Source organism: Conger conger, chromosome 15 (genome assembly GCF_963514075.1).
Source record: "Conger conger chromosome 15, fConCon1.1, whole genome shotgun sequence".
Taxonomy (NCBI): Eukaryota; Metazoa; Chordata; class Actinopteri; order Anguilliformes; family Congridae; genus Conger; species Conger conger.
The window spans coordinates 14587472-14650504 of record NC_083774.1 but is presented as its reverse complement, the minus strand read 5'-3'; the positions used below and the strand labels follow the sequence as shown (position 1 = coordinate 14650504).

Below are 63033 nucleotides of genomic sequence, written 5' to 3'. Positions count from 1 at the left end.
AGAGAGGGAATGAGACAGGGGGAAAGAGAGGGAGGAGGGAGAGAGCGGGAGGAGCGATAGAGAGAGGGAATGAGACAGAGGGAAATATAGGGAGAGAGAGAGTTAGAGAGAAACACAGAGGCCCTATTTTGTGCAGTGCATTGCCTGTTTGAATAATAATGTCTAATACGAGTGTGATCCCTGTTCTGATTCCTGTATGTTGTTGAGGCAGGGTCTCACCCTGCAGCCCTGTATAAGTTTCCATTTACCACAGCTGATAGAATCAGGATCCAAATGCAAAATCATTTAATAACAGGGAACAATAAATAACATGGAGACCTTTGGCCTGGAGTAGGGAAGGGGGAAGTGGGAGAGATGTGTGTGTGCGTGTGCGTGTGTGTGTGTGGTGTCTATTTCATACAGTGAGAGAGGGTGCACACGAGTAAGAGCGAGTGAGAGACAGTTCTGCATACTTGCTTTGCTTTGTCTCTTTCTGTTTGGAAAATGATAGGGCTTTGCCAGAGGACAAACATTCAGGCCATCAGGGAATTCCGGGCAATGAATTTCCCAAGAAATGTACAAGTGGGATAATTTGTTGGACAAAAACATAACGTCATGGAAAACATAAAGTTGTGAAACACACCTCAAATCAAGTCAAAATCAATTAGAACTCGGTTTACCCTCAAGAGCATTTACTTCAAGGTAACCAAAACCATCTGTGATCCTGACTGTATGGAATATCGTCGGAGCACACTGTCAGTGGGTAAATAATGCATTATTTTAAAGAGTGCATCGGAGATGACCACAAAAGAGACAGAGGACAACACCCTCTCCTGAAGTGCTGTGCTCCAGGTGTTGTTCAGTACGGACAAAGCCCTCAAGGATCTAGACTTACGACCAGAGGGGTCATGGGTTCACAACCCAGTTGGGGCGCTGGTGTTGTGGCGTACCATGGGCGCTGATCTGCGTCAGTACTGTAAATATCCAGCTGTACAAACAGCTCAGGCACGGAGGAAGGGAACTAAGTAACAGTGCCCTGGATTAGGACTGACACGACCGCAGAACAGGAGCTGAACTGTGAGGGGGGAGGCCGTCACATCTGCTGGGAAGCGCTGGGCAGGGCGAGAGCTATTCCGGCAGTACCCCGCCCCTTAATGCTGGGGTACTGTCCACAGGACAGCTGGGTAGACCTGTAGCGTAGTGGTTACGGTGCATGACCGGGACCCGCAAGATCGGTGGTTCGATACCCAGTGTAGCCGCAATAAGATCCGCACAACCGTTGTACCCTTGAGCAAATTACTCACGCCCCTCTCCCATGTTTTCATACTTTTTGGAGGGAGTTTCTCAGCTCTGGTCTCACCTGACGTATAACTTATACTCTGAGGGCACACATGGAATTTGGCCTGTGGTTAACGTGAGCTTTTTCAGGGAGAATGCACAGTGAGCATTCTTTCAAGATGCAGTTCCAGTGTCATATTACGGTGCCATAACAGCATATGTAAAATCACTTTCCGCCGATGTCTAAATGAATACGGCAGGAAGGGCCTGTTACCTGAGAGACCGGTACTTTCACCTGGAGAATAGACTGCGGGAGGGCGCAGGGCTCTCTGCAGTGTGTTTGTCTGACTGTAATCGCCCGTCCCTGATGAACGGGACCAGTTGCGTAGAGGGTATTATTGCAGTAGATCCTGCCGGATGTTTCTGGAACATATGGCAAGTGGCAATGCACTGCACAAAATAGGGCCTCTGTGTTTCTCTCTAACGCTCTCTCTCCCTATGTCTCATTCCCTCTCTCTCTCTCCTCCCTCTCTCTCTCTCTCCCTATGTTTCCCTCTGTCTCATTCCCTCTCTCTCTCCTCCCTCTCTTTCTCTCCCTCCTCTCTGTAACTCTCTCTCCCTGTGTTTCCCTCTGTCTCATTCCCTCTCTCTCTTCCTCCCTCTCTCCCTCCTTTCTCTCTCTCTCCCTATTTTTCCCTCTGTCTTATTCCCTCTCTCTTTCTCATTCCCTCTCTCACTCCCTCCTCTCTCTCCCTCCTCCCTGTGTCTCTCTCCTCCCTCACCCTCTCTCCCCCTCCTACCTCTCTCTGTCTCTCTCCTTCCTTCCTCTCTCTCTCTGTCTCGCTATCTCTCTCTGGGGGGGGGGGCAGAAGCAGGGGACGACACTGATGTGGTATTGTTGTGTCGTGGAAAGTAGAGGAGTAGAGACAGCTGGCCTGTGCATGCATGCCCACACAGACTCCACCATTGAAGCAGATCCTACAGAACAGTCTGCTCCTGTCTCGGTCCTGAAATGCCCTGATATTCCAGTCCTCAAAGAAGTCCCATCTACAGTGAGTCTCCTCAGATCTTCTTTACAGTTTGGAGACCAATTTTGAGTGCCCCGTCTGCACTTAGAAATAAAAGCATAGCTGCACAAACGGCAGAAAAGCACAGTCATTCATCACTTCGTTCTACGCACAATAATGGGCCTATCAGATAACAGCCGAAGGTAAATCTTTTAAAACAAAAAACAGCAGTATAACAAGAGCTCTGTCAGCACGATCATCTTAACCACTTGTGCTGACATGTCAAATTCCTAGAGGCAAAGCTGCGTACGTTTGCTCTATGAAGAAACTTCTGGGTTCAGAATTTCTCAGATTCAGAATTCAGATCCCTAATTTTTTGGCCGCTTGCCACACGCAGGCCCTCTTGCCACACGGAGGCCCTCTTGATGAACACGCTGATGGGGTAGCCCTCGGTTGTGTCTCCAGCAGGGACCCCGTTGATTCAGTACAGAAGTGTCAAACCTGATTCCAGGAGAGCCATTCCACATCTCTGATGTTCTCTAGCCTGTTCTCCAGACATAATCATAATAAGTTAATTATTCTTGTGCATTTCCTCAAAAAGTACAGCAGAAATCCTGTTGTTTTCTTTAGTGCGGAGCTTAAACAGGATACTCGCACGCGCTTTGATGTCTGGGAAAATGGAAAATTGAGCGAATGACTCAGTATTGGGCTCAGTTGAAGGAGCAAAGATCTGCCAAGGCGTCATCTCCACTATCCACTGTGGGACTCATCAGGCACGGTGTAAACAGAGGGGGAAAATACTTCATGCTAAAAATATTACTCCAAAAATATTCTGTTTTCATAATCTTGACAGGTTCTTGCTATTTTTCCCCTCGCCTTGTTGTCATTACTAGTCAAGTAATTTTCTGTAGGACATAAATAGGAAATTATTTTAATTGTTTTAAGAAATGGTATTAAAATCATGGGCAGGTCTGTGAGTAATTTTCCTCTCTTTCTGAAAGGGGGAGTGGGCGTGGGGTGGGTTGAGCATGGGGCGATCTTGGTTTGTGGATTCTGGCGGGTTTGTGTGAGGAATTTATGAAGGTGCTTATTTGGTCCATCTTGAGGCAAAAGGAGGAAGAGTGAAGGGGACTCAGGAGACCATTACAAAAGTACATTCTGTTCCCAGAAAAGGCATTTTACCATCCCCAGCGTGTGGCGAAGGGGCCACGCCCATAGCCCTGACATCGTCTCAGACATGCCCACTGTGTTCCAGCTGTTTCACACAGGAAGTCAAGATGTGTATTTTTAGATTTTTTATTTTTTTCTTTCCGTTCGTAATTACGAATAAGAACCTCATTGGTCGTTAACTTAGATCTGATGTTGAATCTACAAAGATCGACTAGCTCTCTCTCTCTCCTCTTCTGTTTTTGGCCATAGACTAGGACCCGGAGGCTTTGTTTGTGCATACGATGTGGGGCCTCCCTGGTCTTTCCCATTCAAGTGTCTGTTTGAAGCCTGTAATTAAATTATATGCTGCCTGGGATTATTTGCTGGTGTGGGAAATGTGTTCACGTTCTTCAGCTAGCTAGTTCCGCTCTGCCTTGTGTGTGTGTGTGTGTGTGTGTGTGAGTGTGAGAGCATGTGTGTGTGTGTGAGAGTGTGTGAGAGAGTGTGTAAGTGTGTGTGTGAGTGTGTGTGTGTGTGTGTGTAAGTGTGAGTGTGTATGAGTGTGTGTGTGTGTGTGTGTGTGTGTGAGTGTGTGAGCATGTGTGTGTGTGTGTGTGGGAAAGCATTTAAATGCACAGCATTTTCCATGTGGACACGTCATGCCTCAATATTGTATGAATTGTACCACATTTGGGGGACAGACACACAGCGTTTGCTCTGAAGAGACAGGCCGGTGGAGGGGGCTGTTGATGAAAGAGACTTCAGACCATGGCACAGCCAAACCAGCCCAGCCATTCTGTCTCACCCACACCCCAGCTGGACTAACTTCAGGGCAGTGGGCAGAGCTGCTCTTCTGAGCCTTTGGCCTGGGGTCCCATCTGCGCCAAATTCAGCCAGCGACTGGCCTCTGCATGGAGTCAGAGTCAGAGTCAGTCTAAGAGGAGAGGAAAGGAAAACGAGAAAGAAGGGAAAGGGGGAGAAAAAGACAGAGAGGGAGGGAAGAGACCGAGAAGGAGGGAGGGGGGGCTGGTATGCAGCCTGGCCCTAAAGTTATTTTAAGAGAGGCAGAGCTTCTGGAAATGCACTCAGACAGAGTGCAGTCACCCCTCGACACCATCCCAGGCACCGCTGAGCACAAAAACACAACAGGCCCCGACCACATCCACCGTTCTGATCCAGAGACCAGTCCTTAAAAGCGGCTTCAGGATCGCACCAGGGTGTCTGCGAAGATCATCTGCTCAGTTCTTTTCTTCTGTCTCTTTAAAAACCATCAAGCGGTTTCCTAGTCAAATTGCATTTATTCTGCAACATATTTTCCCAATACAACATTCCGTTCTTGTGATCCCAGTGTATTGTACCGTGTAATCCTAGACTTAGTTTTGTGCCAACACCTGTGTCTGCGTAAGTATAGTTTTGTTGCAGTGTGCTTGTTATGCTGTAATGGAATTACATGTTTGGTCATTTGCTCGGGGCTTTAAGTCATGGCCTGGCCCTCTTGGATGTTTAGAGTCTGTTTGTGCAAATTGCCCGTGGTTATTACACTGCTTGTTTTCTCGACAAATTCCTGCACCCACAACTCTTAATCCGGGTAGTTGTGGGTGTGTTCAGATTTTCCATTTTGTGCTTTAATTTCAGCCCTGCTCCTTCTGCCCTGCCTGCTGATGTGGAGCAGGAAGGATCAGCCGGAGGGGGACATTTTGGCTCCACCCCTCCTGATAACAAGGTCAGCCTCATACCTCTGCTTCTCTCACTAATGATGTGTGACCCTTAATGAGAAAAAAAAAGCACACACACACACACACACACACACACACATCCACACAAACTCATACTCAAACACACACAGACCCACACAAACTCATACTCAAACACAGACCCACACACACTCATACTCAAACACTGACCCACACCACTCACACATTCTCTCACACACAAACACACACACATCCACACAAACTCATACTCAAACACTGACCCACACACATGCTCACACACTCACACACACACACTCAAACACATTCTCTCTCACAAACACACACACACATCCACACAAACTTATACTCAAACACAGACCCACACACATGCTCACGCACTCACACACACACACTCAAACACATTCTCTCTCACAAACACACACACACATCCACACAAACTTATACTCAAACACAGACCCACACACATGCTCACGCACTCACGCACACACACATCCACACAAACTCATACTCAAACACAGACCCACACACATGCTCACACACTCACAAAATTCTCTCACACATATACACAAACACACAATCTTACACACATACGCACATATTTTATGCACAAATACAGTACACTCACATACCCTCACACACACATACATGCACACACATGTGCACACACTCACACGGAAGCATGCATGTGCAAATGCACTCACACACAGTCCCTCTAGAGGAAAGGTTATCTGTGAATGTTAGCGGGGCAGAGGGAGGGGGATCCAGGAACAAACAGCGTTTGGGTGGAGTGCAGGGCTGATAAGAGTGTATGATTGGCTCTATCCTAATTTCCCTGTCTGTTATGTTTCCAGGATGTTCACTTCCTGTTTGGCCTCAACTAAAATTGATGCTTATTTATGATTTTCCAATCATCTGCAATGTGTCAGTGTGTGGGGACCAGGGTAGCTTCATGCTATGAAAATGGACTCTTTGCACGCTTTTCCCCATCATGAATCATACAATATATTCTGTTAAACTTCTGTTGTTACTCCAATAGGGAGCTCCTCAGCAAGAAACATGCTCTCAGGGGTCTTTCAAGTGAACCTCATACGGGACCAAAGCAGCCCCCATTTTGTACAAATTTGGTTGGAAAATTCTCTTTAGAGTTACTGCTACGTATGCACATGCAGCCATCCCTTACACTGAAATACATTCTGACTCCAGTTGGTGGCTAAAAAGCGCAGGTGATGTTGATAATCAGGGCAGACTGGAACTCACCGCTATCGAGTTACTGCCAGACCGAAGCGCTCACCTGATTCCGCTTTGATGCCAGAGCACACATTCAGACCATCTGTTGCCTCTCAGAAGAGTCTTCCTGAGGGTTCTTACCAGAGGCATAGCCAAGAAAGGGGGGCGGGGTTTGGAAAGCTTGGAAAGTAATAATTCACTGACCCAATGAAACCCCCTTCCCCTCCGCCAGTTGAGAGTATCCATAGGCCTCATGAAGACGGAGACACAGAGGCGGCCCTCAGTGAAGAGCCACAATACACTCTACTGTCTGTGGCCGTGGCCTGACTGTAAACATTTTTGTAGTCATTACTGTCTGTTTATCTGAAGTACATCAGCCCAAGAGAGAAAGAGCACACAGAGAGGGCACGATACAGTAAAGGGTGAGAGAGAGAGAGAGAGAGAGAGAGAGAGACAGAGGGCAAGATAAGGGGGGAGAAACAGAGGGCAAGATGAAGTGAGAACAAAAGAGAGGGGGGAGATGGAGGGCAAGATAAAGGGGTGAGAGAAAGAGAGAAAGAGAGGCGAGAGGGGAGAGAGAGAGAGAGATATGTGTGGGTACGTGTGTGTGTGTGTGACACTGAGACCCTGGTTTCAGAGGCTGGTTTTCCCATGCCAGAGTCCTGTTTAAATGGGCCAATCGGAATGCGAGGAATGTGTCCAGTCTGTTCGGAGGAAATGGCTGCTGTCTCCACAGGGAACTTGGCTATGGTCCCAGGAGGGGAGAGGAGAGAGGGATGAGGGGGAGGAGAGGGAAAGAGAGAGAGAGGTGGAGGTCTGCGGACCATGCCTAACATTGCCGTGCCTGCTTGCCGCACTTTCCTGCCGAATGCTTGTTTTCCACTGACGGTGCTTCTTGCGAAATTCTTCCGGCCCACAAATAACAAAAACTCTGAATGTGAACATAGCGGAAATCTCCCTTTCTGCCAGCATGTTAATCACGGCTCGAAGTTGTTCGGAAGAGCATCCTTTGTTCTTCTCACAAACACCTGACACACCATGAAATTGCTGAATCAATTCAGCGTGCTCGGATGTGCCATTTATTTGACAATAGTCACGATGATTCGCATCAACGACGTGCACTTCATTTGGACTGCTGAGACGCCTCATGCCTGCCGACCACATGCTCTGGCAGGAAGCTGTTAACACATTGCAGCAAGAGAGTCCGAACTCTGTCTGAAGGCTCTACCGTGGCGTTAGCGCGGTGGGCACCCTGCTTATTTCGGGATCCGTCCATTGAAACATGACTGAAATATCCTTTTGGCACAACTTCACGCTGCTGCAGTGCGTTAGGACTCTGACCTCCGTCCCCGATGCATTGTTTCAGCCCGCTGGTTTCAAAACAAAGTGGTCCGTCATGCATGAAGCGCTTCAAACAATCTTCAAAACCAGTCGTGCCCGGCCTGACTGCTGGTACGCTCATGGGCCCACCTTCTCACTCCATCTTCTGTCTATTGTATCTCAGGACGCCGACCTCCAGCTCCGCAAATATCTTCAGACTAATGTGACTTTGGGGGTCTAACAAGGGCCCTTCGTTCAAAGTGTGCGACTACAGTTCTGTGCAGGCTAAGCTGCTTTCAGGACTATCCCCAGCAGAACAATGAACACACAAACGCAACATTTGCTCACGGTAAATGATCAACAGGCTCAGCGCATGGCACTTCAGGCAGGACGTACAGTAATGCCTTCAGAGAGAATAGTGTGCTGCGAGCTCTCGATGTTGACGTAACGCCTTAATCCAAACGCAAATAACGCCATCAAACAGGCGTGGCACCGCTCAGCTCACATAGCGACGCGCCATTCTTTGTTTCTTTGCTCTTTCATTTGGATTGTGGCCTTTTGACGCAATCCTTTATCTGCCTTCCGTTGCAGGGGATCGGTGACCGCCTTTGAGCAGGTCAGGTAACTTACGGTCGCCAAGACGTCCAGTCAGCCTTCTCTTCATTTCTACAGTTGGTTTTGAATGTGTGCAAAAGTGGAAAAAGGCTTAAAAATACATTGATCCCTTTTTAATTTAATTTAATTTTAGGCATTTTTATATAAATGTAAACTGGTGTGTAAAACTAAATAAACATAAAACTAATGAAAGAAAGCAAGTGTAACGATGGCATCTACACTTAATCTTTATTTAACCTTCCATGAGGACACAGCATATGAGAGTGTGTTAGCTCAGCTGTGGATATTGTGGGTAATCACTTTTTACCTGCCATGGCGTTCCCATTGCCAAGAGCTGGAAATAACCTGGAGAGCAAGGTTTGTGACTGCTAGAATATTCCATAGGAGTATACGGACTATTATGGAACTGCAGCGCATAACCCATAAACAAATTACATGTAAATTGCTTTTAGGAGTATGCTAAACATCTTTCTAACAGTCCAGGAAATGTACACTGAGGATATTCTTGGAATATTTTCTTGGAAAATTACCTAAGATGATTTTTTTGTTTATAGTGCAAGCATCATTTTCTGGCCTGCATAATCTTTGAAAACATTTTTATTGTTTGTTTTACTTTTCTGTAATTTTGGAATCAGTGATTGCATCTGTATGTCCCGTCCCTCTCGACCATGCTCCAGATACTGCAACAAGCACAGAATGGTGTTTGTGTCATCTGACGAGTGCAGCCAGACAGACATGGCTTTTCTCAAGCTGAACCAGCTCTCGAGAACTGTTCTAGCACAGCTGCCTCAGACAGACTGCAGGTACCAATGCCTCAGTGTTGCCCTCAAATTTGCCCCTCTAATCAGAACTGATTTAAACCATGAACACTAGATGAGGATCTACTGTACCATCCTCCTCTCGTGCATTAACTGTATAATCCACCGAATGGCCTCTCCGCAGTGTAAACATTGACACATCTGTCAGAATAGCCATCGAAATGTGCATTCCATGGCATAGAACAGGCCACTTGCTTGGCCCTTTAGTGGTATTGACTCAGGCCCTATCCTACTGTAACTGCCTGGGCTTTGCACAAGGAAAGACAGGGCCTTTGTTACCGAGGGTCACATGACCTGTTGCCTACACAGACAGAGGAATCTCAAAGAGGTTTAGAATACTGTTGAAATGTGTGTGCTGTTCCAGTTAATGAGAAACAAAAGCAAAACCAAAACGTTCAAGATTATATTCATCTGACTTTCCAGATTATTCGCATTCTTTTCATAACCATCTTGGATTCAGGTTACAATGACCTGTCATCAAACAATCGTTTTCATTTTTTAAATTCCTCTTTGCTGTCTTTATAGAATGTTGTCTTCATTAAATATTTTTGCTATCTTTTTCTTTTTTTTATCTCTGTGAAAACACATATCTACTGGTCCTGCTAGCACAGCCTGAACGGTACAATCCACCGTTTAATAGACACCGTCCATGCATTCAGAGAGCCCGGGACTTTCCGTATGACACTGGAGTTCCGTAATCTCAACCACTGGAATTCAGTTTGGTTCCCGTAACTGAGTTCAGCAGGGCAAAAGCTAATGCCGGTAATGGCAGGCACAGCCACAGCCACAGTTATGGGGACACTGTTCCTTTTACCTCTGAATTGGTTCTGCCGAAATGGTTCTGCCCAACTATTAGGCACATCTGGAACTGGTTTGGGCGATATTCCTCCCCCGTGCAATGGCTGGCGGAGGGAGGGAGGGGTAGCTGAGTTACTGCATCTCTACGGCCAAGAGACCAACCAGCAATTTCCATGGTGCTAGAAGAGAAACCACGGCAACGCTCATGAGTACTCCATTATACTATATGCTATTCATCCTGGGTCCCTTGCACTGCAGCGTAATTAGCAGATCCAGGGCATGCATGCCTCTACTCCGTTATGGCTTCCTTACAGTTCTAGAGGCATCACGAAGCCAACTCGTATCTGATTACATTTTTGTGTTTTTCATGTTTCTCCCTTTGGGATTATTTCAGGTCACGGTATATTTCCAGGTGCAACACAATTTTCTGTTCTCAAATAGAGGTCAGATCGTTCTGTTAGAATGTTGTGCCAGAATGCTGTACCATAGGATGTGTTCAGCAATTAACACAACACTTTTTCATGGTTTCGTTGAGTTGAATATGGGCCTTAGTGTTCATGTTGACATCAATGACCAAATGTTTGGCCAAAGTCCAAGGCAGCACTCACCACATTATATGTTAAACATTATATCTTTCACCCTAGTTATGGTCATAATCAACTCTATCAATTTCCATGAGGTTTCCTGTTTCGTTCACCGTCCGGGCAAGAGCTGGAAGCCAGAGCAAGGAAAGGAGCAAGGAGCGGAAAGAAGGTGGAAAATAAGCGATTGGAAAATAAGCGATTGTGAAGTAGGACCCCCTCTGGCCAAACAGCTGGCTGCAGGTGCTGCACCAATGTGGTTTCATGAGCCTACAGCACATTTATAGCTGAGCATCCCAAATGGGCAGAACCGAGAAGTGTGGGTACAAAAGGTGTTGGAGGCTGCTGTCCCAAGCACAACATTAGATTGACTGAAAAGCACAGGACAGCTGCAGGCATTCTGAACCTGAAGAAGGCCAAATCCTGGGCTCCCAGCAAGCCTTGCTCCAGGTCCGTGAGGCACTGTGAACAGAGCGGCTTCTCGGAACCGAGCCCAGTGAATTACGGAGAAGAAAACCCGGAGAGGATTGGCCCGGTGACATGAGCGGAGGGGAGGTGTGGGCAGAGAGAGCATTTTCAGCCACCAGCTGTGAGAGGAAAAGACCATCTGTTCATTTTGTATCATTTTACATCGCAAAAAAAAAAGTCAATGGATGCCCCCCGTCAATGTCTGATCACAGAGAGGCAGGGAGTGGCATGCAGCTTGGCTGTTTACCCCTCTCAGAAATAGAGCAAAGTCTCCTCCCACTTTCACCTCTGGATGGTCAGAATCCCCCCTTCTCTCTCTCCCTCCCTCTCTCTCTCTCCCTCTCCCTCTCTCTCTCTCTCTCTCTCACTATCACAGGGCTGGGCTGGTCATGAAGAGGCTTCAGGCTCAAAACTCTGGCATGACCTGTACCTAATATATTTGTGAAAACATGCTCTTTGTGGTGCTATGACAGTAAATTAAGGTGCTGTCCACCAGGGGGCAGCACCCACACTACCTGCAGGTATGGCCACAGCTGTGATGAATTGTAATCACAGTAGCTATTGCTAATTAACTCATTGTTGGGCAACATAAGAGACCTGGTGTCCAGGTCTCTACAGAGTTATTGGGCTTTTGGCAAGCTGGTTTCTTGCACTAGTTAAGGTATTTTCTTTTTTTTCTTTTTGTGATTTCTTTAAATTGTGATATATTTGGTTGCCAGATTGGTTTATTTGTTGTTTGAGAGTTTTTTCTTGCATTTTTTCTGAAAAATGGTTTTATCTGATCTGTCCACCATGTGACCAGTGGCCAACTCCAGCCTGGCATCACAGTGTTTACTATAGAAATAAATGATGAAATGTAAATAAGATGTTGATAATATATTTGTATATATATAAAAACATTTGGACAGCAAATGAGGTTGCACAGCTCAGACTGCCCTTCCCTCTTCCAATATCTGTAATTTTCGTCATGTACTGTTCTCTTCTATTCACACTTCAGCAAATGCAACACAGATGCTGGAGCTACACTGGACTGGTGTGTCAGTAAGCGTGCGTGAGAGAGAGAATGACAGAGAGAGAATGTGTGTAAAAAGGTGCCAGGATAAGGAATCATTTGTGCTTTTATTTGTTACAGGTCTGCTGTAGTGGGCAGGTCAAAGTGAAGTTGTCCATCATAAAGGTAAGTTGTAGTTATATCTCTTTCCTCAATGAAGACTGTAACAGACATAGAGCTGTATTCATGATTTCGTGAAATTTACCAGACAAACAGTGCAGCTGATCCAATATCCATTGGGTTTTTGGTCTTGGTTCAAGCTCAGATGTTCGTTATTCGGTGTTGATTAGTAAAAAAAGAAAATTATCTGTTGTTTCAGATGTCTTCCGGATCATCAATCTCTAAAAATTCCCAGAGACAAATAGAATATGCACAACACGAGAACGTGTTCATCCCTGCCACAGAGAGCATGCAAATAATGAATTCATCACAACTTCTGAATTATTTTCAATGTACCAGAGGTCATTTTGCGCAAATGGAAACGGAAAAGAAAGTACTTTTACAATTGCTACAGTTTTCCACACTGAGAACCAAATAAAGGCCCAAAACATTTTCCAACATGTAGGTGCTTTGTGGATGTCTGCTGGCCATTTCTATGGTAACTAAGAGGAGCTTTGATTTCACTACAAAACCAGTCACCATAGTTCTCTGTCCATCCTCAACGACAAGGCCACAGAGGTAGAGCATTATCAGGGTCTTCCATGGTCCATGCATCTTGAAACTCTGTCTCCTCCACTCTTCTCCCTCAGTTTTAGGGGTGCAGGAGGGGATGGTCATTACCTCATTCAGAAACCCAGCTGTGTTTTTTTACAGGGGAAGTGGGAGAGACCGGGGGAAGAAATGTTGAGATTTTTATTTTATTTTTTTATTCCCTGCTTCTTCACCAGAAACAAACTGCTACAGAACCGACAACTTGTTAAGCATTACTTAAGCGAGGAGTCATGCATGATGTAACGCTAAGGTGGGGGTCTTATCCTCAGCCATTTCCTTCTGTCTGCTGATTTTATAGGATTTTAGCTTTTTCAATAATAAGGTCGGGTTGTATTTTCTCAACCTCATATTTTGTAATTTGTTGGAAAAATACATTTTTAACCTCAACTTTGATGTGTTTATTCCTTCCTTCCTGTATAGTTAAGTGTTTTCTTCTTCTAGAAGTGCAATAATAAAAATATAAAGGGACATTTTATCCTGCCACAGGCAACTGACGTCACTCCCTTAACTCCCTTAGCGAGTTCTCTGTAAAAGAAAAACCCACAGTCGAAATATGGAAGAATGCTTTTAATTCAATTTCTATATTGTTATTAATATGAGAGGTGATGAAAAGGCAACTCCCATGAAGGAAGAAGGAATGGAGGATGGACTTGGTCAAAGTGAAGTCAATCAGTCTAAATTATTCAATTTGCTGTTGATTAGATTTGCAGAAGTTCACTTTGGAAGGAATAAGGCTTTATGGTGAACTCATATTTTTTTAACAGTGATGGAATAGATTGAATGGTTTTGCAGATGGATTTCTCTAACGCCCACATGCATACACGCACACACACACACACACAGTAGTCCAAAGTTTCACAGCTCTAGCAAGTCTCAACGTGATGCCTAAATCAGGTGCACTTTCCAACCAAGTCAAATTGCATTTGTCAGTTGCAATGACTCATAAATGTGCTTTCTTGCAGTTACTAAATTAAATATTTTCGATGTTGCTGTTGGAATGATGGTGTCCTTCACAAATACAACACTGGAAAAATCATGGGGGGTTTTTTGTACACCAGAACCATGGCTTTGCGGACTATATGCCACTTTATAGAACGTTGTGTGATGAATATTGCTGGTCGCAACAATATTTGGTGCATTTATACTTTTTGCTAAGGGCAACGGCCACAGTCTAAATCGGGCGACAATAGAAGTTCTGCGATTTCACTCTGTCGCTGGACTATAATCTGGTTTTATGGCTGGCATCCCCACAGGCCAATGCCTGCCTAGCTCCAGTTTTGCCCAGCAACAGGTTTTCAGCTAGCTGAGATTGATTGTGCACCCGCTGGTCATTCAGGCACCCACTGCTTAATCTTCACATGGAGAGTCTGCCTGCAACTCCTGTCTGTGTGAGCCTGACCTATAGACCGCGGGGTGATAAGAAGCAGCTGGCAGGTGACATTGTGCTTCTGATGAGAACATATGCTTGTCTCTGAGCTCCCAGATCGATTTTCTCATTCGGGGGAAATTTTGAAATGTTTTAAAATGTAGTCTTGTCAACAGTCAAATTAGTCAGTATTGCTTTGGACATCACAAATTGGAAAAAGCAAACCCCAATCAGAGCTGTAACCCTTACCTTAACTTTAACCCCAATCCCAATCCCAACCCTAAATAAATTTGGATATCACACCCTCAGAGGAGCTCAATTGACTGGGTCATCTGCAAACAGATGAGCTTCTTGGATCTCAGACTCTCAAGACCGTAAAATGAGAATGGGGAGGTGGGAAGGGGGTCTCGTCTTCCCATAACGCAGAACAACAAGAGTATGGCTTCATATTTGCCTTGGCCCCTAACTCTTGCCCCACGCCCCCGTTCTGTGGCCCTGCAACATATTTTTCGACCGAAAGCACCTTCAATCCACTTTGATGTTACATCCCTCTGGATCCGACCCCAGCAAACACAATATTATGACAAGACCACAATATTTTCATATTAAACACACAGAACATGGTTGTGCATTTTTGGCAATACTTAAAGTATGTATCTTCAAAGCTGTGAAATCCAAAACTGGTATTGGTTTCATGAGTTACATTAGGAGCAGACTTGCACTGCTAATTTTAAACCCAAGCTGATTTTTTCACACAAAAAAATGTGTCTTGTCATCCTTCTCATCAAGTATAAAACATTACTGGAGGAAAAATGTTTTTCTAATTTACCAATTCTCACTTTTGCCATTCTTTGCAAACAGGAATGGACTAAAATTGTCATGTACAAGTGAACAAAAACCTACGAACAGCAGAACTGAAAAGAACAGAAAAGAGATCTAAAGAAAGCCTCTGGTTCCCTGAGCTACAGCTTTAGTACTGTACAGGCATTCCACACAAAGATAAAATACACTCTTACAGATATATCTCTTGTGACGTTCTGGCTTGTCCAATAAAAACCAGGGGAGGTCAGTGCTCGTCAGAGGCGTAACGGAACAGACAATGGCGAATTCTCCAGGCGAGGTCCCTGCAGTGGAACGATCCGCCCGCACAATGAAACGTCTCTTTGTCTTGCTCCGGAGCACATACCAACACCTTCAATGGCAAGGGCAAAGCAAAGAGACAAGATTTACAACCTCTTTATTTATTAAGACTATTTATTAAGACCTTTTTTTTCCCCCAAAGATTTAACATTATGTTTAATCTGCAAAGTTAAGACAGTGCTTGCTTCTTTTGTTTCATTGCTCCTCTTTGAAGCAGCCTTGGGTGTTTTTTTATTGTTCTTTTTTTCATAGAGTACGCTCTCATCCTTGAGATCTGCTTCTGCTGGACCTGCTGTTTATAGTCCCCTGTGTGTGAACATTGTGCTGCCGGTGGCTGTTAGGAGAGGTCAACGTGAAGGAGGCCTTTGGGTTCTCAATCACCTGTCCATCTCTACTCTCCTCTCCTCTCCCCTTCTCTCTTCTCTTCTCCTCTTTGTGGTTTCCACTCATCTCCTCACAGACTGTTTCTCTTACTGGAGAATTACAGAACAACCAACTCCCTGACATATGGCTGAGAAATAACATCTTTGTCAAAACACTATTTTCTTTCTTACAGTAGACGGCCATGAGGCTTGGTTTCCAGAATCGGAAGCAAAGAAAAGGAACAGAAAGCAGAAAGTACGACCTTGAAAAGCTGTGCAAAATTGATGAGCAACTTTTGCCTGAAGGGCCACTAGTCTCTATTTTCCTCTGTGTATAAACTGTGACCTTTGTACCACCCAAAAGAGTGTGTCAGGCTTATTCAAAGGGAAACTTCTAAATATATCATCTCATACATCATAATATTTACGAATCATCAAGTCATCGTATCAAAGGCGGAGAGTGATGCATTTAAAGGGCAGTTAATGTACCGAGAGATGACCCCCCCCCCCCCATGCACAGCTGTCTTCGACATCACAATGACATCACTCACACTGATGCAGCTGGATTAGAGGGAGGAATCAGAGCAGATGGAGTACATTCATGGCAGAGTGTACCCTGGCAGAGGAAAGCCTCTATACCTGTGCCACACTATGGCCATCGCCCCAGTGCCTTACCCCCTGTAGTCACCATTGAAACAGGCAGGGTTCTGCAAAGTAACGTTCCAAACGTATTTTTTATACGACATATGAAATAATAGATTTTGACTGAAATTCCCCCTCTACATTTTATCATTTAGGATCGGAATCTCATGGAAACTGGTTTATCATGAACAATTATTAAAAACTTTTGAAAGTTTACATTTTATTCAACACTGTTAAATTTGCCCACATCTACACTAAAGAATTGTGAGACCATCAAACACTTAAATCAGTTAAATCCACTTTCGTCTCCTAAAATGAATGTGGCTGCATTCATCAAACAATGCACAGCAGGGTTCCGCAGGGCTTCCATTCAAACAAGGAAGAGCATTAAAGTAAAAACTAACAAAAAAAACATTTTTCTTCTTTACATGCCATGTAAAATGAACACTAAAAAACAAAAATGTAAAAAAAAAAACTACCGTAACCAGTCATCCACAGCTCAGCCCAACATTAAAAAAAGCCCCATGTGGTGGTACAGAAATGCAAACTCCCCTGTGCCAGCTCTACCGGAACGTGGGAAGACCTAGAAGGAAAAAATAATAATAATAAAATAAAAAATAACTAAACAAAACAACAACAACAGATGTAGCAGGAAGTGATGGAATCCCCTCAGAAGAAAAGCAAATGCAGGCATGTGAAGAGACTCCTTCAGGCACTTCATAGAAAAAGTCAAAACGCACCGTCTTCCTGTCTTTCATTTGTTCATTCATTTATTCATTCATTCAATCTTTTTTCCACATTCTTGTCTTCAAATCTGCCTGGCAACAGTGCCCAGATAGGGCCAAACGAAAACGAGAATTAGTCCAGCAGATGAAGTTAAGGCTAGCAGGGAGAACCTGCTCAGGTGAACTTGTTATGGCTACACACATCCCACACTGTAAGACCCTGTTCCCAGGTCAGTGTGCGAGTGCTAATCTCAGATCAGGGAGCAGAAAGAAAGTAAGACCCTGTTCCCAGGTCAATGAGTGAATGCTATGTACGAATGCTGATCTAAGATCATCAGAGAGCAGAAAGAAATTAAGACCCTGTTCCCAGGTCAGTGTGTGAATGTTATGTACGAATGCTGATCTAAGATCATCAGAGAGCAGAAAGAAATTAAGACCCTGTTCCCAGGTCTGTGTGTGAATGCTATGTGCGAGCACTGAACTCAGATCAGGGAGCAGAAAGAAAGTAAGACCCTATTCCCAGGTCAGTGTGTGAATGCTATGTGCGAGCGCTGATCTCAGATCAGGGAGCAGAAAGAAAGTGGTCTGAAAGCAGTAAAACACCTGAGCAGTGCCGTCCTCCTAATTTTCAACAACGTCATGAGGACCAAGAGTGGATTCTGCCAAACAGTGTGGCCGGTCAAACTGTGACCAAATGGTCTTGTAAGCAGAGGGTCCAATGAAAGAATACCTCTCAGATGACGGACCTATAGCAGGTCTCGAAGCTGAGTGACCAATGACAAGAGCCCACTAAAATGTCAGCGTCTCACACCAATGTCTGAAAGTCTTCTCAAAAACCACAGTGACCTGCCCCTCAATACAATACACACACTTAAATTAATGAAACTTACAGACACGGAACATATGATTACAAAATATTTTCATTTAAATCAACCACTCCGCCTCCCCCCAAAAAACTGTCTCTATTGTTCGGTGTCCCCTGACACTTGAAGTCCAGTTTGGGGAGTATAAACCGTCCGTCATGGACACGCCCCGACTAGCAGGGCCTGTGCGCTTCCCGGCTCTGTCTCATTTCCATCCAAACGGACAATCCGCCATTCCTCACGCAAGGTTTCAATTTCAGGCTTCAATGGCAGTTGTCATGTCATCAGCGCGTTGGGGAGGAATTGGTCATTGTTGGCGGTGGGGCGGGGGGTGGTAGGGGGGGGGTGACAGTGGCCTTCTAAAGCCAGTGCAGAGTGAGGCTCCACCTCAGTCCTACTCAACCCCCGCCAATAAAAAAGGAGGAGCATTTTTGTTGGCTTGTCAGAGATGTGCCAGCCCCCAATCCCCAGACTGCAGAGTAAGGGTGGGGCTGGGGGGGGGGGAGCAGCCGTACAGGGGGCCTCTAGAGGTTGTCGTACATGTGCAGGGTGCGCTCCAGCTGCTGGCCCACGCGCTGGTAGAAGGCGATCTGCTGCCGCAGGTAGGCCTGCATCATCTCCCTGAAGTCCACCTCCCGTCGGCGGTGGAAGTGGTTCATCTCAGCCTGCAGGGCGAAGCCCACGGTCCGACAGCGCTTCCTCACGCCGTCCGCCTCCTCCTGGTCCATCTTCCCCTCATCGCTCATGCGCTGGCTCTCCTTCACCTTGGCGAAAGCTCCTGGGGGGAGGGAGGGAGGGGAGAACATCACAATCAGCCTCTGATCCTTACAAACCCAACACATTCCAGAAAACCTCACATCCCAGCCAAAAGCCCCCGAGGCGCACCGTCAGTAAAAACCACAATGCACTTTATCCTTTATCTCCCATAACTCACGCTGACAAATGTTTAGTTTTCTTGCTTTATCTTCTTCCCCGCTCAGCAAAATCGAGTGTCCAGCGCTGGCTGAAGTGAATATAAATAAATGTGTCTTGCTTGAAACAAAAGATACTTGCTCAACTTTTGGCTCAAAGTGGGACAAAGAGCATTGTGGCTACACAGCCTGAGCCAGAAAATGCTGTATTGGGCTCAATTCAAAAAGACAATGAGCTAAAAGCATGCAGTGACCTTATAATCGAGTAAAACTGAGGTACTCTGGGTCAGCAGCACCACCATAAAGTAAGAGGCCTGTTCCAGGTCCCAGAATGCATCACATTTTCTCCAATACATTCTGGAGTACTGAGGGCAGTGGGCCAACAGGGGGTTGATTAAAACACAGGGAGGCAATGTAATAATAATACTAATAATAATCATAATTCACAAAAGATGCCACTGATCTCGGGGCTCTCCCTGGGTAATATTCCTACAAGGCCAGCACAGGTGTGTTTGGCCAAGATTAAGCACAGGCTAAAGCACAGGTGAGCCCCATGTAGGGCCTATGTCATGCTTTTCAAGGGATTTTCACAATCACAAGTTTCCCAATTCCACAAATCTGATGGACGGTGTTAAACAGGTTTTTCTACCTTCAAACACAGAAACCTGGCGCTACTGTGGAGAGAGAACACTTTTTCCTGTGCATCGCAGGGACAGCCTGGGGCATGAATCTGGTCTCCAAAACAGGAGAACATGCAAACGTTTCAACAGGATGTGTTCAACAAGTCATACCTTCGACCTTTTCCAGCATCAAAAATGTTGGCAGACACTGACTGCAGACCCACATACACGCGTTTACACTTACTCTCTGGTATGGACACTTATGCACACAAGCAAAGACACAGTTGAATACTGTATTTGAATCCACAGTTAAAATGGACAGTTATGTGTACATATACTCGTGTATATGAAGTTGCGACCTTGTGTCCTTGTACTTATCAGTTGCTGTAAAAACAACATGCCAGTTAAAAGGCAAACTTAAAGCTCACAAAAAATTTGAGTCAACAAACATCCAATCTAGTTCCAGCGGTATCAATGACTACACATGCATACACGTACACTTTCACACACACAATAACATATGCGCATATGAAAAGGTATGCGCACATTTACAAAAATGCTTAACATACACACAGGCCACTATTTTAATAACATTTCGCAGTGAGGGAGAGAGAACTTGGTTGACCTTGTTTAAAATCATGGAAAACATGTTCGAGAAGGAGAAGACCCAGGTGTAGAAACTAACAGAAGCAGGAGGCCAAGCTCTGTCAGTACAGTTTGCGTGGCTACCACTGGAGCTGAGGGGAAAGGAGACTGGCTGAGGGCATAGGGCTGTGGGTTTGAATCCCAGATGAGGCAGTTGAGATGGACCCTCAATGGGAGGGGGTGCACAGAGCCCGGGGGGGACACAGGGTGGACAAGTGGAGGAAGTCCAGCAGAAATCCCCTGAGACTGAATCACACATTTCTCTGATTGAGTCATTGTGTGTTATTGAGGAAGCTGCCCCCCCTCCCCACACCAAAAAAGAAAACAAAAAGAAAAATACGATAAATCAACGCAATAAATGCATGTCATGAATAATTCTTTCCATGTTCTAAACTTCTAGGTCTAAATCTTCCTGTCACTACAGCCCAAGTTGAGAGACGTTTTTCAAGGCTGAGCTGAATTATGGAGAACGTGCTCACATGCAACATGCTCTCGAGTGACAGAGAACAGACTCCTCTGGCTGAAGCACTGGGACCCGAGGCGATGGCTGAGGAAACACAGGATGACTGGGTGAAAGGATGAAATGACCAGGCCTGGTTTTGTTAAGTAGGAACACCTTTCTTCATTATTATTGATCTGTAGTAAATGTGATTTTTAACCATTTAAATCATGATATAGTATTTGATAGATGGGGCATTTCATGGGTGTGTGTATTGTGATATAACTGAGTTTAAAGCTATGAGACTGGTTCATGTGATGATGTTTGTGCATGTGATCACGTGTTCACATGTCTGTTTCAGTACTTTAGGAGCTTGGCTTGCAACCAAAAGTTTATGGTCCAAATCGCAGGTCTGCTTATATAAGCACTTTCTAATATGTATTCAGTTATTCCAGGAATTTAGAGATACAGATATGATCTGGGAATGATGTATGATTGGAAATATGACCATGAAGACCAATTCCACACAGCAGATTTGCGCAGGCCAGAATAACCAGCTCTGTATCTAGCCATTATACAAGGGTTATAGTTCCCCACAGAAGAACCCTGGGATTGACAGATCCAAATTTCCAGTAACATTGAATTTGATAAACAAGACCCTTAACATTTATGAGTGAGGTACAAATCATTCCTTCATTTCCTCGCATGTATTTTCTATTTCTGTGGTACTTGGAGGAATTCATCTATTCATTGAGTTATTTATGTATTTGCGGTTGCAGGCGAGGTTCAGATGGGTTGTCTCTTCAGCTCTCCAGGGCTTACACTGCATGATATGGATTTCCCAGCTGAACGTGGCGTCTGCGTTTTGGTGCTTTTCGTTGCACTTTGGCTTTGACCTACTTTAACGTTCTGCGCTTTCCACACGAGACAAGCCACCGCATCACCAGACATGACACAAGCGAAATTAGAGAGGACAGGGTGGGGTGCGGGGGCAATGAAGAAACGCTGGAGTATTTCCAGCTCTCCCCGTTCCACGGAAACAACCGCATTTCAGACGGAATGTCAGTCCTTCAGATCTGTGGCGAAATACACCACCGCCGTGTAAAATGACAGAAAGCCAGCTGTCTGAAGTGCGCTGGGCGCAGGGCAGACAATGCCTCATGGCCGCAGGTTTCGGTTGTTTTTCGGGAGGGCCCGCTTTCAATGAAAACGCCTTGGTAATGCCTTTGTTTGTTCAGCAAGAGCACATACTTCGTATTGAGTAAGGTCCCGCTGAACTTCTGACATGGGTGTGGGGACCAGAGTAACTTTCTGGCTTGGAATCGGAGAGGGGAAAACAAGAAGAGGAGACCGGGCCCAGAACCTCGAGCGGGATGCTGGGAAAAACTCCAGACCGCGGTCCGAAGGCTGGCTGGCGGGCTGGTTGGCATTCCACCTCCCAACAAGGGAGATTAGCTACAGATACAAATCCCAGCTGGATTAAGAGTGGAATTCTCCAGACCTGTCCCTTCCACCCCCTCAGCCCTATCCGAGCAGCATTCCAATGACCCTCCGCAAATACGTGATGTCTGTCATGGACGATGGGCTCCTTCCATTTTTCAGCTGAGCTCACTGACAGGCCAGACACAAAGCAGACCCGTTTATTTCAGCCACATGAGCTGTCAATGGGGGGGAAAATAATAGAAAAATGCATATGAGGTAAATGATGTGTCTCTCTGTGTTTACTGTTGAGTTGGTTAACACATCATTTATACAGCTGGGGTTCGCATGGGGGCAGCTGAAGCTGGGATATTCCCCAGAGTCGGGATTCCTGGCATTCTGACCGCTGGAAGCAAGATGCTGAGTCCTCAAATTCCTTTACTGCGTTTCCCAATATGTGTCTGTGTGTGTGTGCTTGAGTACTTGTGCGTGTGTGTGAGCGTATTCTGTGTGTGTGTGTGTGTGTGCAGTTCATGCAGCGTCTATGTGTGTGCCTACTCAGTTTGCAGGTTCAAGTGGAGACTGATAAACTGCTTTGTTCCCTTGTGCACAGGGGTTAATGTCAACTGTTCCTGCAAATATCCAGCTAAACCAGTGATTTTCAGTCCTGGACCTGGAGAGCTGCAGGGCGTGCTGGTTTTTGTTTTCACCTTCATATCAGCAACCAATTCAGACACAAGAAACCCAGTTAGGTGAGTTTACTGTGTAATGGACTACTTTAATTTATCAGTCAACTGCTGAGTATGAATAAAGGAGACACCGCAGCTGTCCAGGAGCAGGAATGAAGATCACTGAGCCAAACAAATGCCACTAAATAATAGGGACAGCTAAGGTCTGCTTCCTAGTTTGAAACAACAGAGCACTGCATATGCTAAATCCACTGTTATTACCTTTCAAGCGGCTTTATTGAGATGGAACCTTGAGGACATGCAATACTAGGCACGTCTTTAATCCACTGTTATTATCTTTCAATTGGCTTTATTAACTTTGAGGATTGCTAGTAATGCAGTTTTTCATCTTCCCTTTTTACAAAATGGACATTTATTTTTAGCCCACTGGGTTCTGCAAGTTATTAAGATCCAAATGTATCCATCGGCGTAACATTATTGTTGTCTTCTGAAATGCATACCTGCGCCAGTTCAGAAATATAACCTTGACAGCAGATATAGCCCAACAAAGGGAAAGCACATGGTTGGCCATAGCAACCACCGATCGGCAATTACAATTGCCCTCTCTAGTTGTGTGCTTTTATTCTACGTCCACATAAATATCTGACCAGAAGTTTCATATTGAAACAGTTATGTAATCCAGAACTTGAGCTGTAAGATAATTTTAAACTGTATTACTGAACTGCCATTAATGTGTCAGAGAGCAGAGGCACGGAGCCCTGTGAAAAGGTCAGTTCAGTCGACAGTAATGTGCAGTTAACGGGGAGTTTGTATTCTTTCCAGTGTTCAGAGGCAACACAAGCCAGGGCAAACTCTCAGAGGAGCCAAAGATCTAAGGTCAGTAAAAAAAAGGAACCCATTTTGGAGAGAGAGAGAGTGGGAGAGAAAGAGAGAGAATGAGAAAGAAAGAGAGGGGAAGGGAGGGAGAAAGAGGAAGAGAGAGAGGGAGGACAAATGCGGATTGTGACTGACACGGATGACAGATGGGGTGCAGGGGCGGATGTCAGCACCAAGCACAGCACAGAACTGGGTGAGAGAAGCCATACCAGGGCACCACTGCTGGTTCTGATGTTGCCTCTCCCCCACAAACCCCCCCCCCCCCCCCCGCTCTTCAGAAGGGGACACACACACCCGTGAGTTTCGCATTTCCTCTTTCAGAAAGCTTTTCATCCTCGCCGGTTCCCTTCTCCCCTGCTAATTATTCCTCTCTGAAGCTCTGCACATCTGGAGCCAGCCAGGCCTGGGACACTAGAGCAGTGCAAAGCAGTGCTTGGCACATCTTCAGTTTCCCAAATGTGATTTATGATTCGTCATTTGCTTTTTGACTCAATTTACTGATACACACTTAATGTCTTTGTATAATACAAACAGCTTAACTGTGACTGAAGGAAGCTAACAGCTCAGCCGCATCGCTGTATTATCGGTGCTGATTCACGCCGGGGCCCGGATCAGGTGGAACACGTTCTCGTTTTTGCCGTCTCAGTTTCCTGGTTCCCTTGCTCCTTCGTAGCGCTGCGTAATTAGTCTGCAGAAGAGACCGCGTTTTAGGGAAAAGGAGAAATCAAGTCTTCCGTTTCGAGCCAGAAAAAACCCGCTATGCCTCTTAAATCACCGAACTCACGGCACAGGCAGAATGTTTTCCTCTTCTCCGAGAACAAAGAGCAGGCAGAGGGCCCTGCGAGAGTACGGAACCTGACGTGACAAAATATCCTTAGACTGCGAATCGCTGCCGCCCGCGATCGTGTGCGATAAACCGTGTGCGGTTCCCTGGGACACAGGGGAAATTCCAAACAATGTGGGCCTTTCCTCAAGTCAGAGCCTAATAATGGAGAACACATTGAGTCGGGCTCAGCAGATGGCTTTAAAATGTGAAAATACGTAACCTTAATGTCGAATTAAAAAGGGGTGATCCATGACACTGGGGTGCAGCCATTGAGATTCTGGCACGCCCAGGACAATGTTGGGCTTATTTCTTTAAGGAGGAGTCCGTCTCCTTCCCGTTTCACAGGAACGGCTCCTGCCACTAATTGTGGCAGCTTGGCTTGTGTAACTTACATTTTTCATCTAAAAAGGGATAGGCTTTAGCCCAAATCAATAACTTGAACTGAAAACTTTAATATGTTCACCGTTACAGTTCACACACGGAGTTGTCCTGTTTTACATAAAATGGTTGTCGCAGCAACAGGGTGAAATTGGGCTTTCTGCCAATGGCCAGACTGCTGTATGTAGGGCCACATGTTTAAACATTTTTCACTGATATTTGAGATTCAGTGCAGTAATAATCATGGCACATTTTATTAAAATAGTGCCTCCTTTTACAGTTAAACTCTTAGTTAACAGTTAGGTGAATTAAGAATTCTACAAACCTGCAGTATATTACATATAAAAAAACTGTATTGACTCTATAAAGGAAAAAGTACAATGAACATAAAATGTATGTAAAATTTAAATGTTCCAAAAACAGGAATTGTAAAAAAGCGCAAATAAAACAGACCTGAAGGAAGGAAATAAGCTTGTGAAGCCAATGCTGTAGTTTTTTTTTTTTTTTTTTTTTGCCAGTTTCAAGGGAACTAAGGGACTTGGCATGATGGAGATGATCAGACAGATTGTTATTAAGACCATGGAGTGAAATGCTAGATCACCCACTATGTGCGTGTGTTATTGAGAGAAGTCTACACAGTAAGATGTTTAGTGTTAAATCATTACATTACATTACATTACATTGTTACATTACATTACAAATCAACTCGTATATAGTTTATATGAGGCCACGATAACTACAGTGGACTCATATAAACTCTGTTAGAGTTGTATTAACATGGGGCATTTTACTGTGTATGATGCTTAGACCACTTAAGAAAGGGTTTAAGAAAGCAAAATAATGTAGAAAGGGGATAAACACAGTCTCTGTACTGTTTTTTCCGAACAAAGACTTGGATTAATCTTGGAAAATGGCACATTACAGCATTCTCAAGTTGTTATGCAAGACGTGTTATAAAGCATTAGGTTAAATAGGGAAATGTGTTTGTTGGAGAATATTGATGATAAATATACAAGACAAACACAACATATTCAATCTTACTCAGTGAAACTCTGATTAATGGGAACATTGTTGCCAGTGTTTGACACTATATCAGGCCAGAATATTTTAACCATCCCACACAAATTTGCATTTCCTCTTGCAACACTGTGCATTCCCCCCGCAATAATTACGGACATTACAGGAATTGTGACCTGGCTTGACTCATCTGACCTCTGAGGGAAGTTCTGCATTTGCATGATCCAAAAACCTCATGATTATCCTCTTCCTGATAAGAGTATGATGTAAAAATGGCATTAATTAGAGTTGAGGTTATCTTTTAAATCAGACAGTATATACTTTTTAAACCCATCTCTTCAGTAACTTCAGTAACTGAAGCTTGTGTAGTTGTATGGTCATATCACACATTTACATTTGGGCATTTAGCAGTTTTGTACATTTTAACATATAATCATCATTTATACATTTGGAAACTATTGAATCAGTTCAGGTTAAGTACCTTGTTCAAAGGTACATCAGCACTGCCTACAGCTCAACAAGCCCAAGTCCCTATCCATGACACCCCACTGTCATCTTGTACAGCCTGCCCTGTTTACTCACCCAGGCAATTCATCACTGATCCTGATCCCCTGCAGTTCTCATAGCCGTTACTTCACGTTCTGATTACTTACACTTTGTCACTGATGTGTCACTTGATTCTGATTCAGATTACTTTTATGTGCTGTTCTGCATCTAGACTACCCCTGCTATAAAATCCAGCTATGCCATCTTGACCAGCTTGGTACTAGAGAGCCACTGTTAGACGCATGCACACACACACCCACACACAGACTTAAAGCAATTAAGTCTGAGCTTTGATCTGCCTTTCTTCATCACGGTCGGGAAAGAGATTTGAATGATCTACTCCAGACCTCAGAGAGACCATTAGCAGGCAATGTCCAGGACAGGGAGAGCGAGACTGTACCTGGATATACCCTCTCACGCTAAAAGCATCCGGCAGAAAAGCCATACACGCACTCCAAGCTTGTCTAAGGAATCTCCTGCCACACCCACCCTTAAAGATGATTCTGACTTAATGCCAAGAGCCACTAATTTCTGCCTCCACCCTTTTATTTTATCATTCTCATATGAACTGCAGCTCAAACCCCACCCAAAGGCTGTTCTACCCTACAAATGTCTTTCTTCCAAGAGCTGTGTCCCATATTTGTTATAAGTAGATTATGGAGTTACATAATGAGGATGTACTAGCTATTAATCTGCAGGGAGAGGCACGCTTCTTCATATTTTGTGAATGAGCTCAAGTTAGCCTTTAGGTAAACCTTAAAGTGCCAAAAAACTGATGTTGTTAAAGGAGGAAATTAGGAGTTAGAATTTGGGTCACTCTAAATTTGTTGTGTTTTAGAGGGCAGGGAAGTAGGGATGTAGTGTGAGGTTTCACGACATCACAATGGTCAGGGCCAGAGCCAATCACTAGCTTGCCTGAACCAATTCACATTCCCCTCATTAGTAAAATAAAGCTCTGATTGGTTCAAATGCTAAGTCACTTGGGTCTTGATTGTTAATTCACCAATATTGAGCAGGATACACTGATAGCGGCTCTGCCCACAGCGGGCTCATTCACTGCACTACTGCAAGGGATGTCCTTTCTCTTTTCGCTGCCAGATTGAGCACCGAAACCTTACCCTCAACAGCAAATCAATGTCCTGCTGTTTCGATTGTTGGATTCAGTTACTTGTGTTATGACCTTGACTTGAATCTTGTACATTTGCATGTCCAGGGGAGCCCAGGCTGGTAATTGAATTCTACCCGTCTCATGTACCGTGCAGTCATTGTGGCTATTAGACTGTATGCGAGGAAACCACTAAGCAGCACTGATGCTCGCAGGAGATAACGTTATTTTGTTCTTGTGTTATGATTTCATTAACAGTAACAGTGACTCCACACTGAGTTGCTCTGTTTTGTTTTCAGTACAAACACCCAGTTCAGTGAAAAAAAATCCTCAACATGCCACTGCAAGATTTCAGCAGGAGATCCTCCCCTATTAATTTGTGCAGAAAATACTTTAGATATTTGCCTCAGAAATTCTGGGTGAGAGTGATCAGTTCTTTAGGAGAACCAGAGGGTGCAATGCTTCATATCTGGGCCTTCAATCTAGCATGGCTAAGCTTTTAACAATATAAGATCACAAATACTGAACATTCTTAACTGAACATTCTAATGCTGATAAAACAACCACTTGAAGGCAAGGGATTTCTATAACAGTGAAAAAGCATACCAAGAAACCTACTCTTCGAAGGGTTAACTGACCCTCCTGGTATTCATCTGTACATGTGAGCACATGAATATTACAGTACAGTGCAGTGGAAAGTGAGGAGGCCCAAGGGAATATCAGTTACAATAAACAACAGCACACAAAAACACCATAGTTCTCTGCAGACTACAGATAACTATCTCCAAAAGAATTTAAACTCCAGAGCACTGCACCCAGTACATTGTTTGTGTGAATTCCTGAAGATCGAGTTTGTAAAAACGATTACCCTTTATGCAATCATGTAAAAAAACAAACATGAGGGGGTTGAGACATAAACCGTTGCTTTGCTACAGCTTAAAAGACTCTGGCCGGGTTTGAAACTGCATACCACTCGTACTACATTTCAATGAAAATCAGCCTGAAATGTAGTACAAGCAGTGTGCTAGTATGCAGTTTGGAACATCTGACAGTGACCCTCAATCCTTGGTTCTGAAGGGGCCAGCTGGTTTTGACTTTCATCTTAAAATCAGCAACTCATTTGGATTCAAGAAGCCGGATGCTGTGAGTTAATTGTGTCATAAAGAAATCAGCTAAGTGCTGAGTAACAACATCTACCAGAAGACCCTACAGTTCTCCAGAACCAGGGGTGAAGGAGCCAGTAGCTAAACGAATGGCAGGGTCTCAAACAATCCCAGAAATCTTTCTGTTCCAATCGAGGACAGTGTCATAATGGCCTTGAATGTGTCCAAATACTCGAAAAAGCATCTTCCTTTCCTCCAGTACTTCCTCATCTCCCACCCCCCCAGGAAACATCGAATGCTAGTTCAAACAACACTTGTTTTAAAAACATATGAGAACATAACATAACTGAATAGCTGAAATGGGTAGATTTACTTGAAAGCTGCCCCTGCTTTACTCAAGGAAACCCAGGTTTCCAAGTGAGCAAACTTTGACCTCCCAAGTACTTCCTGAGAGGTTAGGTAATGTTCCACAGCGAGAGCTACACAAAGCACAGGTTCCCCTGGTTTCCCTTTCTACTGTCGGGTGGAGACAGCGGAATGGTGATCCGCTAACTTTCAGCGGGTGTGTCAAGGTGTGTGGGGTGTGAACAGGTGGAATGTAAAAGGACACTTTTTGCAGGAAAAAAAAGGAGTTACTTGCCAGGAAAGTGCAAACAGATCCTGCCAAGAACCCCAGACAGTGAAGGCAGCTGTTTGATTAAGATTGGAACAGTCAGCACACCACCACCCATATTTCCCCTGAGAAACAGGGAGAAGTTGCAGCTTACTCACAACTACTGTAGTGCCAACATTTCACATGTAGGGTGGTTCACAATGGCCGCTTTGATCATAAGCAACTCCCCTTGACTACAGATGTGGAAAAACCACACCAACATACAGGATCTATAGGACTGAGCCAAGAACCCTGCAACACATTCCTTTGGCTTATTTCTCCACAGGGACCAGGCTAGCTTTTTACACCACTCTGTATTATATCAACTCCACAGTGGACAAGGTGACATAATGAGCCAGCCTAGTTCCAGCTGTACAGTGGGAAAGGGGTAAAATGAGCCAGTCTGGTTCCAGCTCTACAGTGGGAAAGGGGTATAATGAACCAGTCTGATTCCAGCTCTACGCAGTATGTCAGGGGTATAATAAGCCAGCCTGGCTCATGTCAAATCAGCCCTCAGGGGTCCCTTCGGCCAGCTTTGTGATCCACTGGCCCACTGTATCACTGATAACCTTGCCTAACCTAATCTAACCACATTATTTTCACTCCTCATTGGTCCCCACTGACCTGCAGCTTGGGGAGGGAGATGGGTAACTGCACTGATCAAAGCCTTTCATGAGGCTAAACCCCCTGAACTCACTGACCCTGCAGAACAGGGGCGTAGGGACTGTGCCCCACTAAACAGGGGCGTAGGGACCCCTGGGAACCTATGACGGACTTCCATCAGCTCCCCAAAATAGAATAAATATTTCACCCTTTTCAAGAATACTTTGGTTTATAGTTCCATATTTCATATGTGATATATTTTAAACTTTCAGTTAAAAATAACCTGTTTCTGATTTATACATCCTTGACATTGTTACAGTTGTGGTGATTTATTGTATGTGGTACATTTATATTACATATTCATATATATTGTACTAAAGGCATGTCTCATATAAAGCTATAATATATGATGGGCTTCTATTTTTAGAAATGCTTCCCTGCACTAGTGTGTTAATAGGCAACACCCAGCAAGCTATACTGGGTGCTGGATGAATAGTCATGAATAGTTCAACATTTTACCCTCAGCCAGTCATTTAAGGAGCCTCGATATAACATCTTTCATTACATTATATTATATTACATTACAGGCATTTAGCAGGCATTCCAGAGCAACTTACACAACTTGTTTTTCTTTACAATTTCAACTTCAAGTCAGTTCCTTAACCATCACACTACACTGCTATTTTTCTGGAGCAGTATGTGAGAGACCCATTTTGGCATAATGTAGCAGTGGAGCAGTGATGTGCTCTCAGGTATCTCACCTGGTTTTGTCTTGTCTGCCCACCCTCATTGCTCAGTGCTATCCAGAGAAACAGCTTTGTGGAGCAGCGGTTAGTGAACTGGAATTAAGGTAATGAGATTAGGTGTGGGAGCAACAGTAATACCCTGAGCAACATATTTCACCTGAATTCCACCCCTAGAGCAAAATGTTTGTTTCATTACTTAGTGGTCTCCGAGACAAATTGGGATGTATTTTCACACTAATATAGAAGCACAATATTAGTTCTGCTGTGGTCTGCTTTAAGTAAACATACAAGCGTATGGCTTCAAAACCAATCCGAAGGTCCAATATCCAGTCACATGATTTACGTTGCTTTCCATGGGTGAGAATAATATTATGGGATGGGGGAGTGATTTAAAGCTGCAGAAACCTTTGAGAGAGGAGAGAATGGCAGGAATGGCCATCTGTTCTTCTGTAATTTTCTCAGACATTTGTTCTACATTACAATAAATGGTATAAGTTTTGGGGGGGGGAAACCCAACCCAATCTGTTCTGCATTTATTTCGAGCCTTTCAGAAAAAAAATAATGCCGGTAATTCTGAAAGACAAGAATAAAAAGGTTGGTTTGTTGGTCCTCTCCATAAAAGACAGAAAGCAACTGATATTGTGGCAGATGCTGAAATGTACCTAAAACAACAAGCAAAAAGGGTCCTAAAAGTGACCCTTTTTATCAGGAGCTGCAAGCACTTGAAAGACAAAATAAAATGACTTTCGGGGAACTGCACTGGGAAGTCCACCGATTCCTGGCTCCATTACCTGTTTTTATTTGTCTTATTTTGAGCCAAACAGGTTTAGCACAATGGCAATAATGTAACCTAAGCCAATACGCACACCTACTGTAGAGCCAGTGCACACTAATGGCCATCTCCATGGTGACAGGTGGGGCAAAATCACCTTGGGTAATTTCATGTAGGATAAGGGAGAGGTCCTGTTGTTCCCTCTATGTTAATAAAGGTCTCACAGTCTTACCATACTGTGCTGCCTTATGATCATATAAAAAGGCTGAACTGCTGAGCATACAAAATCCTGCCCAATGAGTCACTGCACCAGTGGCTCAGGCTCAAACAGAGGGGGGATTGGACTATTATTTACCTGAGAGGAGAAGTAGTCTGTAAGAAAGCTGCATGACTATTGAAATGAAATCAGTTTCATAATGGAAACCTGCTAACCTCCCATGGCTATTGATGACAATATTGAATTATAACAACACGTTGAATTATTACACTACAATACATTCTGGTCACTCTTATCCAGGGCAACTTAGAATGCATGACACCATTAGTGGTTCATTTATGGCTAATATTTTTACATTTGTGTGAATGTAATGTGTTTCACGGATCAAATGTAAAACTGCATTGTAAAAGTTTTCTTTTGCTTCTGATATACACTGACATCAGTGTCTCCTGTTAGGAGAAATGCTTGATACTTAATTTACATATGCAGCATAAAAAAATGGGGCCAATTCTGGGGCCCAATATCAATGATAAATTTAGTCTGCCATATTGACTTTTACTTTCAATAGTTAGTTTAGCCTGCCATATTGACTAATACTCCCACTAGTCAGTTTAGTCTGCCATATTGACTAACACTCTCAACTTTCAACTTTATTATTAGCAGAACAAGCAGAGTGTCAGTCTGGCTTTGCTTGTGAGTGTGGCTGGCAAAAAATGTTAATTAAAAATAAATAAGTGGATCAGATTACTTTGATCAGTCGGCTTTTTGAACATAATACTGTATTTCCAAAAGCGTATCAAACACGTTGCTCGCTCTGGCGCGTGTAGGTTGTGTCACCCTATCAGCCCATGATGTGAGCCATAAGCTTATCTCATGGATGTATCACTGGCCAATAACAATATGACCCTAATCTTACTGTGCATCCCTAATATACATCTTGTGCTCTTACTAGTCGTACAAAACAAAACAAGTACAAAACAATTCACCAATTGTGAGAAACGAAAGGTGAAAATATATTTAATGTGAAAACAGATCTTTCCTAAATATTACTGGCCCTGCATTGGAAGGCAGGGGCTGGCCTCCTGCCAAAAGACCCTGCCAACAGACCCAGTTCTGCATTCTCTTAACATGCTGAAGAGATGGGAATTTGAGGTCCCGGCTGTGGTCTCAATCAAGAGTGATTAAGGAATTTGACAACTTCATAAATGTAAGCTGCAAGGACACCTCTTTCCAGACTGCAAAGCAAAGAAATGTCTGTGATCTTTTTCTGTTTGAAAGGCAAGTCACTGATAACACCATGTATTTTCATGTTCTTTTTTCCCCATTGAGGGAGACCTTAAACTGAAGAAACATCTGAGAACAGGCTGTAAAAGAAAGGTTTTTCTGAAGGTAAAGCTTGAGCGCACAAGGATTTTTATGTGACGTTTCTGTGATGACACTCCCTCAAACTAGTAAACTGTACTTTGAAATGTCACAGGTTAAATGCCCATTCGTGCACTCTGAGGCACTATGGATCAGTTTCGCTGACATAGATAATGCCAAGACTAAATCCTATTTTAAATAAAGATTCTCCATACAAAACTCAATTAAATCCAGGACTACACTTAATCTGTGTCTGTGAAACTGGTCCTATATGCTGGTGTTTTAGCATTTATAGCAAAAATGCTAAAACAAATGTCAAGCTGCCCTGCTGTGTGACTGACAGAATAAGTGAAAGTTTGAATATTACCCAGGACTAATTTATTCTTATATTTATTCTCAGTATGTTGAATATAAAGAAAGAATGAAAAAAAAGTTTATCTGTAGGGCTACGTTGAGTTCCTCCTGGTGACACTGAAAAATGAGAAGATAAATATCATTCTATTTATTTACCTTTCTGCAGGTGAATGATGTCGGGGAAGTTGGCGAGCAGACCCTGGTAGAGGGACAGCTTGTCCAGCATCTGGAACAGGTCGTACTTGGGCTGCTCCGCGAACATCTCCCCGATGTTCTCGTAGGTCCGTCCCGTGTGGGATATGGCGGCGTTGAGGGAGTCGGAGCAGTGGGGAGGGTCCAGGGTGAATGCCTGGCTGATGGACTGGAAGGCGTTCCCCAGCTTCTGGAACTCCTTCCGGAAGCCGCCAAGATGCTTGCGCACCAGCTCCGAGGCCACGTGCCCGAGCTGCAGCACGCTGTCGTCCATCTTCTTGGCGAAGGACTTGAAGGAGTCCACCCGCTCCTCCACATCCTGCAGGTCCTGGTGCTCGTTGGGGATCTGGAAGGTGAGCATGAAGTGCGCGCCCACCATCTCGTCCTTCTCCGCCCGCCGCTTTCCCAGCTTCCACTGCTTGTCGTCGGCGCACATCAGGAAGTGCTCGAAGCCCTCGTACTGCGACAGCACCGGGTGGCTGGTCATGTGGTCCATCCACAGGATGAGCCGCCGCTTGCGCTTCTCGATGAAGTCCTCCTCGAAGCGGCCCGTGGCCTGCTTCTCGGGCAGGTGGGGGACGGAGATGACGGTGAACTTGTGCAGGAGCCGGTTGTAGAGCCAGTCGAAGTGCTTGTAGCGGCGGTACACAGGCCGGCCCGTGTGGCTGGGCGTCACACGGTAAGAGATGTAGGTTTTAATGCCCTTGAACTTGGTCTGCTTGGTGGGGTCCTCTATGGAGCAGGAGAAGGGCTGAGGGCTTTCCTTCCACTGGGGCCCCCAGGCGCCCATCTCGATGGTGTACGACTCGGCGATCTTGGCCATCATGGGCACGTCGCCCAGCACAAAGGCCTCCACCCCCGAGCGCACAAAGCTGGAGAAGCGGTTGAGGTTGCGGCCCACCATGCTCCCCTTGCGGGAGCTGGAGATGCTGTCCTGCCGCTCCATGTGGGGCTTGTGTGGGCGGTAGTGGACGTTGGGGTTGCCGCTCTGGTGGTGGGCGTGCCCGTTGGCCCCCACGCCCCGCCGGGGGTCTTCGTCCTCCACCACCGTGGAGCTGTCGTCCCAGTCATCCCAGTCGTCATCGTCGTCATCGTCGAAGCTCTGCCGCATGTGGAAGGGCGTGTGCGGCGCGGAAGGGAAGTAGGAAGACTCGTTGCCCGGGGAACCTGCGGGGCTGGTGGAGTAGTCGGTCAGGTTGGAGTTGGAGCGCGGCCTAATTACCTCCACGTAGGAGGCCGGGAAGAGGCCTCTCTGTCCCCGGCTGTTCTCGCCCTGGAGCCACCCGTCCACTGAGTTCTCGTCAAAGATAACCAGTTCCTCATTTTCCTGTATGCTGATTTCCTCTTTGTTTTCACTTTGGAATGTGTAAAGTGCCTTGGCTTTCAGTGACATTTTGACAAACTCCTCTGTTTGTTGGCAGTAATCAAAATGATATTCAGACCCTTTTTTCTTCCAAAAAATAGATCATTTCATTGTTGTCTTAATGCAAATAATAACAATTCTGTAATAAATGTGTCTATATATGATTGCTCAGCTCATCGTCAGCAATTCGTCAGCCACTTTTCTAACTACAGCGAGTGGCGCTCAGTCAACACCTGTTTGGCCTGCCTAGAAAATTAAGGCGCAAGACAACTGATATATTTTTAATGACCTGCTGTTCATATGACACTGAGCAACCGATAACAGAAATCTAACAAACAGCACCATTGGAATAAGGATCGGAATTTCTGGTTGCAAAGCAATTTGATCTGTGTTTGTTTACCATAGCGCGCACAAGACACGAACTGGTAAATTGCCTAGCGTCCCGTCTTTGAATTGAATAGTGCGCACTGGTTAAAACGTAGACTTGTCTTCTCGGTGCATTATAATACAACGATAATTGCGTTATTTGGTCCGTATATCTCTAGAATACAAAAGGGAAAATTAGCCTAACTAAACGAAGTGAAACAAACATTCATAGTATACGCATTATATAAGGAATTGTTTGTTTTCAGGATATCCGTAACGAATTATAATCTGTAATCCAAGTAATTTCCCTTTCTCATCAATAAAATGTAAACCAATTGTGCACGTAAATGACCTGACCTAATGGAAGCTTAACTGAACTATGGAAAAAAGTGAATTCCCAAAGCCTTTTCTTTCAGGCGGGATAATAAAACTGCATAAAAATGCTATATCACGTACGACATTTAAATTTGTCGAATAGGCCTATAATAAAAAAGAAAATAGGCTAGCCTGCCATAAACACATGACTAAATCCATATGCAGAATGGATTAGTCCACTATCTCGCTTCAGTTAATGATGTGATGATCACATTAAACAAGAAAACTGCGACATTTTAATATGAAATGTATGTAACCTATTCATATCATGTTGTATGCTAACAACACTAACTGCGTGTTAATCCGCTTATAAACATTACCGTTCTAACTTCGGGTTTCGTCCAAATATTTAGTGCATTTTATCCTCAATGTGAAGCAGAGTTTAAAAGCAGCTGAGTAGCTCCACTTATTGTCCTTAAATCCCAAAGACAGAAGAATCCCCAAAGAACAACGATAAGAAATGATGCACCGGCGATTTAAAAAGTTGTTTTCACAATAAAAAGGTCAAAGACGACACATTTATTGTAATCCTGGTCCCTCTTTTTTTAAACGAGTAGATCGCTCATCCTGTAAACAGAAAAATAAAAGTCTTCAAAAACAGGCTTGTTGTACATCCCATTGGCTAACAGGAAAACACGAGATCAAAACATTATCTCAATATTTCGTTACAGCACAAAGACAGAGTGCCCGGGGAGGAGAGAGGAGAAGCATTCTGAGGAGAGATGAGTAATGATAATGTCCTAGTGCATTCTGGGTTTGGTCCACATTCCTTTTAAAACTTGCCCCATTTTAAGGCGAAATATATTTAGCAGAATCGCTCGCTGGTCCTCAACGTGGTCCCTGATGCGATGATCACAATATGGTTTATTGTGTCACAATGACCCCACAGCTAGGCCTATGCAATGAAAACAGTTCGTGTTTTATCTCTTGCGTTATTCTCTCTATCGCTACTCGGTAACAATGTAGCTAACTCTTTCCATGACGTGTTAGCATGGACAATCGAGGAAAGTTTTTTTATTGAAGAATTCCCCCCTTTCTTTAAAATAAAAGAAAGCGGCTCTATGCTGCCCCCTTGAGGTTATGAAGGAACACGTCTCTACATTGACGACGAGTAACGTCTGCTGGGACATTTAACTTAAAAAGTCTGATAAAATATGTAATTTTATCAATTTTTATCAAGCATTGGCTCTTGTCAAATCAATTTACATAGTTCAATGTAATCTAAAAGATAACATTATTTTATACTTTATCTGCATATAGGCTATTCTTTATTTTCTTTAAATAATTATTGTAATCTTTAAATGATCAATAATTCACGCGTTTTCATCAGTAACAATGAATTATTAATTTAGTTATAAAATAATCACTTGGTCACAACATCCACATTAATTATCCACATTGCAATTTTTCACTGGTTTACTGTTTAGGCCAGAGTCTTCCTTGTTTTGACAGAGCTGCCATAACACAGGGAAATAAACTGGTCGTCCAGCAAAAGACTCATGCGCCCTTAAGAAACTCCGTGTGCATTCACGCAGCTACCTCCGTAATTACCATCGAAACGCTTCCTTCACGATTCATTGCCGCCACACTTTCCAGAGGTAAACGATAGTGTTAAAAGTTGTGTTAATGCACTAGAATCAATATTTAATATTTAAATTAGTTATTTGTTATTGATTATTTTATTCATGTCTCTGGTAGCGAGATACTTTCAAATTGCGGAATGCTAGCTCGCTAGTTTTATTTCCCTTGGCCTTGCATCACTAACGTTATCAGTTCACAGACAGAAATTTGCGATACGCTAGCTATAATGTTAACCGTTAGCTAAGTGAGCTGACAGGTCATTTTGTCAAAAGGCAACGGATCCATTATGCTTTATGCTGCGAATGTGATATTATGTATCGTAATGACATTCAGCTTGCTAGCAAACTACATGTAGTAGCTAGCCAGTTGTTAGCTGACAATATAGCGAACGCTCGCTAAAGATGGTAAACGAACTATGCTAATCGTATTAGTTTATCACATGCAAGTATGAAAGTTAACCATATTGTGTTTGGGTATAGCTTGGTGATTCGAGGTAAATTTGGTAACGTTACAGTAGACCAGTTGAAAGCGAGCTAACTTGGTGTCTATTCATTGTAAGCTGGCTACAAACTTATTGTATTGGCTGCCGCGTCTTTCGTACCACTGATCTATGCGCTGCATTTATTGATTTATTACTGAAGTGTGGATCGCTAATCTAGCAGCAGAGGGGGCCATGTCACGCACGTTGCCACTCACAGTGGGCAACTACCCCAGTACAATTCAGCCCTCAATTTGTGTACCGGCTTTATTTATTTTTTTATCCCTTACCCTGAACCAACTTGGTCAGATTGAGATTGGAATATTTTATGTATGAGACCTGACAAAACAGAGCAGCTCTAGAGTTTACACAGAACATTTCATAAATTACACCGCAGCACAGTATAGTCAGGTCAAAAAAACTGTGCAAACTTTAATGTCTATAAATGTAGATATTTCAGGGCAGATTCTCAGGAACACAACAAGCACAGACTGGACAAAATGTGTGAGGATTTAGGAGCCGTAGGCATTCCTGGGCAGGCTATTTTTTCCAGAAACATAAGAATGTCCAAGATAAACCCTTGCCCTGCATTGTCACTGAGAGAGTAACCACATACCTATGCACATGTGTGCACCTAATTTCCTTAGATTTTTTATTTGTTTTTGCTCTGATACTTTACTGTAACTGGTTTCACATGTTCAGCTTATGTTTTTAGTATGTGCTGCTGCGATCATATTACTCCCTTGCATGTCTTTTGTATATTCTGCTGTAATCTCTGTATTGTGGGGAAAATGTAATTATGAACTTGTGGTTCTAATCTTCCACAGGCACACATACACACATACACACATGCACACAGAGTGAGAGAGGGAAAGAGAGGGAGCGAGAGAAAAGTGAAAACTAAATTTCGATCTGTTGGCAAATCTATCATCCCTTTTAGAATTCTTAACATTCTTGGACATCTCAGCTGTCTTTTCCTCAAGGTGTACTAGACCACAGGAACGCGTTTGTGTGTGTTTTCTAGGGCCGCCATGGATGACATCACGCGGGCCCTGAGCGCCAGCTTCTCTGTCTCTGCGGAGCCGAATAGCACGGCGGCGCCGCACCCCCGCCTGGCCCAGTACAAGAGCAAGTACAGCATCCTGGAGCAGGGGGAGAGACGCCGGCGCTTCCTGGAGCTGCAGAAGACGTCAGTACCAGCCCTGCGCCTCCTCACACACAGGAAATAGTCCATGCTACAGAGAGTGCTCCAGACACTGGCATTAACTTCTGTACTGCGTTAGCCCTGAGCCTGTAGCTCGCGTAACCATGAGCCTGTAGCCTGTGTTAACCATGAGCCTGTAGCCTGCGTTAACCATGAGCTTGTAGTCTGTGTTATCCATGAGCCTGTAGCCTGCATTAACCATGAGCCTGTAGCCTGCGTTAACCATGAGCCTGTAGCCTGCGTTAACCATGAGCCTGTAGCCTGCATTAACCATGAGCCTGTAGCCTGCAGCCTGCATTAACCATGAGCCTGTAGCCTGCGTTAACCATGTGCCTGTAGCCTGCATTAACCATGTGCCTGTAGCCTGCATTAACCATGTGCCTGTAGCCTGCGTTAACCATGCGCCTGTAGCCTATGTTAGCCTTGAGCCTGTAGCCCATGTTAGCCCTGAGCCTGTAGCCCGCATTAACCATGAGCCTCTAGCCTGCGTTAGCCCTGAGCCTGTAGCCCACGTTAGCCCTGAGCCTGTAGCCCACGTTAGCCCTGAGCCTGTAGCCCATGTTAGCCCTGAGCCTGTAGCCCGCGTTAGCCCTGAGCCTGTAGCCCGCGTTAGCCCTGAGCCTGTAGCCCGCGTTAGCCCTGAGCCTGTAGCCCGCGTTAGCCCTGAGCCTGTAGCCCGCGTTAGCCCTGAGCCCGTAGCCCGCGTTAACCATGAGCCTGTAGCCTGCATTAGCCTGTAGCCCGCATTAGCCCTGAGCTTGTAGCCCGCATTAGCCCTGAGCCTGTAGCCCGCATTAGCCCTGAGCCTGTAGCCCACGTTTACCATAAGCCTGTAGCCCGTGCTAACCATGAGCCTGTACCCTGCGTTAACCAGCCATTTTTTATCACAAAAATGAATGGGTTGCTATGGCCGCCTGTCCTCCAACATGTCAACACATCAAAGTAATTGTCATGTGCCCAAGAGCGATCCATACCTTTAAAAAATACAATAACATGCCCTGGGACTGGGCTTCTGCATGTTTTGTGTGAATAGGTACATTGCACCGTGTGTACCATTCGGGATGGAAAGGGTTGGAGCTTCTTTAGCCACTTCCTTTTCCTCCTGGCTCCATTTTTAGTGCTTGCATTCTTCTTTCTGCAGGAAAAGACTGAATTATGTCAACCATGCACGACGGCTGGCGGAGGGGGACTGGACTGGTGCTGATAGTGAGGAGGAGGAGGAGGAGGAGGAACGGGAAAAGAAGAAGAAGCAGCCAGAGGTGAATGGGAAGGAGATGGACCAGGAGGAGGATGATGAAGGGATGGAGATTGAACAGAGGAAGAGGCTGCCACGACACTATGCCAACCAGGTGAGGGTCCCTGACGTGCTGCCTGTACCGTGATGTATATCCGGCTGGCCGGATGCTCTCTGCGTGCAGTGTGCATGTTCTACCTGTGTTCTCATGGGTTTCCTCTGGGTGCTCTGCTCTCCTCCTGCAGTCCAAACGCGTGTAGGTTCTGGGGCTTTGCATGCAAAAGGCATGTCCATCTCAGTCTGACTATCCTGGCTAACAAATGGTTAGGTAAATAAATAGAAATAAATAGGTGTGCACATTTTAAAAAATATATTACAATTGAGTTCTCTGTGTACATACTGCACCATTCAAGTGTCTGATGGACTGTTTCACCTGGCCAAAAGGGGGCCTGAGCACTCACTGAAATGGGCTCCTCAGGTGTTATGAAAATGTTCACCAAGTAGAGAATGAGGTGTATCCATGTGAAGTCATGAGATTAGATTTGACTACCACATTAATTATGGGCAAGCATGTGCATACCTGTAGATGAAAAAGACCCTGTCCAAAACATCACAATGCGCTGTAAAAGTTCAATATCAAATTTATTTTTATGCTTTATAAAAATTAATTTGAGTTCATAACCTAGGGTCACTTTCTATTTTTGTGAACGAGAGCTTAAAAGCTAACATAACATTACCGGCCGGTTTAACGGACACATCTTAAATCTACACACAGACTCGGACTAAATAGAGTTTTGAATGGAGAATAAAAATGTAATGTAGTCAAGGAGTAGGCTGTAATCTGTGTCTGAGACGGGCCCAGAGTGTATGGTTTGGTTCTCCATGCAATAACAGGTGGGAGGATTGTAGATCCATTTGTGTACTGGGTGGGCAGGACACTAAATGAGCAACACCAAAACAAGCCAGGCCTGCACAAACAGTCAGTAAGTTGTTTTTTCTTAGTGAGCGTGTACAGTGTGATACGGATGGTGGGAGTCACAGCACTTGTCTGCGGTTTGGCGATGGTAGGAGTTGACCTTTGTCCCTTCCCCCGCCCCCTTCAGCTCATGCTTTCAGAGTGGTTGGTGGAGGTGCCCCCTGACCTGGACACCGAATGGTTGATGGTGGTCTGTCCTATCGGGAAGCGCTCTCTGGTCATCGCCTCCAAGGTGAGAAGGGGCCCTACTGAGTCTAAACGCAGACGGCTTTGTTCCCGGTTCTGACTCAACCCTTTCGGCGAGACTTTGTTGCTTTAAGAATCTTTTTTTCCCCCACTCACTTCAAACCAAACACAGGCGGCTGTACATTTTAAAAGCGGTTTTATGAAGTAATGGCTCCAGTCCCTGTCGCAAGGTGTCATCCATTTTGCACATCAAAGCCGTTCCAGCTGTACGTCAGCCCTGTTCACTGTACAGGCCACAGTAATGTCATGATGATGTTGTTGATTATGGGTCACTGCATTTGCTCGCACAGGCTAGATGTGGCCCTGGAAACAAATGGAAAATTTAAAGAAGAAGCCAAGTGGGGGTTTTTGCACTTCTCGGTTTCATGTGGTGACTTTATGGCATCATCAGATTTCTCAGAATTCCCATTGTGATGAGACAGCCTGGAAAAGTCCCATCACTGTTCTGGGATGGGAAGAGGATCTGATGATTTTAATGACTGACCCTAATTCCCAGCATCCAAACAAGAGTTGGCTAACATACTGTGTGCAAGCAGCTTCCCTCTGGCCAAATGAGATTGTTTAAAATGTGTTCTTCGTGGGTCATTTCAGGGGTCCACTGCAGCGTACACAAAAAGTGGGTACTGCGTGAACAGATTCCCCTCTCTCTTACCAGGAGGAAACAGGCACAACTCCGCAATGGGAAAAGGTAAACTAGTTGGCAACTCAAGAACGATCTGGCAACCCGACTATTGGCCAGTCAGAAATATTTTTGGTATAGCAGATGCATATTTAGCCCTGCTGACCGCCCTAAGTTTGACCTCGGTGTCTTGTGTACAGACTACACTATCCTGGACTGCATCTTCAGTGAAGTGGACCGGACCTTCTACATCCTTGACGTCTTGTGCTGGAGGGGTCATCCGGTGTATGACTGTCCGGTAAGAGTAGAGGCGTACGGTGCCAGGTCTTTTTTTAAACGCTTTTTTAAACGTGTCAACACCTTACTTCATATTAAGCGCAGTGTCTCCGTCACGCCACTTCACACAGCTCTCCTTAAACTCAGTCGTTTTAGCCGGCCTGAAATGTCACTCATTTTTGTGAATAAAATCATTTGCCGGGGCTGGGTGGGAAAATTACATTTTATTTCTTTATTGATTATTGAGATCTTCCAGCACCACTTTCCGGCCCTGTGTCTGGGTGCACTGTCAACAATATTTTGGGGGTTTTTAATGGATGAGTGTGTAAATCACAGCTGCAGATGTCACCGCTGAAACAGAAGATAATGATAATGCTGACTGCAGTCTGAAGGAGTCAGCCATGGCTCCAGGAACGTCTGTCTGCTGCATAATTAATTGTCTGGTGTCCCTTGCTTTGTGTGTGTGATTATGTTTTTATGGCCGTTTTTTATTGCATGATTGGCACAGACGGATTTCAGGTTCTACTGGCTGCAGTCGAAAGTCCAGGAGGAGGAAGCGTTGTCGGAAATTGTCAAGCGTAATCCAGTAAGCCCCCCCCAACCCCCTTCAGCCTACCTCCTTCACTCATCGTCTTCAGCATACTCTTCTTTCTCAGCATGGAAATGTAGCCTCTCTCTCTCTCTCCTTCTCCCTCTCTCTGTCTCTCTCTCTCCTTCTCCCTCTCTCTCTCCCCCTCTCTCCCTCTCTCTCTCCCCCTCTCTCGCTCTCTCCCTCTCTCTCTCCCTCTCTGTTTCTCTCTCCCTCTCTCTCTCTCCCTCTCTCTCTCTCTCTCCCCCTCTCCCCCTCTCCCCCTCTCCCCCTCTCTCCCTCTCTCTCCCCTCTCTCCCTCTCCCTCTCCCTCTGCCCCTCTCTCTCCCTCTCTCTCTCCCTCTCTCTCTCCCCCTCTCTCCCTCTCTCTCTCCCTCTCTCTCTCCCTCTCTCTCTCCCTCTCTCTCTCCCCCTCTCTCCCTCTTTCTCTCCCCCTCTCTCCCCCTCTCTCCCACTCTCTCCCCCTCTCTCCCTCCCTCTCTCTCTCCCTCTCTCCCTCCCTCTCTCTCTCCCTCTCTCCCTCCCTCTCTCTCTCCCTCCCTCTCTCTCCCTAGCTCTCTCTCCCCCCCCTCTCTCTCTCATAAATGTGTGGAATTTGTATGAAGCTCTGTGGGCCGCTCGCCCCTCCTCGGCTCTCCCACAGTCTCACTCGCTGCCAGGCAGTCACGTAGCGCATGTGCGATTCCTCGCTTCTGCACGGCATGTTCTTCGCCACTTCATCACTTCCTGTAAATGACTAAAGGGTGGCCATTATTCGCCCGGCTATTTATTATTTATTTGCTTTGGCAGGCGCCCTCATTCCGTGCCGCTAAAGAGCTTACATTACTTGTACTGCACGTTTGTACAGCTGTGTGTTTAAACAGAGCCATTCTGATTCTCCCAGTGCTTTTGCCTGAGGATGCAGTGTCAGTTTCCGCCACCTGATAAAGGAGTCTAGTTCTAAGCCCTCTATGCACTCTGCCACTTCACGCTAGGCTAACAGGGCTAGTTTCTACACTAGTTATGAAGGTGGGGTTATGATTCTACAGTAGTTATGAAGGTGGGGTTATGATCCTACAGTAGTTATGAAGGTGGGGTTATGATCCTACATTAGCTACATTGAAGGTGGGGTTATGATCCTACATTAGCTACATTGAAGGTGGGGTTATGATCCTACATTAGATGCATTGAACGTGGGGTTATGATCCTACAGTAGTTATGAAGGTGGGTTTATGATCCTACATGAGTTATATTGGTTTTTGATGCTACAGTAGTTGGATTGAGGGTAGGGTTTTGATCCTACATTAATGGTGATTAGGTGAGCCTGTATTGGGACCGTGAGGAGTGTGGCTGTGATTGAGATATTCCCGTTTCCCTCCACAGTACCGGTTCCTGAGCTTGCAGAGTGTGGGCTGCAGCCCAGAGTCCATCCAGCAGGCCCTGGCCCAGGAGTACTCCTTCTCTGTAAGCCTCCCCTCACATTACTGAGCCTTCACATCTGCTGACCAACACCCCCCATTCAGAGCAACACGCACGTGATCCAGTTACACTGCAGGGATATCTGTCACTGTCCTGCTCCCAGCTCAGTCTCCCTGCCCCATTCTCACAGTGCACAGTTAAGTCTTTAACAGAGTGACAGTTGGTTCGGCGCTGAACATTTTGATCCTGTGTCACTAACCCAGGGGTGCATATTGTAACTAGACGGTAATGTTATCCATTCAGAGCTCCAGCTCTGCTGTTGCCAAAGTCAAAACTACTATTCTACTGAATATTCATGAAGCTAGTTTATTGCTGTCCTTGGCAATGCCTGTCCATAATTATTTATAAAACTCCTGTTACAGACCATCTAGTGGCCATGGAGAATCTTGGGCACCATCCACTGTCCTCAGTCTGTAACTCGGGTTTGATTCCTCTGGTCTTGGCGTGTTGTTGTGTGTGTGTGTATAATGGCTACCCCCCCTCCTACCCACACAGGTGGACGGTCTTCTGTTCTACCACCGGCAGACCCACTACACCCCCGGCAGCACCCCGCTGGTGGGCTGGCTGAGGCCCTACATGGTGGCAGACATCCTCGGCGTGGCGGTGCCCGAGTGCCCCCTCACGGCCAAACCCGCCTACGCCGGGCACCAGCTGCAGCAGATCCTGGAGCACAAGAAGAGCTCCACGGAGGTGCGCCCGGCCGACAACGGCCGCTACGAGCTGGAGCACCTGTCCACCCCCGACTGCCCCTCCGGGGATGCGCCCCAGCCCATGTGATGGAACGGCTCGGGGGTTTAGGGTAGGGGGCACGGCTCGGGGGGTTTAGGGCAGGGGCACGGCTCGGCGCGATTCGGCCCGCCCGCCCGCCAGACCTACTTAGCCATAGCGCTGCGGCTAATCCCGAGTAATGAGCTTTCAAGGCCACAGGAATGCCGGAAGAGTCCGAGGCTCTTTGGGGTTCCGGCGCTGAATGTGGTTTAAATCATGCGTCCGTTGATTGTGTACCGCGTAAGCTGGGATGTTAATTACGCTTAAGGCGTGCAGAGGTTAAAGCTTTTCGGGTCTTACCAGAAGCAAGTTGGTGTAGACACCTGTGGGTGGCTTCCAGTTCCTACACTTTGCTGGTTGTAAGACCTGGACTGACTCAAACCGCTATGCACTGGGGAGGCGATTTCTGTTCCTATATGATATAAACATTCACAGTGTGAACTAATGACAAACTGCACACAAATGCAGAATGAAATTGTTTTAGGCTCATTGTTATTTTATAACAATATTTTACCTACAGTACTGAAGATTAGCAATGGTCGGTTATTTTAAGTGTTTGTTTGGTTGTATCTTGAATAAATACTGTTTTTGTATTTGTTCTTTTTTGTGGAACTTGTGTCCGTGAGGACCAGAACATTTGGTAAGTAAGATACTAATGAAGGACCAGAGGCAAGGTGATTAAGCCCAATTCAAGTTGATTTAATCAAATAAACTACAAGAAAACACATGTAGTTTATACATTTATCTGTCTGTAAACGTGGTGCATATTGTATATTGTTGAAGTTCCTATTGAACTTTAAAATTGAATTTTTTTTTTTACAATTACCAATAGTATATAGATATTGAAATTGGTTCAAATGTGTTTCAATCACAAGAATGGAAATAATCTCCTACCATCCAAGCAGATTTACAGACCAGTGAGCAGATATCAGAGGGTGCCATTTACAAGTCATTGAAGTGTGCGTTTGAGTGACTGGATGTGTCTGTGTGTTAGTCCACCACATACAAGCGTGTAATTGCAGTGTTTTAATACGCAGACCCTCAAATATGTGCTTGTGCTAATGTCTAATTTCTCTCTGAAAACAACTGAGGAAAACGCAAAACAATATTGAACTTTGTCTCTGGTGATTTGTGTTGACGTTCTTCTTGCTCGTCTTGGTGAAAAGTAATCATCAAATGCAGTTTTTCTTCTGGCTCAGTATCCTGGTGAAAGTGGGAAGTTGATGTTTGTAATGACGGTATTTCATGCAACCATAAACCACAAAGCCCCCTGGCAGTCACTCACACATTGTTCAGTAATTGTATTTGTTCAGATCGTTTTTCAGAAATGACGTAATCTGTTCTAGCACGGATGTTAATGACTTCTTGCAAAGTTTGTGGTAAAGCAGCCCCAGTATCATTTGTGTAGTTGTGAGTCAGCTTTTAAAGCACTTTTCGTGTGAATGTTACCTCCACAATGACAGCCAGTAGTTCCTCCTTTATTAGGTTTGTGATAAATAGCTGACATGTCAGTCGTAGTAAAAACAAGGCCAGGGTTAATTCTACATGAACAGCCTAAGGCTGAAGTAGGAATGTAGATTGTAAAAGATAATTAATACTTTTTCCCTCTGCATCAGATAGTAGTTACCCAGTGATTTCCTCCATTGCATTGACTTCTGCAGTAATGACCATATATTGTCCTTGACTATGTCCCAATTTGGAGCGGGCCAGTAACAGTGACCATACTCAGATGTGTGCGGTATATTTTAGGAATTTCATTTTTTAGTAAACAAATGCTTCTTATTTTTGCTTTTTGCCATGTTAAATGTCAGATACCCTGCGACAATTCACAAAAGCAAAAGAGTTATCCACTGGATATTAGTACGGCTTGGAAAATGGAACTGTTAAAAGCACTGAGCAAAGTCCCTCACTGTTTACTCATGAAAATAACTACATTCACAGCAGATCTGCTTTTTCTGAGTTAAAACAACGCTGCATTTGCTTTGCATTTTAAATTAAGAGCACACACAAGATTAACTGTGAAAGACAATTTCTCAAGAGGGGAAGGAATAGCTTTAAAGGGAGTAGAAGGCTAAAAATACAACTGAAAGTACGCTGCGACTTGTGTGGTCAGCTGCGCTTGTGTAAGTCATCCGTAGCTTTCCAGGAACAGCGTGTACCTGTTAGCTTAAAAAAAAGAAAAAAAAACATTTCCCAGAGTGTCATGCTTTCAGCTACACGTTCTTTTCCACTCTGCCTCCCATTAAACTGAGAGGCTGAGAGGTTGAGTGGGCAGCCATGCAGATCACGTTATAATCCCAACGGCCTGAACTCCAGCCTGCTGCTGCTCTGTTGGGTCATGGACTGACTTTTCTTTTTTTTGGGGGGGGTGGCATATACTCAAAAGACCACTTTATACTGCAGCTGCCCAAAAGGCACTTCTGCTGTTTTAGGACAGGGGTATGTCGGTGTCCATCTGTGCGTGTGCCAGCTGTGACGTGTCCACTTTTTGGGCATTGTATTACACTGTGGTGTGTTCGTTTCCCCCCCTGCAGACCTCCATTGTCAGAGGGCAAAAACATTGCTGATGTATCCTGTCTGGGTTTATAATATGACTGGGTATTTACTGTATTCCTTTTGGTTAATCGAGCTGCTTGGAAAGAGTCCTATCTCCTGCTGTTACTAGTATGTCTAAACTTTGTCGCTGAGTGTTATTATTGCAGGGAGTAAGCCCTCATGGTAAGTGTGTATGACATGCTGACCCATGTGAAAAAATAGTTTACTTCACTATACACTGTAATTGTATAAGCTTTAATTCTACTTGTGTGGAGAGGAACATGACAGTATACCTCAAGAATACAGCTTCCTATTTTTTCACCTAGGCAATCAGTTCATAAAAGGGAGATTATATTATACTACAGTGCATTAGTAGGTCTAGACTTCTCTGGACTGCAAAAGCTCTGATAAACCCTCAGCTGATATTGACTGAATAATATTGTGCTGCTCAAAAACTCCTAATGTCAATGATCGCTATGCCCTTCAGAAGTTTCCAAAACTTATTTTTTAATATTGTTTCATTTTATTATACAGTTGTGTTTATACTTTGTGAATGTTGTAAGTATCTATGCTCAGCACCTAAACTGAGGTTGGCCTGTTTCAATCCATAAGCTTCCTGATTCAATGCTACATCAGCCAGACTGGACATACCACAGGGGATGGGACAGGCCCAGGACAAAATATACTGGGAGGCCCCTCAAAGTATTTTGTAAGGAATTATTTACACCCTGTATCCTGGGCCCCGACCTGGGGGGTGCAAAGTATCCCAGTTGTGCCCTCCATCTGCACCCCTGGGATGGGGAACTGCAGGGGTGCAATTGTAGATCCTCAATTTACACAAGACTTTAAACTTATACACACATGTAAGTGACACATTACTGTGTAAGGGATTTAGGAGGAGGTCCTTCTATAGCTTGCAGCTCTGGCCCAAACATCCTGCCCCAATACAGATTTCGCAACCATGTTTTTTGACATCCTGTTGTTGCTCCTACCACAACTTAGTGGAGGAAAGGGCGATCACTAGACCTCAAACAGTGATCTTCATTCCTGCAGCCCACCAGTAACAGGAATCAAGATCACTGACCTACAACTACAGTACACACACATCTCTCTCTGTCTTTAAGTATACATTAAACATCTCATCATTAAACACCTCAGTAAATGACTACATGAATGAGTAGTCAAAGCTGCTTGACAGTAGAAATAATAATGAAAATCGACCTTGACCAATTTCCCATGCAATATCAGCATTTCAGTTCTCGAAAGATGTAGGCCTGATCTGGACTGTAGAATGTTACTTTTACAAGTAAAAATCAATAAACGCATTTCAAAATGGCAACCAAAGGGTGATTTCAAAATAGACAACTTCCTCAAGTAAAACGGTCCTTTAAATGAAGGTTCTTTCATTTTATTCCGGAGGGAGTGAGAGGGGGCCGGCAAAATAACACTGTTCTTTAATGCCATTATCTCAGAGTTGCAGAGGATGTAGCGTGATTTACAGAGAGATTGACAGGAAGCTCAATACAATCCAGCGCTAACAGCATCTTAGCTTGAGTGGTGTCTGAAAAGCATTGTCCTTAATGAGCTCGGCGCGGGATGCAAGGGGAATGCAGGCCAGGGGATCCGGCCAAATTAAATCCCCGGGGGCCTGTGCGTGCCACACCAGCCAGGTTCTTTAATTAGCCAGCGCAGGGCGGCTCGGTGGCAGTCAGCACGGCAGAGTCGGCGTTGTTTCGACCGACCGCGGCAGAAGACTTTTTGACACCCGGTGAATGCGCTTGTGCTGCCCTGAGATTTTTCCCGGGTGATGTCACACGGGACTCACTGTGGCCCATTGATGCACGAGAACAATTGGGGCCGCACAGGGGCTGCCGGGCGGCCCTTTTGTCAGGGCCCCAGATGAAAGGTGGGCAGGCCCGGAGCCTGTCAATCACTTTGGCCCAGATGACATGATGAGGTAAGCCCCACTGCCAGGAACTCTCTTGTTGTTCTAAACTTCTCTTCGCTGGTTTCTGACTGGTTTCCCCGGCAATGTGCCGCTGTATCTTAAACTAAGAAAATGCGCTGAGGTTTTGAGGTGCTGGGTGGCGTGAGAACACCAAATTTAGGCTAACTGATTTCCTGGTGTCATTGTCATGGTGTGTTTTAACAATGTTCAAGGAGTGACCCAAGAAAAAAGTGGTTTTGAACTTCCCTAATTCTACTTCTGAGTCAGTCCATTCACAGAGAATAATGTGCTTTCGGCCTAACAACATTTCCAACACTCGAGGCTAAAGCAATATGTATGGGTAGTGGCAATATACATCCACTTAAGAGGTTTGACGTGTTGTGTGTTCAGAGATGCTCTTCTGCATACCACTGTTGTAATGTATGCTTATTTGCATTACTGTCACCTTCCTGTCAGCTTCGATCAGTCTGGCCCTTCACCTCTGACCTCTCATTATATACGTATGTATACACATATATTATTCGTATAGGCATACTGTAGTTTGTCCAGCTTGTGGTTGTCTGAAGGTTCATTTTAAGCCGGCTTTGTTTTAGGACCCAGTAGGTTCCCCTCAGCAACATGATGTGTGACTCGGAGTACTAGCCTACTCAACATTTTTTACTTGACCTGGCCATTTCTGTAGCCAGTTCTGCACTACCGTACGTCTTTAACTTACTCATGACTTTTGCTTTCTCATTCACTTCAGCTACCAGAACTCCATAGACAAACCAGGAGGTATGGGTCTCCCCTAGTGATGGCCTCCTGTTGATCTGTGTGACTACAGAGCAGGGACCGTTCAATTGACTGTCACCATGTATATTTACTTCTAAAATTAATGATGAATGGTGATGAATATTGATTTGGCTGCTGGTCACTAGCCTTCCAATTTCAATTGGCAGCCCCACTCCTCGATCATTTTTATATGATTTATTATTTTATTCCTTCATGTTTAGATAAACCATAGAAATAGCCATTGGGACGCATATGTTTTTAACTCATGCGTGAATTCTGTTGTAGTTCTGTAGGCTGGCAGAGACAGATTTTAATGGTGACTTATTGTAAGCATACAAACTATGCATATTCCTTCCATGGTCACTGCCGTTGTCCTTGGCATCTTCTTTTATGAGTGAATTGCTTCAGCAAGTGAAGATGGGGCACAGCCGATGAGTCGACTTTTGTAACGTGAAAAGTCAACGGTTTTGATGTGTCTGTGAAAATGTTTCAAACTACTGTCAGTCAGAATACTGCACAGTACATTACGAAATGCAATATCCGGTGATTCAATCTCAAGTGGGAAATATAGAACGTGCATATCGGTTTTCTTGAGGTTTTCATTACAGTGCATAGCCTATGAATATATGACCGAGCCATTTAAGATTCTAAAGGCTTACTGGAATTGAGGAGGACGTTAATTTCATCGTCTGTGCTTGTGGGACATCCAGTAGCCTATTGCTTGGGGAATTGAGTAGGCTGCTGTTCGCGTGACGAAGTTGGTAATGGAGCTGGTAATGGAACGTGCGTGCATGTGCACGTGTGCGCGCTTGTCGTTTTTATGAATGAAGGGGGAGCTCTTGTCGTGTGAGCTTTGCAGTTTAAAACTGCCGTGTTTAATTGTAACCAGCAGGGGGAAGTTTTGGGGGTTGGCGTTCAGTGCCTGAGGTCTTTGCTTTTGAAGAAATAAGCAACAGCGGAATTAAAAGATTTCAAGCCAGCGACGCAGGAATGCTTCCGAACTTACCGTTTTAGCCTATAGTAGTGTTATGAGGACCAGCAAGTGAATATGACGCTAAATATATTAGTTGCGATCAACCATCGTAGAAGAACATGACGGTCAAGGAAACAAGACTATAAAGGTTTCTTTAAAATGCAGTCAGATTGCATTCTCAGAACATAGTAAAGAGAACCGTAGATGTTTTGTTTCTCTGGACAGTATAGTCTGAAGACGAAGAAAATGTGTTTTACTTTATATATTGCATGCTTTATGATAAATGGTTCATATCGATAGTTACGTGGTTGCCTGAACTGCTTACAGTATCTAGGTTGTGTAATTATCCTATAATTTACAGCGAATTGTAGCATCCCTTTGTTTTATTTTACGATCGTGTTAAACGGCTCTTAGTAGGCTAATACATTTCATAAAAGGAGCACACTGCTATTGAAGAAGACCGAGTCGGAAGAACGACAGCGAGGAATGGCCAGTTTGTCGGCAGAAGAAGAGCAGGTAACGTTTTAAATGCATCGTTTCAATGTAAATCTATATCTAGCTAGCTGTATCTTAGCTTATGGAACATATTCTATTCGATCGATTTATTAAAATTCCAGGATCGATGACCAGTGTCCTGTTTCCTTATGGGTATAATGTCAAAGTTGTTTTAATGGTTAAATTGTTGCGACATAGCTGATTTCCCCCCGTACTCTGACTTACCCCAATGACGGACCATTTAATGTGTCCGTGCCTAGCTACAAATCAGACTGACTTGATAATTGCGCGTGTATGGTGGCGATACGTAGGCTATAGAAACGAAAATACACGTTGCTAAATGGCAGTATATGAACCGTGTGAAAGTTCACTAAATGCCTGTTCTCCGGCCTACAGTCAAAAGCTAGCACGAGGATATATATTTCCTCATTTGGCAACATTGTTTCCGTTCAAGAGTAAGTTATACGTTTGCCTTTTTTCGTGGTGAATTCATAACTAATTTCGAGTAGTCATTTGCGTGCACAAAGAGGGTATTTTTTTTGTTCCTTCGCGTTTTGTTGTTGAAGCAGAGGTGGAAATACTTTAACGCCTTCACTGCCGGACTGTAGCAAACTGAAATAAATGCGCACATTTTTCTCCTGGGGTTCTGTGATGCCTTGTCATTCGGCACGTTGTTACGTCGACTCAGTTATTTCTGACATCCGCACTTCGCCCAGGAACTGATTCAGATGAGACAGGCAGCAATTTTGCTTGTGCATGTCATCGTTTTTTCTTCTTTTTTGCCTTGCGGTATAGCCTATAGTCGGGAAGAACGTCAACTGTAATGCTTTGGTTTGTCTTACGTGAATATATTTAGTTACACATACACACCTTTAACAGCTTTGATACGATTACCAGCTGCATAGAATACTTGCCAAACGCCAAGCTCAAAGCAGATGGAGACTCGCAGCCAAGCACACCAGTGATATGGCTGTTACCGGTAGGCTGACATTGGGACGTGAGGAAGACATTGTACAGGAAGCTAGTGGCTATTATATAATGACCATCCGTTATTTATAGTAGCCTGTCAGTATGAACGGAATGCAGTTACAAAACATAAAAAAGGAAGCTTTTTGCATATAAAATACAGGCAATAGCTGTGTTGCAGCTGACGGATTCCCATCACGTCTCAATTTAGGACCCTTGTTTGAACTTTATTCTTGTAGCCACATCAGTTTTATGTTGATGTCCTTTTAGAATAGGTTGCCAAATACTTTTTCTGAGCAGGTCACACCACAGAGGAATCAGTAATGCAGAACCAATAGTTGCTCCGTTAATATGGTGTTTTGGCCGAAGCGAATGTGAGGGAGACTTGTTGGGAGGCGCCAGCCTTGGACAGGCAGTGATGGTGAGCTTTAATAGAGCCGGGTTCTCAGCTGACGGAGGGTAACAAGGCACTGTTGTGTTGCATCCTGTCCCAGCCTAGTGCGCTCTGAACATCCCCTGTGTGTGCCAGAGGGAAGCCCAGTGTTATCACCCACCACCGAAAAGCACATCTCTCTCGTGAAACTCTGCCAGATAGAGAGAGAGAGAGAGAGAGAGAGAGAGAGAGAGAGAGAGAATGAGGCCCAGCAGCTGGTGATTATCTATCCCTGATAGTCTCAGTCTCTCTCTCTCTCTCTCTCTCTCTCTCTCTCTCTCTCTCTCTCTCGCGCTCTTTCGTTTGTTGCTCGTTAATGACATTCCAGTGTCAGAGCCTTATTCCGCTTTTCCTGTCCTGCTGGCTCAGGGGCATCAACGGGGCACTTCATTTCCGGACGGGCAGCTGGACGAGCGGGTGTACGGGCGAGCTAGCGGATGGGTTGCGGTGGAAGTTAGCCTGGTCTGGTAATCAGATCCCGCGCTGCCTGTGTCCATAGTTTGCGGGGCTTTGGTGGGGGGGTTGCTGTGTTTCAGCATCTGTTAAAAGCATTTCCACTTATCCTCAAACTGTGTTTGGAGTTACACCACTGGGAATTCAGCAGATAAAAATGTAAAAAAGACATGAAAGAAGAAAAAAACAGTCTCCCAGGAAGGGCCGCAGAGCAACTGACCCATTTAACTTCCTGCTCAGTGTTGACCTCTGCCTGCACGGTTTGTCAGGATGGAGCCCCGATGGTGTGGGTACAGGCTAAGAGAATCCTGGCTGTAGATTTGGGTGAGGTGGGTGGAACAGGGTTGTAAAGGGAAGGGGTTTACTCATCACTGCTATCGTGATCTGCATTAAAATGTCCTTTGTATTCTATAAACTTTGTAGCAGTGTCAACCTGAATTCATCCCAAAGACGATGAGCAAGTGATAACCTTTATTCTAGTCTAAATTGTAGTAGTGCATCACATCCTACGCACAAAGCAGGAGTCGGATTGTATTGTTTGAAGCCAAGTAAATGTCTCGGAAGCGAGGATAGCAGTGCTACATTTTTTTATTTATATGCATTCAACCTTGTAAAGCATTTAAGCTCCTCCATTTCTCTAGAGATTGTTTTCCTTCTAGATATGCTGTAGTTTTTTTTGGCCCAGTCGTCATGCCAAAGATGGAATGTCAAAGGTGTGTACAGGCCATTGAAAGGCAAGCCGACTCCTATCTGTCCTCTGTATGTCTGGGTTTATGCTCTGTGAAATGTGTAATTATGATGATAGACAATACACCGAGTGAATCTGTTGTCTGCACTAGTGTTGCCAGGTTCACGACCGGCTTACTGGTCGAAATGCCGTCGCGACTGCTTGTTTCATACAGCAAATGGTATCCCACATCTTTCTCTTTTACAGCTATTAATTTCCACCCGTCTCTGAGAAAGAGAAAGAGTGAGACGGCGCTCTCTACGGGAAACGCCTACTCGTATTTGTCTATTCATTTCACCTCGAGATTAAAAAAAGAACAACAGGCTGTGGAAAATGTTTCTCGAAAAGTGTATTTCTAATGATTTCCTCATTGATAGTTAAACTTCTCATCTTACAGAAATGTGTTGAGTAACTAAGTGTCGACATGCAGGCTTTGTGGTTTTCCCTTCTTCTATCAGCTATGGTGTTTTTTTTAGCTATCTTAACTTTTTCCATCCAAGATTAGCTTTGACTACTGACATTTGGACACTGTAATTGTGGTCTTAATACTTATGTGATAACATGTGTCATCAAAATTGTGAATATGAAATATAGGCAGTTTATGGATCTGCTTAGCTGTAGACTACTTTGTCTTTCTTAATAAACTTTTGTCGTTGTTTTTTGTCATTTGGCCATTTTATATCAGGTTTTTTTGGATCAAGGAGCTATTTCTCTGTGTAAAATGTGGAATTTTATAATCATAGAGGCCTGCTGATATTATTAGGCATAACCAGACTCATAGAAAAAAAAAATCATATGGTAAATGAAGTTCTAAAAAAGGAAACATGTGGGATCACACCTGCATTGGTTTAAAAAGAGTGATATGTCAGGTCATGACCATGCTGAAATGGCAGAGCTACCAGACATGCTGTGTTGTGTGTGTGCGTGCATTCCAAATGTCCTTCATATTTTACCATTTCTAGATGTAGCCGGAAGCTTTCAAAACAAGTTTGCTGTTCAGGTTTTTTTTTTTTGTATGACCAATCATTTCGAAAGTTTCAATATGCAACTACACTGGTCTGTTCCCAGAGTGCTCGTTGTGAGTCACTGAGACGCAGACCTCTTTTCCGTTTCCATAGTGCCCTGCGTACGGCTCAGACTCACCTTGCTGAATTAGTCACTGCAGATAGGCTGCCTGTGTGCTGTTGACCTCAGTGGTTACATTATTGACGTCTCCCCCCCGTGCGGGTTGGCCAGTATCGATGGGTAGGCGTAAAGGGAATTATAACAGCCAATGATTGCCTTCGAGTGGCTTTCTGGGCAAATGGAGCTTGATGCCCTGAAGGCAATGCCCGCCTAATTGATACCAATATTTCAGCCTTTTGCTGTGGGACAGTGGGAATTATCAGTGTTAGGTAGGGAAAGGGCTGGAGTTCTGTTTTAAATTCCATGTGTTTCCACTTCCATGTGTTTCCACTGACCTTAACTGCTAGGTCAGCTGTATCTGATGCATTTTCACCAACCCATCTTATCAGTAGGTCAAATCTACCAGATACATGTTCACCAACCCATCTTATCAGTAGGTCAAATCTACCAGATACATGTTCACCAACCCATCTTATCAGTAGGTCAAATCTACCAGATACATTTTCACTAACCCATCTTTGTTGCAGCTCAAATCTACCAGATACATTTTCACTAACCGATCTCAGCTGTACGTCAGATGTACATGTGCCCATTGCACACGAGGGCGGCGTTGGAAATACGTGCCATACATGCAGCCAAGGCAGGTCTTCTTGTCACAGGGTTTACAAAAGCGGTGTCAGATTCTAGGCCCAGCCAAAGTCAACGTCGGGACAGGGTAGGCCGTCAGGTGAATCGCGTTTTTATCTCGTAACTCTGTTGCTTCGGTCGTGGCTCCCGCTCCAGGCTTCAGAACATTCTCCTTTTAAGGAAAGAGAGCTGGCTTTGGGCAGAGTGTGGGAAGGCCGTGGACTCCCGTTCCTTGAGGGGGCGGCCTTGTTTGGTTTTTCTGTGGATAAGACAAGATCAGAAATGACAAAAATTGGAAGGGGAGGGGAGAAAATAAAACAAGTTTTTTGGAAATAGACTGAAAGGATGAAAATGAAGACTTAGTCATCTTTCGGGATGAAATGAAATCAGCTTACAGACTGGAGATGGAGTTTTTATTAATCTGTTATGAAAGCAATGACAAAAATGTATATTCATACACTTATGCTAATTCCAGTAAATACAAAATATTGTTGGAATGGCATCATTTAATTTGACTTTTGGAATTAAATCTGAGAATGGTCTGTTGTGGATGGCACCCTTTGAGGAGTTTACAGAACAAATTCCAAGATTCTCAGATGCCCAGGGTCATCTGTTGTCATACAAATATACAAATGTTTTCCTCTGTTTAAATATTTGACTTTTAAAATAATATTTGTCTTTTTCCCCCTCCAGTTGGAAAGTCACATTATTCTTACGCCACCCATGCAGGCAGTGTTACGGCTGAAGCTTGTTCACACGTTCCTTATATATGCTAGTTTTCCATGCTACAACTCACATTGCATATTGTAGGAAAGGGTGGTGTCAGCCATCTCAGACCTGATGGTATCCCTGCCAAGAGGCATCCCAGGCCAGTATGGTTCTGGGTCTGGTTCTGGGTCCGGTCCTGTCCTAGGGGAACAGGGTGTGGTGACCCAGTCGACAGGGCTCTTGTGCCATGGTTCTGTCTTTGATGGACTGGATTCAGAGACCAGTTAGAGGGTGCAGACATAAAAAGGTTGACTGCCATGGCTGAGGTTTGTGTTGGTGTGAGAAAACAGTCCATCACTGTGGGAAGCCACTTGAAACTGGAGTTTTATTTAAAAATGAGTGGGGGGTTCCCACAATGCCCTTCTTTCCCCACCCCTGGACAGAGAAACCCCAGAAACATCTGAAGTGCGGGGGTTGCGTTTATAACAGGCTGCGGCGTGGATTTATCTGCCATGGGCCGCACTCCCACTGTGTCCTATATTGTTAGACAGACTTCCTGTCTTAAAGAGCAGTCTGCTCGAGACAGCACAGAAGCTAGTGATTGGTTTATGGACAACAGACTTGTTTAACAATCCTACAGGCCATTTTAGTACAAGTGGGTAAAATTAGTTGTTGGAATAAATTGGATCTCTCAGTCAAGCTTCAATGGCAGACAAAAGTTTTGCTTGTTGCAACTTTTCTGTTTGCTTCACTTCTTCCTGAAGGTGGGGGTGCGGGTGGAGGTGGAGGGGGGGAGGGCATGACTGTCTGATTTAGAGATTTTTTTTGAGGCCATTAATTTTTTTGGCAGCGAGTGTTCCTCTAATGAAGTAAGCCGGTGTAATTGTGTTTAATTGCCTACCTGCGGTTTACCCTGGGGAGCTGCAGAAAGAGAGGGCCTTTGTGCTGATTGGCCTGGCCCTCGCCGCCGGGGGTTAGCGGGTTAGCACATCCGCGTCCCTTTCAGAATTCCAAATGAAGCGTTGGCTTCCTGCTTCCCGCTGGTGAAAAGGAGTCCTTCCGTGCCCGAGCTCCGGTTTCGGTTCCTCTCCACCCCCCCCCACCCCCCCTCTGTCTCCCTCATCTGGCTGAGCTCCAGGCTCAGGCCCGTTCAGGCCTCCGATCGGGCCTGTTATTCCTGTGCGTTTACCACTCAATGTCGAGAGACGGAAAAATCTTGTCGGTGCCTCTTCTCTCCAAACTGGTGCTTCAGGCTACATGAAAAGCTAGCATCTCAGCAGGTTGAAAGCATGCCGTTGTATATTATTTTATGACCACTATCTTTTAATCAAGCTACTGAAATGAAAAATTCAGGTTAAAAAAAAAAGCCTCTGGCTCACTGCGTCCTTCAGGCCATATTTCTGTGTGGGACATTCCTGTGCATGAGTGGAACATTCCTGAACCTCTGTTAAAGTTTTTGGTGGCTGCCCCAGGGGGGACAGGAAGTGATGTCGGAGGGAGCGAGCTCACTTCCCCCTTTCCGCAGCTTAATCGTCATCAGATGTGGGAGCCAGGCGCTCGGAGCCGGACGCAGTAGAGACCCCGGGATTATCCCTCACATCTTGATTCAATCCAGCCCGTTCCTCCTTTGTGGTGAATCCTTTGGTGCTTTTTTGGGAGTCTCGGTCTCCTGTGAACCACACAACCCCCCCCCCCCCCCCCCCCCCCATCTTCACTACAAACACAAGCATACACAGTGGTGTGTGTGTGTATATGTACAGTACATGTGTGTCTGTCTGTTTGTTCTGTTTACACTGCTGGAAAGAGCCTGATCAGCTCAGTTTTAGTGTATAAATATGTGTGATGAAAGCACAGGAGACCAGAACGCCCCAGCGGGGTTGACGGTGAGGGGGGATTACTGCATGTGTGGAATGCTGCTGACGGAACCAGAACACACAGCCTGAACCCTGGGCATCTGTCTCCCATTTTAAACCCAAACCCGTTATTTTCTCAGTTGAAACCCTATTCTAATTATAGCTTTAAACTGATTCCAGCTAAACCCGAAAAAAGGCACCAGCGCTATCACGCTATCAACATCATCATGTTCATCATTCGTTGATTGAGGTTGGATCTGTTTGCCCCAAACTTTTTTTTTTTACTGACCGAATTGTGAGTTTGAGTGTGAGAGAGCTGATTCACTGACTGCTGAAGTATCTGTGGAGCTGTCATCGAGTGTGCTTACGGAGGACTCTGCTCCAGTATACCCTTACGCTCCATTATTGCTGTGAATAAACATAGTTTGTATAAACATGGGAAGGTATGTTGTGTGTAAACATAACCCGTTTGTGCGTATATGGGAAATGCCATTTCCTGGGGAGTGATTTCCCATAATTTTATTCAGGTAAAAGCAGGTTACAGTAATTCCTGGGCGGGTGTGAGGATATGATTCAATTTCTTTTTTGTTTTAAGATGGGGGTAATTACGCAGGCCTGTGTCGACAGGAATATGGTGGGGAAATGCGGGCTGGGTGGGGTGGCGATGAGCCCTTTCCTTAAAAGTAGAGCATGCAGCAGGGCCTGGTGTCCCTGGAGCCTGTCTGCAGGTACCCATTCTCTCACCATCCAGGATGTGAATTAACTTCCCTCCCAGCACATCCTTATCTGGTTCCTTTATCAACTCAAATCTCATTTCAGTTCACATGAGCAAAAAGCAACACCCTCAATACTGTGTTTTTTTGTGTTGTTTGTTGGATGTCGTGTTTGTGGTGGTGGTGCATGGTGGTGAGCTAGGGGTGGGATGTTGTGTTTGTGTGCATGGTGGTGAGTTTGGGGTAGGATGTTGTGTTTGTGTGCATGGTGGTGTGTTAGGGGTGGGATGTTGTGTTTGTGTGCATGGTGGTGAGTTAGGGGTAGGATGTTGTGTTTGTGTGCATGGTGGTGAGTTTGGGGTAGGATGTTGTGTTTGTGTGCATGGTGGTGTGTTAGGGGTGGGATGTTGTGTTTGTGTGCATGGTGGTGTGTTAGGGGTGGGATGTTGTGTTTGTGTGCATGGTGGTGTGTTAGGGGTGGGATGTTGTGTTTGTGTGCATGGTGGTGAGTTTGGGGTAGGATGTTGTGTTTGTGTGGATGGTGGTATGTTAGGGGTGGGATGTTGTGTTTGTGTGCATGGTGGTGTGTTAGGGGTGGGATGTTGTGTTTGTGTGCATGGTGGTGAGTTAGGGGTGGGATGTTGTGTTTGTGTGCATGGTGGTGAGTTTGGGGTAGGATGTTGTGTTTGTGTGCATGGTGGTGAGTTTGGGGTAGGAGGTTGTGTTTGTGTGCATGGTGGTGAGTTTGGGGTAGGATGTTGTGTTTGTGTGCATGGTGGTGAGTTTGGGTAGGATGTTGTGTTTGTGTGCATGGTGGTGTGTTAGGGTTGGGATGTGTGCATGGTGGTGTGTTTGTGTGCGTGGTGGTGAGTTAGAGGTGGGATGTTGTGTTTGTGTGCATGGTGGTGAGTTAGGGGTGGAATGTTGTGATTGTGTGCATGGTGGTGAGTTGGGGTTGGGATGTTGTGTTTGTGTGCATGGTGGTGAGTTTGGGGTAGGATGTTGTGTTTGTGTGCATGGTGGTGAGTTTGGGGTGGAATGTTGTGTTTGTGTGCATGGTGGTGTGTTAGGGTTGGGATGTGTGCATGGTGGTGTGTTTGTGTGCGTGGTGGTGAGTTAGAGGTGGGATGTTGTGTTTGTGTGCATGGTGGTGAGTTAGGGGTGGAATGTTGTGATTGTGTGCATGGTGGTGAGTTGGGGTTGGGATGTTGTGTTTGTGTGCATGGTGGTAAGGTGGGAGGGGATGTGATGTCACAGCTTTTGAGTGCAGACCGATGGTTTCCGGAATGTGCCGCTGAGCGCTTCTTTTCTTCAGCTGACTCAGTCATTATAGTTATAAGGAGAGCAACTACAGCTCAGTATAATGAATGTGCTTGTGATGACTAGCAGGGCGAAGGAAAGCTGGGCTGTCAGAAGCAGTGCTCTGTGGTGTGTAATGGCTCCCCTCTCTCCTCTGCAGGCCACGAAGCAGTTCTTGGAGGAGATAAACAAGTGGACCACGCAGCATGGCGTCTCGCCTCTGTCCTGGAACGTGGCCGTCAAGTTTCTCATGGCCCGCAAGTTTGACGTGCTGCGAGCCATCGAGCTCTTCCACAGCTACAGGGTGGGTGTCTGAACTCGCCGTGTCTGTTACCTGCAGAGCAACGGGCTAAACCTGGTGGTTTAAACAGGGTGGGTCTCTGTCCTGACTGTGTCTGTTACCTGCAGAGCAACGGGCTAAACCCGGGGGTTTAAACAGGGTGGGTCTCTGTCCTGACTGTGTCCATTACCTGCAGAGCGATAGGCTAAACCCTGGGTTTAAACAGGGTGGGTCTCTGTCCTGACTGTGTCCATTACCTGCAGGGCGATAGGCTAAACCCTGGGGTTTAAACTGGGTGGGTCTCTGTCCTGACTGTGTCCATTACCTGCAGAGCGATAGGCTAAACCCTGGGTTTAAACAGGGTGGGTCTCTGTCCTGACTGTGTCCATTACCTGCAGGGCGATAGGCTAAACCCTGGGGTTTAAACTGGGTGGGTCTCTGTCCTGACTGTGTCCGTTACCTGCAGAGCGATGGGCTAAACCCTGGGTTTAAACAGGGTGTCTGAGGGTCCACGATCACACTCTCACCTGCCGCCATCAGTAATCACAATCTTCCGCCAGTGCACAATTCCCCTGAATCTACAGTTTCACGTTCGCAAAACTTAGCCCCCCGCCACCCCCCGTTTTTGATCGCAGTATGACCCTTTAACTCATGATGGGGGTTCCAGGGCTGCCTCTGAGCCTGGGTGCAGGTCCCTGGATCATAACCAGTGGAAATGCCCCTGGGCTAAACTGATCCTAGATCAATGCTCTTCCAATGAGGTGCTATGTAAATAGGGCCCCAGCCCTGCTGCCCGTGCTCACACACAGTACTGCGCACCAGAGGCCCAGCCCTGCTGCCTGTGCTCCTGTGCTCAGTGAGGCCATAGCACAGGGAGCTGTGTTTCCCAGTGTCACACTCACAGTGTCCTGGAAGCAAACGTGTGATTTCTTCACCTGTGACCTGTGACCTGTGACCCCACAGCGCCTCAGGGACCCTGCTACTGCTTTCCACGCCAATTTTATTAGCCATGTGATTTTTCCTTTTTCTTTTTTCTAAGCCACAGCTGCTACCCGCCATTACTTAACCTGATTTGGGAAGCCGTGGGTTTGTACGGAGCCAGAAACATAATGAGTTAATCAGATAAATCAGAGTGCTAATTAAGGCTCACGAAACAAGCTCAATAATCCCCCCTCACCCCCCTGTGCGGTTGATGGAGAGGAGTGCTACTGCAGTGTGGAAAGGGGACCCAACCCCGCCCTGCTCAGAGCACCCTGTTCTTCACACTCAGACTTAATTAGGTGCGGCGTGTGCGTGGGTTCCACGTTGCAGGAAGGGCTTTTTTTCATTGTACCGGAGGAAGTCCTTTATAATTTAGCACTGAATCGGACTAATCCAAAAGCATTTCAGTACAAGTTAAATGGAATTACGGCACATTTATAAAGCCATTGTTCATTCACTATTGCTTTGAGTAGCTGTCCAGAGTATGGAGACTTTGGTTCTGGATTCCGACCCTTTCGATACACAAGATACTTTGTAACAAAGGCCCTTTATAATAGGCAGATTCGAGGAAAGGAGAATTTGTGCAACTTTACTGAATGCCTCATTAACCGTCAGATTCCGGGAGAAAAATATAAATGCCATTAAGGCACTACGGTGCCTCTTTAGAGAGTCACTGTAATTTAATTTACTGCCTTGGGGGAGGGTGGAGGGTGGGTGTCTTCATGAGTGTGTGTGTTATCCTTTCTCACACTGGTGGGGTGTGTGCATGAGACTCAGTTGAAGGAGGGGATCGTGAAGTGTGTGTGTGTGTGTGTGTGTGTGTGTGTGTGTGTGTGTCTTATATGCTCTCTCACTCTGCTGGTGTGTGTGTGTGTGTGTGTGTGTGTGTGTTATATGCTCTCTCACTCTGCTGATGTGTGTGTGTGTGTGTGTGTGTGTGTGTGTGTGTGTGTTATATGCTCTCTCACTCTGCTGATGTGTGTGTGTGTGTGTGTTATATGCTCTCTCACTCTGCTGGTGTGTGTGTGTATGTGTGTGTGTGTGTGTTATATGCTCTCTCACTCTGCTGGTGTGTGTGTGTGTGTGTGTGTGTGTGTGTGTGTTATATGCTCTCTCACTCTGCTGGTGTGTGTGTGTGTGTGTGTGTGTGTGTGTGTGTGTGTTATATGCTCTCTCACTCTGCTGGTGTGTGTGTGTGTGTGTGTTATATGCTCTCTCTCACTCTGCTGGTGTGTGTGTATGTTATGCTCTCTCACTCTGCTGGTGTGTGTGTGTGTGTGTGTGTGTGTGTGTGTGTGTGTGTTATATGCTCTCTCACTCTGCTGG

The 63033-nt window shown here is 45.1% G+C and overlaps 3 protein-coding genes across 3 annotated transcripts in view; 2 read left to right on the top strand and 1 right to left on the bottom strand.

The window, feature by feature from the left end:
- Positions 1-16430: 16430 nt before the first annotated feature.
- On the bottom strand, positions 16431-36310 carry snx33 (sorting nexin 33). Its single transcript, XM_061221978.1, has 2 exons — positions 33252-36310; positions 16431-18593 (listed from the first exon to the last, which is right to left on the bottom strand). The coding sequence occupies exons 1-2, from the start codon at positions 34678-34680 to the stop codon at positions 18340-18342; spliced, it is 1683 nt and encodes a 560-aa protein (XP_061077962.1). The 5' UTR covers positions 34681-36310; the 3' UTR covers positions 16431-18339.
- Positions 36311-36856: 546 nt separating this feature from the next.
- snupn (snurportin 1) lies at positions 36857-45413 on the top strand. The gene is made up of 9 exons (XM_061222267.1): positions 36857-36989; positions 38475-38639; positions 39796-40003; positions 40992-41096; positions 41702-41798; positions 41930-42027; positions 42514-42591; positions 43957-44037; positions 44548-45413. Exons 2-9 carry the CDS (start codon positions 38482-38484, stop codon positions 44827-44829), a joined length of 1107 nt encoding a protein of 368 aa, XP_061078251.1. The 5' UTR covers positions 36857-36989; positions 38475-38481; the 3' UTR covers positions 44830-45413.
- Positions 45414-50951: 5538 nt separating this feature from the next.
- Positions 50952-63033, top strand: part of ptpn9a (protein tyrosine phosphatase non-receptor type 9a) — a 28710-nt gene continuing 16628 nt past the window's right edge. Inside the window, 2 exon segments of the mRNA XM_061222029.1 lie at positions 50952-51563; positions 60607-60750. Of these exon segments, the coding sequence (XP_061078013.1) occupies positions 51534-51563; positions 60607-60750 (174 nt within the window). The 5' untranslated portion in view covers positions 50952-51533.

Coding starts and splice junctions, on each gene's coding strand:
- snx33 (XM_061221978.1), bottom strand. CDS start 34,680: ATGTCACTGAAAGCCAAGGCACTTTACACATTCCAAAGTGAAAACAAA. Junction 18,594..33,251: donor CATCATTCACCTGCAGAAAG/GTAAATAAATAG, acceptor CCCTCCCCCCAG/GAGCTTTCGCCAAGGTGAAG.
- snupn (XM_061222267.1), top strand. CDS start 38,482: ATGGATGACATCACGCGGGCCCTGAGCGCCAGCTTCTCTGTCTCTGCG. Junction 38,640..39,795: donor TTCCTGGAGCTGCAGAAGAC/GTCAGTACCAGC, acceptor TTCTTTCTGCAG/GAAAAGACTGAATTATGTCA. Junction 41,799..41,929: donor CAACTCCGCAATGGGAAAAG/GTAAACTAGTTG, acceptor TCTTGTGTACAG/ACTACACTATCCTGGACTGC.